This window comes from Triticum dicoccoides, chromosome 4B, assembly GCF_002162155.2.
Source record: "Triticum dicoccoides isolate Atlit2015 ecotype Zavitan chromosome 4B, WEW_v2.0, whole genome shotgun sequence".
In the NCBI taxonomy this organism is placed as follows: domain Eukaryota; kingdom Viridiplantae; phylum Streptophyta; class Magnoliopsida; order Poales; family Poaceae; genus Triticum; species Triticum dicoccoides.
Window position 1 is genome coordinate 188,979,607 of NC_041387.1, and position 72,089 is coordinate 189,051,695.

A 72,089-nucleotide genomic window follows, 5' to 3' on the forward strand; every position below is an offset into this window, starting at 1 on the left:
AGTAGTTTCGTTACTAATAAGGCACTTCCTCAGGTGGTCGGATCCCCTCCTGCGCCTTTGTGCGCTCGCCGCGACGCTGCTGTCTGCCATTGTGAACATGCTGAACAAACGAGAGGAATCTGGAGAGGGTTGTACGTGGAGAGGCGGATAGTCGGGATCCACCAGGTCTATGGCCGTACGCAAGCAAGTGCCTCATCGAAAAAAATACTTCCTCCTAATGCTATACTGACGTTGGGGCCCATAGGTTTGTCAATATAGTTACATTTTCTAGGTGCTTCAACGTAGTTACTATAGGAGATAAATTCACAATGAAGCCGGGGAGCTGGCATGTATCATTTATTATCACTGGGGCAGCAAGTATCAGCTGGGTTTTGGGCTGCTCCGTCTAGGCTTTCTTTTTTAGCATGCGCAGCCCACGACCTCGGATGGGAGGTCCATAGGCCTGTTTGTATTTTCTTGAGGGCCGTCATGTATCGGCCGGCCTATGGACCTCCCATCCTAGGTTTTATTTTTCCTGAAACATCGGCAACCCAATTTATGTATTTTTTTTGAAGAAAACGCAGAGGTCTATTCTATTTTTCTATATAAAAATAGGAACGCCTGGTCCAACTTATGTTCCCCTTCTAACTATATTATATATATTTAAATTATTTTATATGTTATTATATATTATTTTTATTTTCATCATATATTTAAAGATACTTACATATGTAAGAAAATAATATCCCACATCTTATTAACTTATAAAAATAATTTCTTAACAATAAAATCCTGGATTTTTTGGCACGAAAATCCTAGTGATTGTGTACAAAAGCTTGGTAAGATTTAAGGACGAATGTAATAATAAATCACTTATTATTAAATATATTTATAACAAAATGCTCAGCCCCTGTTTATTTTTTGATAATATTGCTGGCCCAACCCAACATTATAATTAGAATCAGCCCAGCAAAATCGTGTATTTTGAGAAAGTGCACATGGCCTACAATTTTTTAGGAAAAAAAATAAATGGGCCGCATGGACGCTACATTATTTGTTCACCCAGCCCAGCTAATGGACTGTAATTCAAAAAAAAGATCAAATTGACTGTAAATTCTACCCCACAAAAAAAGACTATAAATTCTGAAAAAATGGGTTGAATACGTGCCACATTTTTGGAGGCTGAAATGTGGGCCAATAGGTCGACGCCAACGCAAGTCGTTGTCAACTTAGTCAACAAATGATTCTGACATCGTTAGCCGTTGGATTTACATCCAATGACCGGCATCCATCTTCAATCTCTTGTCTTCTTCCTCTAGCGCCGCCGGGACCACCTCCCGCCTCCTGCTGCTAGCAGCTCTGCTTAGCACGCTTCACTATGAAGCGCTACTCTACCGTTGGCCAGGCGATCCCTCCACCCCTCCACACCTCTTGTTCTTCTCCACCGACTACCGGACCACACCGCACCAGAACCAGTTAACCCTCGTACACCTCTTCGTCTGCGACTCTACTCCCGCGTCTTCCCTTCTCTGGCCCGTTGCTGTCCGGGGCCTCGTCGTCGTCCACCACCTTGGATGCGCTCGACGCGATGTGGTCAATGAACGACACCATCAGAAGTAGACTGTGCATGGAGAGGCTGACAGCTGGGTCCACGGCCGCACGCAAAGAAATGCCTCCTTATTTCGTGCAAAATAATGATTCCTCCACCTGACAGCTGGGACCCACAGGAAGGGCCTCTGTATTTCATGAAAAAACATTCCCCCCGCTGACAGGTCGGACCCACCAGCTATATCTTAGCACGCAAGGAAGTGCCTCCTTATTACGCACAAAAAAATGAATACCCCCTTGCTAGCTGGGACCCCACATAGTGGGAGGCTGACTTGTGGGCCAACTAAGTTGACGGGGACGGAGGGCTTTGTCAACTTAGTCAATATGAATGATTCTAGCTCCAGTGACCGTATGATGTCCATCCAATGGCCGTAGTACTTCTTCAACCTCTGGTCTTCTTGCTCCAGCCACCCAAACCAGCGCCGGTCGTGCTGCATGCTCCTGCCTTCCGTGGCCGTCTATGATGCCGCGGAGGCCTCACCGCCCCCTACTACTCCCACTGCTGGCTAGGCCATCCCTCTACTCACACACACCCCCTGTTATTCTGTGCCGACGACAGCCTCACACCGCAGCCGAACCAGTGAACCCTCATACTCCTCTACGCGTGGGCATCCACTGCCGCATCTTCCTCGGCTCCGTGTCGTCCCCTTCCTAGGCCTCGCCATCGTCCACTGCCCTGGTGCTCTCGATGCGGCGTGGTCAACGTGGTCAAGGAACGACTTCCATCGGAAGAGTACTGTACGTTGATAGGCTGACAGCTGGGTCCAGGGCAGCCGCAAGGAATTGGCTCCTTATTACGCGCAAAATTATTATTCCTCCACCTGACAACAGGGACCCACCGGACTGGCCACTGTATTCTGCGAAAAAAACATTTCCCCCCTCACTGCTGGGACCCACTAGCTACATCTTCGCACACAAGGAAGTGCGTCCGGTCAAAAAACCCGATTCACCCCCTGACTGCTGGGACCCACCAGCTACATCTTCGCACGCAAGGAAGTGCCTGACAGTCGGGACCCACCTGGTCGAAGCGTACATAGTGTTGTCATTCTGGTCGCGAACGTGTACATACATACTGGTCGAGGTAGAGGCGCGCAGGTGTCGTAGTAGAGGTGCACACGTAGCATGTACATGTACGTATAGCGGCCAGTGTGCAAGAAAGAAAATACGGCCACGTACGTACATACGGGCGGGGTCTCGAACGCCTACTCGTGCATACGTACGGCCAGGGCTCATGTACATGGCTGGGTCGGAATGGAGAAACTGCGTCGTCATCGTGTTCATGGGGAGGCAACGAAATGCGTCGTGTTCATCGGGAGGCAACGGAACGTGTGGGAGCCAACCGGCTTGGACGGAACAGTCAATGGAAACGAGGCCTGGCGTACCACACAACGGAGGAAATGGCCTTGTGTTCGACCAGTCACATTCGAAAACGGGATCTTGTTCATCGGGAGGAGTCTGGCATACCGCAAAACGGAGGAAACGGACTTGTGTTGGACCTCCTACGATCGAAACAGGGTCCTGTTGATCGGGAGGGGTGTGGCGTACCGCAAAACGGAGGAAACAGACTTGTAATGGAGCGCTATGGTCGGAACGGGGGTCCTGTTCATCGGGAGGGGTGTGGCGTACCACAAAACGGGACTCCACGGGATACTGTTCATCTCCATCGTCGATCTCCTCCAGCCTCCACGGGCTACTGTTCATCCACCATCAACCTCCTCCAGCCTCCACGAGCGTCTATTCATGCACGGGCTCCTGTTCATCCAGCCTCCATCGCGCGCTACTCCACCGGCTACTGTTCAATCATCGCTCTCCACGGGCTCCTATTCAACCACCCCTCCACGGGGTACTGTTCATCCAGCCCTCCACCGTCTACTGTTCATCTAGCTCTCCACGGGGTCGTCCTATTCATACAACCCTCCACAGGGTCCTGTTCATCCAGCCCCTACCGGTTCGATCGATCGGGGTCCTGTTCATCTAGAGGCAACACCACGGGGTCCTGTTCATCCACCCCCACCGGGAATTGTTCATCCAAACCACCCAGCAACGCTCATTGTCTATCCAGAGGCAGCATCGATCGGCTTCAGTTAGCAGCAGTAGCGAAGGAATCGCTCGATCACTCGGGTTCAGTAACGCATAGACTGCAGTGCAATCGCTCGGTTTAGTTAGGTGACGCCTCGCTCGGGTTCAGTTAGAGCCCAACGCCTCGCACCCACGCGCGTACGGTACAAGAGAAACGTGCATCGCTCGGCCCCCGACCACCCACCATAACCGGGAACTCCCCGAAATTTTTCTCGCCCTCGCTTCTACCACGGTTTTTCCCATCATGGACGACCCAAAGAATGTCATGCAGCTGCGTCTTTGGCCCGCCCAGGACGAAAAACCCATTTTCTGTCATGATTTTTTGTCATAGTAGTAGGAGCCCACCACATCTATGATGATACCTTGTTTTGTCACAATTATCATCATAGAAGTGTCATAAGTATGACAGAAAAAAATTCATTCATCCCAAAATGTCATGGATGTGTCTTTTTTTGTAGTGCTATTCGATGTAATCTTCTTTTGCGATGTGTTTGTTGAGATCTGATGAATTGTGGATTTATGATCAGATTATCTATGAATATTATTTGAGTCTTCTCCAAACTCTTTTATGCATGATAAAGATAGCTTTGTATTTCTCTCCAATCTATTGATTTGGTTTGGCCAACTAGATTGATCTATCTTGCAATGGGAGAGGTGCTTTGTTTTGGGTTCAATCTTGCAGTGTCCTCACCTAGTGACAATACGGGTAGTGAGGCACGTACTGTATTGTTGCCATTAAGGATAAAAAGATGGTTTTTTTACCATATTGTTTGGATCTATCCCTCTACATCATGTCATCTTGCTTAAGGCATTACTCTATCCTTGTTAACTTAATACACTAGATGCCTACTTGGTAGCGGTCGATGTGTCGAGTAATAATAGTAGATGCAGAATCGTTTCGGTCTACTTATCAGGGACGTGATGCCTATATTCATGATCATTGCCTTAGATATCGTCATAATTATGCACTTCTCTATCAATCGCTCAACAGTAATTTGTTCACCCACCATATGCTTTCTTCAAAAGAGAAGCCTCTAGTGAAACCTATGGCCCTCGGGTCTATTTCCTATCATATTATTTTCAGATCTAAAAAACCAAAAATCCAAAAATACCTTGCTGCAATTTATTTATCTTTACTTTATTTTACACTTTAAGTTATCTTTTATAACTATCTCTATCAGATCTCACTCTTGCTAGTGATCGTGAAGGGATTAACAACCCCTTTTTCGCATTGTGTGCAAGTGTTTGTTAGTTTGTGAAGGTGCATCTATTGGGGACTTGGTTGTGCCTCCTACTGGATTGATACCTTGGTTCTTAACTGAGGGAAATACTTATCTCTACTTTGCTTCATCACCCTTTCCTCTTCAAGGAAAAATCAACGCAAGCTCAAGAAGTAGCAGGAAGAATTACTGGCGCCGTTGCCGGGGAGGTTCTACATCAAGCCTACCAAGTACCTATCATAAATTCTCATCTCTTGCACTTACATTATTTGCCATTTGCCTCTCATTTTCCGCTCCCCCACTTCTAAAACATTTTCAGAAAAACACAAAATTATTTTCCTTTTGATTCTCCTTCTTTTCGTTCGCCTTTTTGTTCGTCTTTTCATTTGCTTTTTGTTTGCTTGTGTGCTAGATCGCTTGCTTGCCATCATGTCTGAATCTGGGGAGATAATCATTGAAGAAGGTAGTAATAATCTAGAGGGAAATTTTGATGATTTTGCTAATGATGATCCTCATGAGGAAGAACCTACTACCATGCAAACTAAAAAAATTCCGTATAGGTAGGGGTAATATTATTGGAAAAGGTGTTATTCGAGATTTCTTTGCTTGTGCAGATGCGTTACCTATGCTAGGACAGTCGATTCTTAACAAAACCGATAGCCTTGCGGATGCAATGTGTTTGCTTATAGTTAAACTTGAAACACAATTTGTTCACATGCATCCATGCATACGAAGGATTTTTCTAGAATTTTCTAATATTCACAATCCTTCCGTTAAGCGTGTTTCACTATTTCCAGCTCCTGAATTTGGGCACATCACAAAAGAAGCTAGTGAAATATTTGCTCATTATAATATCAACGGTGGTTGCCCTCCTATTGAGGATATCCTTTTTAATCAAGAGGAGACTAGGAGATTACAATCTCTAGATTATTCTGCTTATAATGAAAGTCTAAGGAAGAGGGTTCCTACCGATGTTTTGATTGATAAGACTCCTTAAGTCAATGATAACTTTGCTATACAAAATAACGGATTAGGGTTTGTGCTTAGAGATAGACTTAGGGAGTTCAATCAAAGGAATGTTTATAATGAAGAGATAATTATCAATTGCAAAGGGCCAAAGAGGACCCTATTACTCCCAAACTTGATCTTATAGATCCATACCCTATTAAATTTAACCCCATTGATTATTTTTGCTTACCACAAAGAAAGCTTGCTGCTGAAAGGAGGGAGTATGAGATGAGCATGGATGATCTCCCTCACTTATATTACAATACCTAGATCTATGCATTATGCCTAGCTAGGGGCACTAAACAATAGCGCTTGTTGGGAGGCAACCAATTTTATTTTATGTTTTTGTTTTTTGCTTCTATTCTTGAATAAATATGCAATATTACTTCTGTAATAATTGTGTTTTAGTGTTTTAATTAGTGTTTGAGCCAAGTAAGACCTTTGGGATGATCTATGGTGATAGTTGATTTGATTTTGCTAAAAAACAGAAACTTTTGCGTCCAGTAGCAGAATTGTTAAAATTCATTGGAGCGTGATAAAATTCTGAATTGTTTACACAAGATTCATATACAAATTTCCTCTATTTTTCTAATTTTTCAGAATTTTTGGAGTTACAAAACTATGGATAAAGTCCAGATTACTACAGACTATTCTGTTTTTGACAAATTATGTTTTCATTGTGTTGTTTGCTTATTTTGATGAATCTATGGGTAGTATCGGGGGTTATGAACCATGGAGAAGTTAGAATACAGTAGATATAACACAAATATAAAATTGGAATGAGTTTACAACAGTCTTAACAATATAAACGTGTGTTTGGATATAGCACTCATCCATGAATACCTCAACAATCTTTTCAGAAAAGTCGGAGAATATAACACTCATACATCTTTGGAAGGTAAAAGGTGCATTGCATAAACCAAAAGGCATACGTCTATAAGCATAAGTTCCAAAAAGGCAAGTACAAGTAGTTTTCTCTTGATCTTCTTTTGACACATGTATTTGAGAAAAAACCAGAATTTCCATCAAGGAAACAAAAGTGTGTGTGCTTAGATAATCTTCCTAAAATTTGATCAATAAAAGGCAAGGGGTAATGATCTTTTCTAGTTGCTTTATTTAATTTCCTGAAAACAATTGCAATCCTATAACCCGTTACAATTCTTTGTGGGATAAGTTCATTTTTATCGTTAGGAACAACGGTTATGCCTCCTTTCTTAGGAAAACAATGAACAAGATTTACAAATCTACTATCAGCTCTGGGATAAATTATACCTGCCTCCAGAAGCTTTAATATTTCAGTCCTTACCACTTCTTTAATTTTAGGATTCAGACGGCGTTGATGATCAACAACCGGTTTCGCATCAGGCTCCCTATTAATCTTGTGTTGACATAAAGTGGGACTAATGCCCTTCAGATCATCAAGAGTATATCCAATAGCAGCATGGTGCTTCTTCTGAGTTTTGGGTAATTTCTTTTCTTCATTCTATGAAAGGTTAGCACTGATGATAACATGATATATCTTCTTTTCATCAAGATAAGCATACATTAATGTATTAGGTAGTTTCTTTAATTCAAACATGGGGTCACTCTTAGGTGGAAGAGGATCTCAGAGTGTCAACAAACAAATTGTGCTTAAGGATAGGTGCTTGTTTAAAGAATATCTCATCTATTTCATTTCTTTCATTCATATGCATATCATTTTCATGGTCTAGCATATATTGTTCTTACCGACTAGTAGGAGGTACGACAATGGAAGCAAGTGAAGGAAATATGCCCTAGAGGCAATAAAAGTTATTATTTATTTCCTTAATTCATGATAAATGTTTATTATTAATGCTAGAATTGTATTAACCGGAAACTTAGTACATGTGTGAATACATAGACAAAACCTATAGTCCCTAGTATGCCTCTACTTGACTAGCTCGTTAATCAAAGATGGTTAAGTTTCCTAACCATAGACATGGGGTCACTCTTAGGTGGAAGAGGATCTCAGAGTGTCAACAAACAAATTGTGCTTAAGGATAGGTGCTTGTTTAAAGAATACCTCATCTATTTCATTTCTTTCATTCATATGCATATCATTTTCATGGTCTAGCAGATATTGTTCTTACCGATTAGTAGGAGGTACGACAATGGAAGCAAGTGAAGGAAATATGCCCTAGAGGCAATAATAAAGTTATTATTTATTTCCTTAATTCATGATAAATGTTTATTATTCATGCTAGAATTGTATTAACCGGAAACTTAGTACATGTGTGAATACATAGACAAAACCTATAGTCCCTAGTATGCCTCTACTTGACTAGCTCGTTAATCAAAGATGGTTAAGTTTCCTAACCATAGACATGTGTTGTCATTTGATGAACGGGATCACATCATTAGGAGAATGATGTGATGGACATGACCCATCCGTTAGCTTAGCATTAAGATCGTGTTAGTTTCATTGCTACTGCTTTCTTCATGACTTATACAAGTTCCTCAGACTATGAGATTATGCAACTCCCGAATATCGGAGGACACTTAGTGTGCTACCAAACGTCACAACGTAAAAGGGTGATTATAAAGGTCCTCTACAGGTGTCTCCGAAGGTGTTTGTTGGGTTGGCATTGATCGAGATTAGGATTTGTCACTTCGTGTTTCGAAGAGGTATCTCTGGGCCCTCTCGGTAATACTAATCACTATAAGCCTTGCAAGCATTGTGACTAATGAGTTAGTTGCGGGGTGAAGTATTACAGAATGAGTAAAGAGACTTGCCAGCAACGAGATTGAACTAGGTATTGAGATACCGACGATCGAATCTCAGGCAAGTAACATACCGATGACAAAGGGGACAACATATGTTGTTATGCGATTTGACCGATAAAGATCTTCGTAGAATATGTAGGAACCAATATGAGCATCCAGGTTCCGCTATTGGTTATTGACCGGAGACGTGTCTCGGTCATGTCTACATAGTTCTCAAACACGTAGGGTTCGCATGCTTAAAGTTCGGTGACGATCTGTATAATGAGTTTATGTGTTTTGATGTACCGTAGGTAGTTCGGAGTCCCGGATGTGATCACGGACATGACGAAGAGTCTCTAAATGGTCGATACATAAAGATTGATATATTGGAATGCTATATTCGGACACTGGAAGAGTTCTGGGTGATTTCGGAGAAAACCGGAGTGCCGAAGGGGTTAGCGAAATTCCCCGGGGAAGTATTGGGCCTTAGTGGGCCTTAGGGGAGAGAGAAGGCAGCAGCCCAGGAGGTGGCACCCGCCCCAAGGGGAGTCTGAATTGGACTAGGGGAAGGGGGCGCGGCCCCTCTTTCCCTCTCCCTCTCCCTCTCCTTCCTTCGCCCTTCCTCCTCCTAGCTGGACTAGGAAAGGAGGAGTCCTACTCCTACTAGGAGGAGGACTCCTCCCCTCCTTGGCGCGCCCCAAGGGCCAGCCGGCCTCCCCCTTTCTCCTTTATATACGGGGGCAGGGGGCACCCTAGAACACACAAGTAGTTGACATTGTTTAGCCGTGTGCGGTGTCCCCCTCCAAAGTGACACACCTCGGTCATATCGTCGTAGTGCTTAGGTGAAGCCCTACGCCGGTAACTTCATCATCACCATCACCACGCCGCCGTGCTAACTAAACTCTCCCTCGGTCTCAACTGGATCAAGAGTATGAGGGACGTCCCCGAGCTGAACGTGTGCTGATCGCGGAGGTGCCATACATTCGGTACTAAGATCGGTCGGATCGTGAAGACATATGACTACATCAACCGCGTTGTCATAACGCTTCCTCTTTCGGTCTATGAGGGTATGTGGACACACTCTCCCCTCTCGTTGCTATGCATCACCATGATCTTGCGTGTGCGTAGGAAATTTTTGAAATTACTGCATTCCCCAACAGTGGCATCCGAGCCAGGTTTATGCGTAGATGTTATATGCACGAGTAGAACACAAAGAGTTGTGGGCGATAATAGTCATACTACTTACCAGCATGGCATACTTTGATTCGGTGGTATTGTTGGATGAAGCGGCTCAGACCGACATTACGCGTACGCTTACGCGAGACTGGTTCTACCGATGTGCTTTGCACATAGGTGGCTGGTGAGTGTCTGTTTCTCCAACTTTTGTTGAATCGAGTGTGGCTATGCCCAGTCCTTGTTGAAGGTTAAAACAACACACTTGACAAAAAATCGTTGTGGTTTTGATGCATAGGTAAGAACGGTTCTTGCTAGAAGCCCATAGCAGCCACGTAAAACTTGCAACAACAAAGTAGAGGACGTCTAACTTGTTTTTGCAGGGCTTGTTCTGATGTGATATGGTCAAGCATGATGTGATATAAATTGTTGTATGAGATGATCATGTTTTGTAACAAAGTTATCGGCAACTGGCAGGAGCCATATGGTTATCGCTTTATTGTATGCAATGCAATCGCCATGTAATTGTTTTAGTTTATCACTAAGCGGTAGCGAGAGTCGTAGTAACAATAGGTGGCGAGACGACAACGATGCTACGATGGAGATCAAGGTGTCGCACCAATGACATTGGAGATCATGATGATGCTTCGGTGATGGAGATCACGAGCACAAGATGATGATGGCCATATCATGTCACATATTTTGATTGCATGTGATGTTTATCCTTTATGCATCTTATTTTGCATAGAACATCGGTAGCATTATAAGATGATCCCTTACTAAATTTCAAGGTACAAGTGTTCTCCCTGAGTATGCACCGTTGCTACAGTTCGTCGTGCCGAGACACCTTGTGATGATTGAGTGCAATAAGCTCTATGTTCACATACAACGGGTGCAAGCCAGTTTTGCACACGCAGAATACTCGGGTTAAACTTGACGAGCCTAGCATATGCAGATATGGCCTCGGAACACTAAGACCGAAAGGTCGAGCGTGAATCATATAGTAGATATGATCAACATAGTGATGTTCACCATTGAAAACTACTCCATCTCACATGATGATCGGACATGGTTTAGTTGATTTGGATCACATGATCACTTAGATGATTAGAGGGATGTCTATCTAAGTGGGAGTTCTTAAGTAATATGATTAATTGAATTTTAATTTATCATGAACTTAGTGCCTGATAGTATTTCGCATGTCTATGTTGTTGTAGATCAATGGCCTGTGCTACCATTCCTTTGAATTTTAATGCGTTCCTAGAGAAAGTTAAGTTGAAAGATGATGGCAGCAACTACACGGACTGGGTCCATAACTTGAGGATTATCCTCATTGCTGCACAAAAGTATTACGTCCTGGAAGCACCGCTGGGTGCAAGGCCTGCTGCAGATGCTACTGATGACATTAAGAACGTCTGGCAGAGCAAAGTTGATGACTACTTGATAGTTCAGTGTGCCATGCTTTACGGCTTAGAATCGGGACTTCAAAGACGTTTTGAACGTCATTGAGCATATGAGATGTTCCAAGAGTTGAAGTTAATATTTCAAGCAAATGCCCGAGTTGAGAGATATGAAGTCTACGACAAGTTCTACAACTGCAAAATGGAGGAGAATAGTTCTGTGAGTGAACACATACTCAAAATGTCAGGGTATCATAATCACTTGACTCAGCTGGGAGTTGATCTTCCAGTTGATTGTGTCATTGACAGAGTTCTTCAATCACTGCCACCAAGCTATAAAGGCTTCATGATGAACTATAATATGCAAGGGATGGACAAGACTATTCCCGAGCTCTTCGCGATGCTAAAGGCCGCGGAGGTTAAAATCAAAAAGGAGCATCAAGTGTTGATGGTCAATAAGACCACTAGTTTCAGGAAAAAGGGCAAAGGGAAGAAAGGAAACTTCAAGAAGAATGGCAAAAAGGTTGCTGCTCAAGAGAAGAAACCCAAGTCTGGACCTAAGCCTGAAACTGAGTGCTTCTACTGCAAAGGAACTGGTCACTGGAAGCGGAACTGCCCAAGTATTTGGCGGATAATAAGGATGGCAAAGTGAAAGGTATATTTGATATACATGTTTTTGATGTGTACTTAACTAATGCTCGCAGTAGAGCCTGGGTATTTGATACTGGTTCTATTGCTCATATTTGCAACTTGAAATAGAGGCTACGGATTAAGCGAAGATTGGCTAAGGACGAGGTGACGATGCACATGGGAAATGGTTCCAAAGTCAATGTGATCACGGTCGGCACGCTACCTCTACATCTACCATCAGAATTAGTTTTAGATGTGAATAATTATTATTTGGTGCCAACGTTGAGCATGAACATTATATCTGGATATTGTTTAATGCAAGATGGTTATTCATTTAAATTAGAGAATAATGGTTGTTCTATTTATATGAGTAATATCTTTTATGGTCATGCACCCCTGATGAGTGGTCTGTTTTTGTGGAATCTCGATAGTAGTGATACACATATTCATAGTGTGGAATCCAAAAGATTGATGTTTAATAATGATAGTGCAACTTATTTGTGGCACTGCCGTTTGGGTCATATCGGTATAAAGCGCATGAAGAAACTCCATACTGATGGACTTTTGGAATCACTTGATTATGAATCACTTGGTGCTTGCGAACCGTGCCTTATGGGCAAGATGACTAAAACTCCGTTCTCCGGAACAATGGAACGAGCTACTGACTTGTTGGAAATAATACATACCGATATATGCGGTCCAATGAGCATTGATGCTCATGGCGGGTATCGTTATTTTCTTACTTCCACAGATGATTTGAGCAGATATGGTTATATCTACTTAATGAAGCATAAGTCTGAAACATTTGAAAAGTTCAAAGAATTTCAAAGTGAAGTGGAAAATCATCGTAACAAGAAAATAAAGTTTCTACGATCTGATCATGGAGGAGAATATTTGAGTTGCGAGTTTGGTTTTCATTTCAAACAACATGGAATAGTTTCACAATTAACGCCACCTGGAACACAACAACGAAATGATGTGTCCGAACGTCGTAACTGTACTTTATTAGATATGGTGTGATCTATGATGTCTCTTACTGATTTACCGCTATCGTTTTGGGGTTATGCTCTAAAGACGGCTGCATTCACTTTAAATAGGGCACCATCAAAATCCGTTGAGACAACGCCCTTTGAACTGTGGTTTGGCAAGAAACCAAAGTTGTCGTTTCTTAAAATTTGGGGCTGCGATGCTTATGTGAAAAAGCTTCAACCTGATAAGTTCGAACCCAAATCGGAGAAGTGCGTCTTCATAGGATACCCAAAAGAAACTGTTGGGTACACCCTTTATCACATATCCGAAGGAAAAATCTTTGTTGCTAAGAATGGATCCTTTCTAGAGAAGGAGTTTCTCTGGAAAGAAGTGAGTGGGAGGAAAGTAGAACTTGATGAGGTAACTGTACCTGCTCCCTTATTGGAAAGTAGTTCATCGCAGAACTACACCAATTAGCGAGGAAGCTAATGATGATGATCATGAAGCTTCAGATCAAGTTACTACCGAACTTCGTAGGTCTTCCAGAGTAAGAACCGCACTAGTGTGGTATGGTAATCCTGTTCTGGAAGTCATGTTACTAGATCATGATGAACCTACGAATTATGAGGAAGCGATGATGAGCCCAGATTCTGCAAAATGGTTGAGGCCATGAAATCTAAGATGGGATCCATGTATGAGAACAAAGTGTGGACTTTGGTGGACTTGCCCGATGATCAGCAAGCCATAGAAAATAAATCGATCTTTAAGAAGAAGACCGACACAGACAGTAATGTTACCGTTTGAAAATCTCGACTTGTTGCGATAGGTTTTCGACAAGTTCAAGGAGTTGACTACGATGAGACTTTCTCACCCGTAGTGATGCTTAAGTCGGTCTGAATCATGTTAGCAATTGCTGCATTTTATGATTATGAAATTTGGCAAATGGATGTCAAAACTGCATTGCTGAATGGATTTCTGGAAGAAGAGTTGTATATGATGCAACTGGAAGGTTTTGTCGATCCAAAGGGTGCTAGCAAAGTGTGCAAGCTCCAGTGATCCATTTATGGACTGTGCAAGCCTCTCGGAGTTGGAATAAATGCTTTGATAGTGCGATCAAAGCATATGGTTTTGTATAGACTTTTGGAGAAGCCTGTATTTACAAGAAAGTGAGTGGGAGCTCTGTAGCATTTCTGATCTTATATGTAGATGACATATTGTTGATTGGAAATGATATACAATTTTTGGATAGCATACAGGGATACCTGAATAAGAGTTTTTCTATGAAACACCTTGGAGAAGCTGCTTACATATTGGGCATCAAGATCTATAGAGATAGATCAAGACGCTTAATTGGACTTTCACAAAGCACATACCTTGATAAAGTTTTGAAGAAGTTCAAAATGGATCAGTCAAAGAAAGGGTTCTTCCCTGTATTACAAGGTGTGAAGTTGAGTCGGACTCAAAGCCCGACCGCCGCAGAAGATAGAGAGAAAATGAAAGTCATTCCGTATGCTTCAGCCATAGGTTCTATCATGTATGCAATGCTGTGTACCAGACCTGATGTATGTCTTGCTAAGCATTGCAGGAAGGTACCAAAGTAATCCCGGAGTGGAGCACTGGACAGCGGTCAAGAACATCCTGAAATAGCTGAAAAGGACTAAGGATATGTTTCTCGTTTATGTAGGTGAAAAGAGCTCGTCGTAAATGATTACATCGATGCAATCTTTGACACTAATCCGGATGACTCTAAGTCACAAACCGGATACATATTTTTATTGAATGGAGGAGCTGTCAGTTGGTGCAGTTCCAAGGAGAGCGTCGTGGCGGGATCTACGTGTGTAGCGGAGTACATTGCTGCTTCGGAAGCGGCAAATGAAGGATTTTGGATGAAGGAGTTCATATCCGATCTTGGTGTCATACCTAGTGCATCGGGTCCAATGAAAATCTTTTGTGACAATACTGGTGCAATTGCCTTGGCAAAGGAATCCAGATTTCATAAGAGAACCAAGCACATCAAGTGTTGCTTCAATTCCATCCGTCATCAAGTGTCGAAAGGGGACATAGAGATTTCCAAGATACACACGGATCTGAATGTTGCAGACCCGTTGACTAAGCCTCTCTGACGAGCAAAACATGATCAGCACCAAAGCTCCATGGGTGTTAGAATCATTACTATGTAATCAAGATTATTGACTATAGTGCAAGTTGGGGACTGAAGGAAATATGCCCTAGAGGCAATAATAAAGTTATTATTTATTTCCTTAATTCACAATAAATGTTTATTATTCATGCTAGAATTCTATTAACCAGAAACTCAGTACATGTGTGAATACATAGACAAAGCCTATAGTCCCTAGTATGCCTCTACTTGACTAGCTCGTTAATCAAAGATGGTTAATTTTCCTAACCATAGACATGTTTTGTAATTTGATGAACGGGATCACATCATTAGGAGAATGATGTGATGGACATGACCCATCCGTTTGCTTAGCATCACGATCGTGTTAGTTTCATTGCTACTGCTTTCTTCATGACTTATACAAGTTCCTCAGACTATGAGATTATGCAACTCCCGAATATCGGAGGAACACTTTGTGTGCTACCAAAAGTCACAACATAAAAGGGTGATTATAAAGGTGCTCTACAGGTGTCTCCGAAGGTGTTTTTTGGGTTGGCATAGATCGAGATTAGGATTTATCATTCCGTGTTTCGGAGAGGTATCTCTGGGCCCTCTCGGTAATACTCATCACTATAAGCCTTGCAAGCATTGTGACTAATGAGTTAGTTGCGGGATGAAGTATTACAGAACGAGTAAAGAGACTTGCCGGTAACGAGATTGAACTAGGTATTGAGATACCGACGATCGAATCTCGGGCAAGTAACATACCGATGACAAAGGGAACAACATATGTTGTTATGCGATTTGACCGATAAAGATATTCATAGAATATGTAGGAACCAATATGAGCATTTAGGTTCCACTATTGGTTATTGACCGGAGACGTGTCTTAGTCATGTCTACATAGTTCTCGAACCCGTAGGGTCCGCACACTTAAAGTTCGATGACGATCTGTATAATGAGTTTATGTGTTTTGATGTACCGAAGGTAGTTCAGAGTCCCGGATGTGATCACAGACATGAAGAGGAGTCTCAAAATATTCGAGACATAAAGATTGATATATTGGACGGCTATATTCAGACACTGGAAGAGTTCCGGGTGATTTTGGAGAAAACCGGAGTGCCGGAGGGGTTACTGGAACCCCCCGGGGAAGTATTGGGCCTTAGTTGGCCTTGGGGGAGAGAGAGGGCAGCAACCCAGGAGGTGGCGCACTACCCCCAAGGGGAGTCCGAATTGGACTAGGGTAAGGGGGCGCGGCCCCTCTTTCCCTCTCCCTCTCCCTCTCCTTCCTTCCCCCTTCCTCCTCATAGTTGGACTAGGAAATGAGGAGTCCTACTCCTACTAGGAGGACTCCTCCCCTCCTTGGCGCGCCACAAGGGCCGGCCGGCCTCCCCCTTGCTCCTTTATATACGTTGGCAGAGGGGCACCCTAGAACACACAAGTTGACATTGTTTAGCCATGTGCGGTGCCCCCCTCCACAGTTACACACCTCGGTCATATCGTCGTAGTGCTTAGGCGAAGCCCTCGCCGGTAACTTGATCAAAACCGTTACGGCGCCGTCGTGCTGACGAAACTCTCCTTCGGCCTCAACTGGATCAAGAGTACGAGGGACGTCCCTGAGCTGAACGTGTGCTGATCGCGGAGGTGCCGTATGTTCGGTACTAAGATCGGTCGGATCGTGAAGACGTACGACTACATCAACCGCATTGTCATAACGCTTCCGTTTTCGGTCTACGAGGGTACATGGACACACTCTCCCCTCTCGTTGCTATGCATCACCATGATATTGCGTGTGCGTAGGATTTTTTTTGAAATTACTGCGTTCCCCAATAACAAGACCAATAATCTCATCTTTACTATATAATTCTTTTTCATGTGGTTGTCTACGAAACTTAGAGAATTAAACTCATGAGACACATCACCAAACTTAACTCTAACCTTTTCTTTAACACAATCAATTTCATCATTAACAGTATCTAAGAAAGGCCTACCAAATATAACTGGACAAAAATTATCTTGTTGTGAACCAAGTACTAAGAAATCAGTAGGGCATTTGATTTTTTGACATAAGACTTCAACTTGTCGAACAATCCCAAGTGGTGAATTAATATCTCTATTTGAAAGCTTAATAGTGACATCAATATCTTGAATCTCAGCAGGTGCAATATCATTCATAATTTCTTGATAGAAAGTAAATGGAATAGCACTCACACTAGCACCCATGTAACATAAACCATGATTGCAATGATCTCCAATCTTAACAAAAACAATTGGCATGCCAACCATTGGCTTATTTTTATCTAAAATATCTTGTTCATTTCTAGCAGGTTTAGCAATTCTAGCAGCTTCATCATAGAAGTAAGTAACATGCCCATCAATATTATCAACCAAGAGATCTTTAAACATAGCAATATTAGGGTCCACACTTATTTGTTTATAGGGTTTAGGTGTTCTAATATTATTTTTATTAACCATAGTTTTAGCTTTAGCATGTTCCCTAATCCTAACAGGGAAAGGAGGTTTCTCAATATAAGCAGCAGGTACAACTGGACCAGCATTACAAATAATAGTTTCATCTTTAACTTTAACAGGTTCCTTTAACAATTCTTCAATATGTGGATGATATTTAAACCAGTTCTCCTTAGGGAGATCAACATGAGTAGCAAATGGTTCACAAAAGGAAGCTACTATCTCAGAGTGAAGTCCATATTTAGTACTAAACTTATGAAAAGCATTTGTTTCCATAAAAGATATAACACAATCAAACTCAAGTTTTATACCTGACACGTTACCTTAGTCGAATTCCCAATCTTAAGAGTTACATTTAATTCTTTCTAGAAGATGCCATTTGAATTCAATAGTTTTATTCATAAAGGAACCAGTAGAAGAAGAATCGAGCATGGATTGATCATTATGATAAAGCCGAGCATAAAATTTTTGTATAATAATTTCTCTCGAGAGCTCATGATTGGGGCATGTGTGCATCATGGACTTAAGTCTCCCCCAAGCTTGAGCGATACTTTCTCCTTCACGAGGGCAAAAATTATATATATAATTCCGATCACGATGAACCAAATGCATAGGATAGAACTTCTGGTGAAATTCCAATTTCAATCGGTTCCAATCCCATGTTCCAATATCATCCAATAGCCTATACCATGTCAATGCCTTTCCCTCCAAAGATAAAGGGAATACCTTCTTCTTAACTCCATCCTCGGATAAACCTGCAAGCTTAAACAATCCACAAATTTCTTCCACATAGATTAAGTGCATACCAGGATGCATTTTTCCATCTCTTGCATAAGGATTAGCTAGCAATTTCTCTAACATACCCGAAGGAATCTCATAATAAATATTTCCAGTAGGTTCAGTAGGTTGAGGGGAAACTCTTGTTGCTTCCTGTTGAGGTGAAGATACCCCGAACAAACCCCTCAAAGGATTATTTTCCATAGTAACAAGTGAAAGAAAATTTCGGCATGTAATATGAATGTTTCCTTACCAAAGGCGCTTCACTCCCTAGCAACGGCGCCAGAAAAGAGTCTTGATGACACATAAGTATAGGGGATCAATCATAGTCCTTTCAATAACTAAGAGTGTTGAAACCAACGAGGAGCAGAAGGAAATGACAAGTGGTTTTCAGCAAGGTATTCTCTGCAAGTGTTGTAGGTAACAGTGATAGATAGTTTTGTAGCAAGATAATTCGTAACGGGTGACAAGTAAAAATAGTAGCAAAGGTGCAGCAATGTGGCCTATGATACGTCCATTTTGCATCATGCTTTTATATTGATATTTGTTGCATTATGGGCTCTTATTACACATTATGGTACAATACTTATGCCTTTTCTCTCTTATTTTACAAGGTTTACATGAAGAGGGAGAATACCGGCAGCTGGAATTCAGGACTGGAAAGGGGGCAAATCTGACAGACCTAATCTGCACACCTCCAAAAGTCCTGAAAATTGATGGAGAATAATTTTGGAATATATAAAAAATTATTGGGCGAAGAAAATACCAGTGGGGACCCACTAGGTGGCCACAAGCCCGGGGGGCGTGCCCTACCCTCCTGGGCGCGCCCCTAGGGATTGTGGGCCCCCTCGCAGGCCTTCGGTGCCCATCTTCTGCCATATGATGTCTTTTGACTTGGAAAAAAATCGAAAGGAAGCTTTCAGGACGAAGCACCGTCATCACGAGGTGGAACTCGGGCAGAAGCAATCTAGGGCTCCGACGGAGCTGTTCCGCTGGGGAAACTTCCCTCCCGGAGGGGGAAATCGAAGCCATCATCATCACCAATGATCCTCTCATTGAGAGGAGGCCAATCTCGATCAACATCTTCACCAACACCATCTCCTCTCGAACCCTAGTTCATCTCTTGTATCCGATCTTTGTCCCAAAACCTCAGATTGGTACCTGTGGGTTGCTACTAGTGTTGATTACTCCTTGTAGTTGATGCTAGTTGGTTTATTAGGTGGAAGATCATATGTTCAGATCCTTAATGATATTCAATACCCCTCTGATCTTGAACATGAATATGCTTTGTGAGTAGTTTCATTTGTTCCTGAGGACATGGGAGAAGTCTTGTTATAAGTAATCATGTGAATTTGGTATTCGTTCGATATTTTTATGAGATGTATATTGTCTTTCCTCTAGTGGTGTTATGTGAACGTAGACTACATGACACTTCACCATGATTTGGGCCTAGGGGAAGGCATTGGGAAGTAATAAGTAGATGATGGGTTGCTAGAGTGACAAAATCTTAAACCCTAGTTTATGCGTTGCTTCGTAAGGGGCTGATTTGGATCCACATGTTTCATGCTATGGTTAGATTTATCTTAATTCTTCTTTCGTAGTTGCGGATGCTTGCGAGAGTGGTTAATCATAAGTGGGAGGCTAGTCCAAGTAAGGACAACACCCAAGCACGGGTCCACCCACATATCAAATTATCAAAGTAACGAACGTGAATCACATGAGCATGATGAAAACTAACTTGATAGTAATTCCCATGTGTCCTCGGGAGCGCTTTGCTTTACATAAGAGTTCTTCCAGGCTTGTCCTTTGCTACAAAAAGGATTGGGACACCTTGCTGCACCTTTGTTACACTTGTTACTTGTTACGCATTACGAATTATCTTATCACAAAACTATCTATTACCAATAATTTCAGTGCTCGCAGATAATACCTTGTTGAAAACCGCTCGTCATTTCCTTCTGCTCGTCATTGGGTTCGACACTCTTACTTACCGAAAGGACTAGGATAGATTCCCTATAATTGTGGGTCATCAGCCCAATCCTTTTTATAGCAAAGGGCAAGCCTGAAAGTTCTCTTATATAAAGCAAAGTGCTCTCGAGGACACATGAGATTTGTCGTCTAGTCACGTTCATCATGTTTAGTTGATTCACATTTGCTACTTTGATAATTTGATATGTGGGTGGACCGGTGCTTGGGTGTTGTTCTTACTTGAACAAGCAATCCACTTATGATTACCCCCTCCCGCAAGCATCCGCAACTATGAAAGAAGAATTAAGATAAATCTAACCATAGCATGAAACATATGGATATAAAATCAGCCCCTTACAGAATAACGCATAAACTAGGGTTCAAACTTCTGTCACTCTAGCAACCCAACATCTACTTATTACTCCACAATGCCTTCCGCTAGGAACAAGTATGGTGAAGTGGCATGTAGTCAACGTTCACATGACACCACTAAAGGAAGCAACAACATACATATCATCAAAATATCGAACGAATACCAACTTCGCATGATTACTTATAACAAGACTTCTCCCATATCCTCAGGAACAAAAGTAACTACTCACAAATCATATCCATGTTCAAGATCAACGGGGTATTGAATATCATTAAGGATCTAAGCATACAATCTTCCACCAGATAAACCAACTAGCATCAACTACGAGATGTAATCAACACTACTAGCAACCCACATGTACCGAGACAAAGATTGAATACAAGAGATGAACTAGGGTTTGAGATGAGATGGTGCTGGTGAAGAGTTGATGAAGATTGGTCCTCCCATGATGAGAGGATAGTTGGTTATGTCGATTGCTTTGATTTCCCCCTCCCGGAGGGAAGTTTCCCCGATGGAATTGCTCCGCCGAAGAGCAAAAGTGCTCCTGCCCAGGTTCCGCCTCGAGACGGTGGTGCTTTGTCTCAAAAGTCTTCCTATGTTTTTCTAGGGAAAATGGCATCATATAGGAGAAGATGGACCCTGAAGGCCTGCCAGGGGTCCCACAAGATCGGGGGCGCCTAGAGGGGTAGGACGCACCCCCCAAGCTTGTGGCTTCCTGGTGGGTCCCTTCCTGGTGTTTCTTTCGCAAATATTGTTTATATATTCCAAAACAATTCTGTGTAAATTTTCAGGTTATTGGGAGTTGTGTAGAATAGCTATCTCTGCTATAGCCCTTTCTGGTCCATAATTCCAGCTACCGGCAATCACCCTCTTCATGTGAAACTTGCAAAATAAGAGAGAAAAGGCATAAGAATTGCACCATGAAGTAAAATAACAATCCAAAACTCAATAAATAATAGTAGGTAAACAAGATGCAAAATGGATGTATCAAGTAACAAAGGTAAGGGCGGCATGATCTGCCCTTTGGTTTGGTTTTCCCTGGATTGACCCCCATGGAACATTCCCGTTTCTTGGAGATCCACTTCTGAGTGTTGGAGCTTCTTGAGGATCGGAGTAGAGATGAGGTTGAGGCTTGACCCCCCATCGACTAGCATCTTCGTGATCTTCAGGTTTCGGATTGTTGGTGCCACTGGGATCGGGAGCACTCGAACCCCCGAACTACGATCTGGATAATCACTAGCGTAAAAGGTGATGGGTGTCTGTGACCACTAAAGGGGACGCTGAGCTTCGACCATCAGATGTATCGTGTTCACCTTGTGAGAGAACTTATTGAACTTATAATGGAAGAAGTGAGAAGATGCTCCCACGTGAACGCACTCTAGACCTTCGGCCTTTTGAAACTCAACAACCTCATCCTCTACCTGATCACCAACGTCATCCCGCCTTGCTTGTCGTGGCCTCTGGTGGGTCACTCTTCTTGTCTTCTATCTTTCTTCTTGAAGCCCTCGGCTCCTCCCTTGGCTCTCCTCTCCTTATTCATCCTCTCGTACTCCTTCTTCTGCTTCTCGACCAGGTACTCCATCTCACGGCATTCTTGGATATCATGGTCAGAGGTATGGTGTATCTTGTAATAAGGATTTCCCGAGTCGTCGCCAGCGTCCTGCTCCACCCCTTGTTGGTGGCCTTGGGTTTCTTGCCAGAATACTCCACCACAAGTATCGCCTTGGAATTGTGCTTATGAATCTTGCATTTGTTGGGGCCGGAAGAGGTGTCAACCCCTTCCTCGACATCATTGATGCAGTTCCCAGGTACCTTCCTTCCTTCCTCCGCTAGCGCACACTTATCGGTGAGCTCGAGGAGCTCGACAACATTACGCACCCTGCGAGTGTTGAGCTTCTCTTTGATCTTAGGCTGGCGGACGTCCGAGTTGAATGTTGTGATGATCATAGCTGAATCATTATCGGGGATATTGTGTTGCACTTGGCTGAAGCATTGTATGTACTTGCGAATGGTTCCCTCGGCCTCTACACAAGGAGGTGCAGATCGCTAGGCATTCTTAGCCGCTTGAACCCTCGTTGGAAGGCACCCATGTATTGTTTGCACATCTTCCCATGAGGAAATGGAATTTTCTGAAAGATTCATGAGCCATGAGCGAACATTGGGCTTGAGTGCCATGGGGACCAGTAGGAAAGTGCTTGCTTCCTGCCGCCTGCAACCAGAATGGCTATGGTGTATACGCGAAGGAACTCAGCGTGGGTGGTTTTCCCATCATATTGGATGGAGCTGTCAGCGCCGAACCACCTTGGCCACTTGACGCGGTGCAGCTCCGATGTGAACGCGACATAACCTGCCCCGCAAGGCAAGTTGTCCATGTCCTCGTTGAAACACTCCGCATCTTCAAGATCTGCATGCGCATCTGATTGTTGGCGAGTTTCCTGACGTCTTTTGATGTGGGTATGTGCATCTTGACCATGGCGACCCCGCATGTCTGAAGCTGGTCTTGATGATGCTTGGGAAGAGATGACGCCACTATCACCGGGTTCTCACAATCACCACGCGGCCTTGCCTGATCTTGACGTCGTGGGGACTGTTGGGAAATGTAGCATACAATTTCAAAAATTTCCTACACCCATGCAAGATCTATCTAGGAGATACATAGCAACGAGAGGGGGAGAGTGTGTCCAGGTACCCTTGTAGACCGAAAGAGGAAGCGTTTGACAACGCGGTTGATGTAGTCGAACTTCTTCTTGTTCCGACTGAGGGAGTCCTGGTTTAAGGGGTCCTCGGACAGTCGGACTATATACTTTGGCCGGACTGTCGGACTATGAAGATACAAGGTTGAGGACTTCGTCCCGTGTCTGAATGGGACTCTCCTTTGCGTGGAAGGCAAGCTTGGATATTTAGATGTGTAGATTTCCTTCTCTGTAACCGACTCTGTGTAACCCTAGCCCCTTCAGGTGTCTATATAAACCGAAGGGTTTAGTCCATAGGACAAGAACAATCATAGTCATAGGCTAGCTTCTAGGGTTTAGCCTCTAAGATCTCGTGGTAGATCAACTCTTGTAATACTCATCTCATCAAGATCAATCAAGCAGGAAGTAGGGTATTACCTCCATCGAGAGGTCCCAAACCTGGGTAAAACATCGTGACCCCTGCCTCCTGTTACCATTAGCCTTAGACGCACAGTTCGGGACCCCCTACCCGAGATCCGCTGGTTTTGACACCGACATTGGAGCTTTCATTGAGAGTTCCACTGTGTCGTCGCTGTAAGGCTTGATGGCCCCTTCGATCATCTTCAACGATGCGGTCCAGGGGGAGGTTTTCCTTCCCGGACAGATCTTTGTATTCGGCGGCTTCATACTGTGGGCCAACTCACTTGGCCATCTGGAGCAGATCAATAGCTACGCCCCTGGCCATCAGGTCAGGTTTGGAAGCTTAAACTACACTGCCGACATCCGCGGAGACTTGATCTTCGATGGATTCGAGCTCAGGACAGGTGCGCCGAACAGTCACGACGGACATGACTTTGATCTGCCGCCGGATAGTATTCAGGAAATCGCACCCGCGTTGGCTCCAGGAATCAACCCGGAGCAGATCATGCCTACTGAGGACGGGTGGTTGGACCCCGTATGACAGTCTGGTTTTGCTCTCTTTTGTTTGCCTGATTTTCAGTTGAGTGGGTTTTGAATTTGGAGTTTTTGAATCACTTCATTTGGACTTAACCACTTGGGTACACCTTGACTTTCACCCAAGTGCCCCCTCTCCTCCTCAAAACCATCATTTCGCCTCTAGTTCAACTCAAAATATTGCTTGGAATATTTTTCTTAAATGAAAAATATTCATTTTGCCCTCCAAAACCCTAGTTAGCCCTTTGTGCTCCAAAGCAACCCTAATTTTTCTTGCCCCAAAAATCCTGATAAAAATCCCAATTATTCTTTGGACCCTAGGGCACCTTTATGAGCAAAAATATTTCACCACTCCTTGGAATATTTTCGCTACAGAAAATAAATTCATTTCTGGACAAAAATGGTAGCTTCTACAGAAACTACAATTTTACTAGCTCCATTGTAGCTGGTTTTTCTTGTGCCTATTTACCTTAGTAAGTGTAAGCAAGCCTCCAAAGCTCAGCCCTTAACTCCCAGTGGTTTGACCTCAGTAAATCTCCAAAGTTACTGTCCAGAAACTTGCTAGCAGTACAAATCCATTTCTACTGCACCTGGATCCAAGCCAAACCATGGTAACACTTCAAACTACCAAGGACTATACGCTAGACATCAAGTTAGCGCTTAGGATGGCCGGATGTCACGGTTCACGCGGTGACCGCGTTCGTCCGGGCGTGCTGGCATGCAAAACACACGCTCTGCGTGCCGCCTAGCGCTCTGTTGAGCGCGTGCTCGCTGCCCAGCCTGCCCGAGCATGCCAAACCTCGCCACCATCCCCGTCTCCACTCCCTTAACTCCCCGTGGCACTCGCCGACGCCGGAGCTCGCCGCAGCTGGCACGGGCATGGTCCGGCCAACGACACAGTGCGTGGTGCACTGTGCTCTTCATCTTCTCCCTCGTCTCTGTGCTCGTCCGCGCCCGACAATAGTTCCCGCGTGACCTCCATCGTCTTCCTCCTCTCTCGCTGGCGCCGTTCGTCGCCGGGCACCGTGGATAGGTGTCCTTCGGTGGAGCCCGAACCCTCCTTGCTGCCCGCCTATAAATGTGGCCACCCCAGCCTCTTTGAGCACCCGCAGCTACTCCCACACCCTCCACAAAGTTGTAGAAGCCGCAGCCCGGCCGGGCAGGCCGCGGGCTGCCGTCCCGAAGCTCGAGCTCATCGGCGATCCCCTTCGGATCGTCCCCGCAGCTCCAGCCCCTCCCAGGCTAGGGCGACCCTGCCAGGGCCTCCGCCACTCTTCGGTGAGGGCGTTTCGCCCTGTTGGAGCCCCTGGAGCCGCCCCGAGCCGCCGTCGTCTTCATCTCCGGCGACCGCTGCCCTCTGCCTTCGCTGGAGAGGCTGTTTCCGACGCCGTCCGGTCACCTCTAGCCACGCTACGGGTACGGGCAGGTGCGCCATCTTCTTCTCCTTCGATCCCCCCTCTCGTTTGTCCCCAAGAACCCTCGTCGCCGGCGTGTGCTCCGGCGAAGCTCCGCCTCCCTCCGTTTCCTTGTCCTCCTCCTTTTGGCCTGACTAGCGGGCCCCGCTAGTCAGCCACTCAGTACTCGCGCGAAGCGGTACGAGTGGTAGCGCCCCGGGCGTTTATGCCTTCGATGTCACCCCCCAGTCTATTTTCTTTTTAAATCAAATTCATTTAAATCCAGGAAACTTCATACAGCCATAACTTTTTATCTATAAGTCCAAATGCATTGATTCTTTTTGCATTGTCTTTGTCCAAAAATTTAACAGCACCCAAAAGATGGGATTTTTCCTTGCTGTCTAGATTTTCTGGTAATTTTTAGAAGGTTTCTTGATGTTTTCTTTTTGTGGTTTTATTTATTTTCAGAAGAGCAAGCTTGTCTTGAGGATCACCAGGAGATTTGTGAACCTCATCAACACTAAGGCAAGCCACAACAACATTTTCATAGTGCCACCTCAATATTTGTGATTTTCCTACTTGAACTTATGATTATTCATGCATTTAAATAATTATTATAGTTATATTCTGTTAGATGCTTGTCATGTTAAATATGCTTGATTTACAGAAAGTTTGAAATGAATTTTGCTGACAAGCTAACAAGAATTTAGATATGAGTAATGATAATATGATATAGTCTTGGAGGTTAATAATTAGTTTAATTATTATTCATTGCATGATGAAAAATGATGAGATTGCTAGAAATGGTTCTGGTTTAAGTGAGGTTTGATCTTAACCAGAGAAGTATCTTGAGTTGGTGATGGCTCCGTGGGAGCGTAGCTGAAATAGTTATTCTCTTGGTTATTTGATGCATATGTTAGTGATGCATAGCATGGCATTATGACACCGGTTACTTTCACTTTAAGTTGAACCTGATAAATAACTCAACTTGAATATGTTGTTGACTGGGTCGTGGTGCCGCTGAAACGAATTTTTCCCAGTGCAACCACATTTGCCGGTATGGGACGACCTTAATGCGTTTCATTGTTGTGCCTCTGGTCGGTGCCTCCATCTAGGGAAGGTTATGGGAGTGCTGTACCCTAGCCCGGTAAGCAGGCATAACCTTGCATGCCAGTTGATGAGTTAAGTGTTTGGGTCCCAGAGTGGATCGTTGCCACGACGGTGGTTTGAGGTAGACATAGGGCCACCCAGGACTAGCCCGATGTGGATTGAGTCGGAGTGGCCGGGAGAGTGTCATGACAATTAAGTGGTTTCTCAGAATGCCGTTGGTCCACCCAAATGGGAGTCCAAGGCCATGGGTTCCGTAGTGTGGGTACAGTGCGCTACCTCTGCAGAGTGTATTAATCTATCGATAGCCGAGTTCATGGTTACGGACACACTCGAAAGTAGGGTACACCATGGGTCAACACTTAATAAATTTGCACACTGAGACTTGCACTAAGGTAATGGCAGTGAGGCCATCGTGTTGAGGTTGAGACCAAGTGTTGGTCAGGGATGTGATCGCCGTAAGGATCACGAGATTGTCGTTGAGTTCTTCATGTTTGTGGTCTGGAAATGATCACGTTCGGTAAGCCAGTCCATGTGACGAGTACCACTTGAGCATATTCACAGCATGTTGGATATATATTGTTGCATTGTATTTAATTGGTTAAGTATCATGATATTGTTTGTCATTATGTTTATGCTTGTTGTGAGCTTGCAAGTACATTCAATGTACTGACCTGGCGTGTCATGCCAGATTTCAGGAAAGTCTCGTTGGAAAGGAGAGCTGTCCGAGTCTAGATCGTGTCCACATTGGTGTCCCTGTGCTATGGAGTCCCTCTACGATGTTATTCCGCTGCTGCGTAGTTGTCATGATCGAGGCCCCTTTATGTTTACTAAATAATGTACATATTGTTCAGCCGCACTGTATGTGCCGCTTGGCCTCGCTAACTGTTGTAATATGAACTATGCTTCGCTAGCATGAATAAAGCGGTTGTTTTTCTGTACCAAGTTGTTGTGTGTTGCCAGAAGACTAGGCTTTGGGCTAGCAATGCAGGGTAAACCGGTCACTCTGAGCCAGGGTGCCACACCCTGCCATGGAGGCCGCACACTCATTGGCGTTGGAGCCGAACGCTGATCGCACCTCCTGTTAGAGTGGTGTCGTCAGACCCCTGAACTCTTCCCCGGTTGCAGGATTGGGCACCCGTCATGGACCGCGGATATTTTTCACCACTCACCCTTGGGAGATGTGCTGAAGTCATTAAGGTCTCTGTCCTTGTCAGGAGACTCTGGGCCGAACTATGTCCGGCTCGAGTGGGAAGTGGACGATGAAGAAATTCGTTACCCTCCCACCACCCACTTCATAGCCACTGTCGATGATTTAACTGACATGCTCGATTTTGACTCCGAAGACATCGAAGGTATCTACGACGACGCAGGAGAAGAACAGGAACCACCGCCCATTGGGTGCTGGACTGCCACCTCATCATACGATATTTAGATGGTGGACACAGCAAAAGAAGGCGATGGTGATGATACAACGAAGGATAATCCCCTCGATAAGCCACCAAAGCGGCGCCATAGACGCCGCTCTAAATTCCGCCACAGTAAAAATAGCGACAACAGCGCAAGAAATAATAATACCCCGGTTGATTCCAAAGGAAACGATGACCCCATGGACCCAGTGATGGCGTAGGATAAGCTAGGGGACGGTGAAAACAGTCCAGAGCCGACGTCAGATAACACCGATCCCGAGGGTAAAATTCAACAACCTGTCTCCGGAGAGGAGGACAGCCCGGACGATGATGCACTTATCATCCCAGAAAAACTCTTGGAACAAGAGAACCTCCACAGAAGACTTATCGCTACCGCGAGGAGCCTAAAGAAGCAGAAGCAAAAGCTTAAGGCCGCGCAGGATACGCTCAACCGTAGGTGGAGCAAAGTGCTCGACACAGAAGAAAAATACGGTGATGATCGCCACGCAAAGAGCTATCCAAAACGCAAGCTGCTGCCCGAATTCGACGATGAGGCCGTAGAGCCCACTCAGCCGAAAACTACCGATCAGCCAGACCGACCGCCCCGTGGCCATGAAAAGATGGCTAAGGATGCCGCGCACAAGTCAGCACACGATTTATGTGAGCTCCTGGGCAGAAAGTCCAGTATGGGCAGATCCATCTATGGATCTAGGAAGCGCGCTCCAGCGCAGGATCAGAACTACCGAAACGATCACATCGATCGAATACCAGCTTGGAATCAGAACGAAGCACAACAACCGTCGACATCATGCCACGACACAACCAAATACAGGGGTGCCACACACCCCCTGTGCTTCACCGACGAGGTGCTGGATCATGAATTTCTAGAAGGATTCAAACCCGTGAATATAGAGGCATACGACGGAACTACAAACCCTGGGGTCTGGATCGAGGACTTTATCCTTCATATCCATATGGCTCGCGGAGACGATCTCCATGCCATCAAATATCTACCCCTCAAATTAAAGGGACCACACTGGCTGAAAAGCCTTCCCGAAAACTCAATTGGAAGTTGGGAAGAGCTCGAGGATGCTTTCAGGGCCAATTTTCAAGGGACCTATGTCCGGCCTCCGGACGCTGACGACCTAAGCCATATAATTCAATAGCTCGTCATCCCGAAAACTCCGGAACAACTTTCTTACTAAGAAAAACCAAATAGTCGATTGCCCGGACGCCGAGGCTTTAGCGGCCTTCAAGCACAGTATCCAGGATGAATGGCTTGCTAGACACCTCGGCCAAGAAAAGCCAAGGATGATGGCAGCCTTAAGAAGCCTTATGACCCACTTTTGCGCAGGCGAGGACAGCTGGCTGGCCCGTAGCGGCACCAGCGACCCAAGCACTTCCGAAGTCAGGGATGGCAACAAGAAGCCGCGACGCAACAAAAACAAGCGTCAAAACAATAATGACATCCCAGAGAATACGACGGTCAATGCCGGATCCAAGGGCTCTCAACCCAGTCAACGGAAGAAGCCATTTAAAGGTAGCAGAGACGGACCGTCCAGCCTAAACAAGATTCTAGACAAATTATGTCAGATTCACGGCACCCCCGAAAAGCCTGCAAACCACACCCACAGAGAGTGTTGGGTTTTCAAACAGGCCGGCAAACTGAACGCCGAACAAAAGGGGAGGGAGATGCCAAGTGAGGACGAGGAGGAGCCTCGTCAGCCGAACACTGGAGGACAGAAAAAATTCCCACCAGAAGTCAAAACAGTGAATATGATTTACGTAACTGACATTCCAAATAGAATGCGCAAACACGCACTCAGAGACGTATACACTATTGAGACCGTTGCCCCCAAATTTAATCCCTGGTCGGCCTGCCCGATCACCTTCGATCGCAGGGACCACCCGACTAGTGTCCGACACGAAGGATCGGCTTGTTGGAAATACGCCCTAGAGGCAATAATAAATTGGTTATTATTATTATATTTCCTTGTTCATGATAATCGTTTATTATCCATGCTGTAATTGTATTGATAGGAAACTCAAATACATGTGTGGGTACATAGACAACACCAAGTCCCTAGTAAGCCTCTAGTTGACTAGCTCATTGATAGACAGATGGTCACGGTTTCCTGACCATGGACATTGGATGTCGTTGATAACGGGATCATATCATTAGGAGAATGATGTGATGGACAAGACCCAATCCTAAGCCTAGCACAAAGATCGTAGTTCGTATGCTAAAGCTTTTCTAATGTCAAGTATCATTTCCTTAGACCATGAGATTGTGCAACTCCTGGATACCGTAGGAATGCTTTGGGTGTATCAAACGTCACAACGTAACTGGGTGGCTATAAAGGTGCACTACAGGTATCTCCGAAAGTGTCTGTTGGGTTGGCACGAATCGAGACTGGGATATGTCACTCCGTGTGACGGAGAGGTATCTCTGGGCCCACTCGGTAGGACATCATCATAATGTGCACAATATGACCAAGGGGTTGATCACAGGATGATGTGTTACGGAACGAGTAAAGAGACTTGCCGGTAACAAGATTGAACAAGGTATCGGGATACCGATGATCGAATCTCGGGCAAGTACAATACCGTTAGACAAAGGGAATTGTATACGGGATCGATTGAGTCCTTGACATCATGGTTCATCCGATGAGATCATCGTGGAACATGTGGGAGCCAACATGGGTATCCAGATCCTGCTGTTGGTTATTGACCGGAGAACGTCTCGGTCATGTCTGCATGGTTCCCGAACCCGTAGGGTCTACACACTTAAGGTTCGATGACGCTAGGGTTATAAAGGAAGTTTGTATGTGGTTACCGAATGTTGTTCGGAGTCCCGGATGAGATCCCGGGAGTTCCGGAATGGTCCGGAGGTAAAGATTTATATATGGGAAGTCCTGTTTTGGTCACCGGAAAAGTTTCGGGTTTTATCGGTAACGTACCGGGACCACCGGGAGGGTCCCGGGGGTCCACGAAGTGGGTCCACCATCCCCGGAGGGCAGCATGGGCCTAGTGTGGGAGGGGACCAGCCCCAGGTGGGCTGGTGCGCCCCCCACAAGGGCCCAAGGCGCCTAGGGTTTAGGGAGGGGGCGCCCCACCTTGCTTGGGGGGCAAGTTTCCCCCTCTCCACCCCTTGGCCGCCCCCCTAGATGGGATCTAGGGCTGGCCTCCGCCCCTAGGGGTGGAAAGCTAGGTGGGGGCGCAGCCCCCTCTCCCCCTATATATAGTGGAGGCATAGGAGCAGCCCAAGACATGAGTTTCTTCTCCTGTTGGCGCAGCCCTACCTCTCTTTCTCCTCATATCTCGCGGTGCTTGGCGAAGCCCTGCTGGATTACCACGCTCCTCCATCACCACCACGCCATTGTGCTTCTGCTGGATGGAGTCTTCCTCAACCTCTCCCTCTCACCTTGCTGGATCAAGGCATGGGAGACGTCACCGGGCTGTACGTGTGTTGAATGCGGAGGTGCCGTCCATTCGACACTAGGATCTCCAGTGATTTGGATCACGACGAGTACGACTCCTTCAACCCCATTCTCTTGAACGCTTCCATTAGCGATCTACAAGGGTATGTAGATGCACTCTCCTTCCCCTCGTTGCTGGTTTCTCCATAGATAGATCTTGGTGACACGTAGGAAAATTTTGAATTTCTGCTACGTTCCCCAACAGTGGCATCATGAGCTAGGTCTATTGCATAGATTCTTTGCACGAGTAGAACACAAAGTAGTTGTGGGCATTGATTTTGTTCAATATGCTTACCGTTACTAGTCCAATCTTGTTTCGACGGTATTGTGGGATGAAGCGGCCCGGACCGACCTTACACGTACTCTTACGTGAGACAGGTTCCACCGACTGACATGCACTTGGTGCATAAGGTGGCTAGCGGGTGCCAGTCTCTCCCACTTTAGTCGGAACGGATTCGATGAAAAGGGTCCTTGTGAAGGGTAAATAGCAATTGGCATATCACGTTGTGGTTTTGCGTAGGTAAGAAACGTTCTTGCTAGAAACCCATAGCAGCCACGTAAAACATGCAAACAACAATTAGAGGACGTCTAACTTGTTTTTGCAGGGTATGCTATGTGATGTGATATGGCCAAGAAGAATGTGATGAATGATATGTGATGTATGAGATTGATCATGTTCTTGTAATAGGAATCACGACTTGCATGTCGATGAGTATGACAACCGACAGGAGCCATAGGAGTTGTCTTTATTTATTGTATGACCTGCGTGTCATTGAACAATGCCATGTAATTACTTTACTTTATTGCTAACCGGTAGCCATAGTAGTAGAAGTAATAAGTTGGCGAGACAACTTCATGGAGACACGATGATGGAGATCATGATGATGGAGATCATGGTGTCATGCCGGTGACGATGATGATCATGGAGCCCCGAAGATGGAGATCAAAAGGAGCAAAAAATGATATTGGCCATATCATGTCACTATTTGATTGCATGTGATGTTTATCATGTTTATACATCTTATTTGCTTAGAACGACGGTAGTAAATAAGATGATCCCTCATTAAAATTTCAAGAAAGTGTTCCCCCTAACTGTGCACCGTTGCGAAAGTTCGTCGTTTCGAAGCACCACGTGATGATCGGGTGTGATAGATTCTTACGTTCACATACAACGGGTGTAAGCCAGATTTACACACGCGAAACACTTAGGTTAACTTGACAAGCCTAGCATGTACAGACATGGCCTCGGAACATAAGAGACCGAAAGGTCGAGCATGAGTCGTATGGAGGATACGATCAACATGAAGATGTTCACCGATGATGACTAGTCCGTCTCACGTGATGACCGGACACAACCTAGTTGACTTGGATCATGTAATCACTTAGATGACTAGAGGGATGTCTATCTGAGTGGGAGTTCATGAGATGAACTTAATTATCCTGAACATAGTCAAAAGATCTTTGCAAATTATGTCGTAAGCTCGCGCTTTAGTTCCACTGTTTAGATATGTTCCTAGAGAAAATATAGTTGAAAGTTGACAGTAGCGATTATGCGGACAGTAGAAAGCTTATGTCCTTAATGCACCGCTTAGTGTGCTGAACCCCAAACGTCGTCTGTGGATGTTGCGAACATCGGACATACACGTTTTGATAACTACGTGATAGTTCAGTTAAATGGTTTAGAGTAGAGGCACCAAAGACGTTTTCGAAACATTGCAGAACACATGAGATGTTTCGAGGGCTGAAATTGGGATTTCAGGCTCGTGCCCACGTCAAGAGGTATGAGACCTCCGATGATTTTCTTAGCCTGCAAACTAAGGGAGAAAAGCTCAATCGTTGAGATTGTGCTCAGATTGTCTGAGTGCGACAATCACTTGAATCGAGTGGGAGTTGATCTTCCAGAGATAGTGATGTTTCTCCAAAGTCATTGCCACCAAGCTGCTAGAGCTTCGTGATGAACTATAACATATCAGGGATAGATATGATGATCCTTGAGGTATTCGCAATGTTTTGACACCGCAAAAGTAGAAATGAAGAAGGAGCATCAATTTTGATGGTTGGTGAAACCACTAGTTTCAAGAAGGGCAAGGGCAAGAAGGGATACTTCATGAACCGGCAAATCAGCTGCTGCTCTAGTGAAGAAACCCAAGGTTGAACCCAAACCCGAAACTAAGTGCTTCTATGATAAGGGGAACAGTCACTAGAGCGGGATTACCCTAGATACTTGGTAGATGAGAAGGCTGGCAAGGTCGATAGAAGTATATTGGATATACATTATGTTAATGTGTACTTTACTAGTACTCCTAGTAACACCAGGGTATTAAGATACCGGTTCAGTTGGTAAGTGTTAGTAACTCGAAATAAAAGAGCTACGGAATAAACGGAGACTAGCTAAAGGTGAGCTGACGATATGTGTTGGAAGTGTTTCCAAGTTTGATGTGATCAAACATCGCACGCTCCCTCTACCATCAAGATTAGTATTAAACCTGAATAATTGTCATTTGGTGTTTGCGTTGAGCATAGACATGATTGGATTGTGTCTATCGCAATACAATTATTCATTTAAGGAGAATAATGGTTACTCTATTTATTTGAATAATACCTTCAATGGTCTTGCACCTAAAGGAATGGTTTATTGAATCTCGATCGTAGTGATACACATTTTCATGCCAAAAATATAAGATAGTAATGATAGTACCACTTACTTGTGGCACTACCATGTAAGTCATATTGGTATAAAACACATGAAGAAGCTCCATGTTGATGGATCTTTGGACTCACTCATTTTTGAAAAGTTTGAGACATGCGAACCATGTCTATTGGTGTATACGCATGAAGAAAACTCCATGCAGATGGATCGTTTGGACTCACTTGATTTTGAATCACTTGAGATATGCAAATCATACCACATGGGCAAGATGACTTAAAAGCCTCGTTTTTCAGTAAAATGGAACAATATAGCAACTTGTTGGAAGTAACACATTTTGATGTGTGCAGTCCAATGAGTGCTGAGGCATGAAGTGAATATCGTTATGTTCTTACTTCACAGATGATTCGAGTAGATGTTGAGTATATTTACTTGATGAAACACAAGTCTGAATTATTGAATGGTTCAAGTAATTTCAGAGTGAAGTTGAAGATCATCGTGACAAGAGGATAAAATGTCTATGATATGATCATAGAGATGAGTATCTGAGTTACAAGATTTGGCACGCAATTAATACATTGTGGAAATTGTTTCACAATTAATACCGCCTGGAACACCATAGTGTGATGGTGTGTCCGAACATCATAGTTGCACCCTATTGGATATGGTGCGTACCATGATGTCTCTTATCGAATTACCACTATTGTTCATGGGTTAGGCATTAGAGACAACCACACTCACTTTAATAGGGTACCACGTAATTCCGTTGAGACGACACCGTTTGGACAAACCTAAGTTGTCGTTTCTTAAAAGTTTGGGGCTGTGACGCTTATGTGGAAAAAGTTTCAGGTTGATAAGCTCGAACCCAAAGCGGATAAAATGCATCTTCATAGGATACCGAAAACAGTTGGGTATACCTCCTAATTCAGATCCGAAAGCAATAGGGATTGTTTCTTGAATCGGGTCCTTTCTCGAGGAAAGGTTTCTCTCGAAAGAATTGAGTGGGAGGATGGTGGAGACTTGATGAGGTTATTGAACCGTCACTTCAACAAGTGTGTAGCAGGGCACAGGAAGTTGTTCCTGTGGCACCTACACCAACTGAAGTAGAAGCTTATGATAGTGATCATGAAGCTTCGGATCAAGTCACTACCGAACCTCGTAGGACGACAAGGACACGTACTGCTTTGGAGTGGTACGGTGATCCTGTCTTGAAGGTCATGTTGCTAGACAACAATGAACCTACGAGCTATGGAGAAGTGATGGTGGGCCCATATTCCGACAAATGGTTAGAAGCCATGAAATCCGAGACAGGATCCATGTGTCATAAGAAAGCATGGACTTTGGTGGACTTGCCCGATGATCGGCAAGCCATTGAGATAAATGGATCTTTAAGAAGAAGACGGACGTGGACGGTAATGTCACCGTCTATGAAGCTCGACTTGTGGTGAAGAGTTTTTCACAAGTTCAAGGAGTTGACTAGGATGAGGTTTTCTCATCCGTAGTGATGCTTAAGTCCGTCAGAATCATGTTAGCATTAGCTGCATTTATGAAATCTAGCAGATGGATGTCAAAACGAGTTTCCTTACCAGTTTTCGTAAGGAAAGGTTGTATGTGATACAATCAGAAAGGTTTTGTCGACCCTAAGGATGCTAAAAGGTATGCTAGCTCCAGCGATCCTTCCATGGACTGGAGTAAGCATCTCGGAGTTGGAATATACACTTTGATAAGATGATCAAAGATTCTAGGTTCATACAAGGTTTGTGAGAAACTTGTATTTCCAAAGAACTGAGTGGGAGCACTATAGAATTTCTGATGAGTATATGTTGTTGACATATTGATGATCAGAAATGATGTAGAATTTTCTGGAAAGCATATAGGGTTACTTGAAAGGTGTTTTTCAATAAAAAAACCTGGAATAAGATGCTTGAACATTGAGCATCAAGATCTATGAGGATAGATCAAAAACGCTAAATGGTACTTTCAAATGAGCACATACCTTGACATGATCTTAACGGTGTTCAAGATGGATCAGTCAAAGAAGGAGTTCTTGGCTGAGTTGTAAGGTATGAAGTTAAGACTTAAAGCTCGACCACGGCAGAAAAGAGAGAAAGGACGAAGGTCGTCCCCTATGCTATAGACGTAGGCTCTACAGTATGCTATGCTGTGTACCGCACCCGATGTGTGCCTTGCTACTTATCTGGCAAGAGGGTACAAAGGTGATCAAGGAGTGGATCACCAGATAGCGGTCAAAATTATCCTTAGAGGAATAAGGATATGTTTCTCGATTATGGAGGTGATAAAGAGTTCAACGTAAAGGGTTACGTCGATGCAAGCTTTAACACCTATCATAATGACTCCGAGTAGCAAACCAGATACGTATAGTGGAGCAACCATTTGGAATAGCTTCAAGTGGAGCGTGGAAGCAGCATTTACAATATGACATAGAGAATTGCGAAGTACATACGAATCTGAAAGTTGCAGACCCATTGACTAAAACCTCTCTCACAAGCAAAACATGATCAAACCCCAGAACTCATTGAGTCTTAATCACATGATGATGTTAACTAGTTTAATGACACTAGTAAACTCTTTTGATGTTGGTCACATGGCGATGTGACGTATCAGTGTTAATCACATAGCGATGTGAACTAGATTATTGACTCTAGTGCAAGTGGGAGACTGTTGGAAATATGCCCTAGAGGCAATAATAAATTGGTTATTATTATTATATTTCCTTGTTCATGATAATTATTTATTATCCATGCTATAATTGTATTGATAGGAAACTCAAATACATGTGTGGGTACATAGACAACACCAAGTCCCTAGTAAGCCTCTAGTTGACTAGCTCGTTGATCAACAGATGGTCACGGTTTCCTGACCATGGACATTGGATGTCGTTGATAACGGGATCACATCATTAGGAGAATGATGTGATGGACAAGACCCAATCCTAAGCCTAGCACAAAGATCGTAGTTCGTATGCTAAAGCTTTTCTAATGTCAAGTATCATTTCCTTAGACCATGAGATTGTGCAACTCCCGGATACCGTAGGAATGCTTTGGGTGTATCAAACGTCACAACGTAACTGGGTGGCTATAAAGGTGCACTACAGGTATCTCCGAAAGTGTCTGTTGGGTTGGCACAAATCGAGACTGGGATTTGTCACTCCGTGTGACGGAGAGGTATCTCTGGGCCCACTCGGTAGGACATCATCATAATGTGCACAATGTGACCAAGGGGTTGATCACGGGATGATGTGTTACGGAACGAGTAAAGAGACTTGCCGGTAACAAGATTGAACAAGGTATCGGGATACCGATGATCGAATCTCGGGCAAGTACAATACCGTTAGACAAAGCGAATTGTATACGGGATCAATTGAGTCCTTGACATCGTGGTTCATCCGATGAGATCATCGTGGAACATGTGGGAGCCAACATGGGTATCCAGATCCCGATGTTGGTTATTGACCGGAGAACGTCTCGGTCATGTCTGCATGGTTCCCAAACCCGTAGGGTCTACACACTTAAGGTTCGATGACACTAGGGTTATAAAGGAAGTTTGTATGTGGTTACCGAATGTTGTTCGGAGTACCGGACGTCACGAGGAGTTCCGGAATGGTCCGGAGGTAAAGATTTATATATGGGAAGTCCTGTTTTGGTCACCGGAAAAGTTTCGGGTTTTATCGGTAACGTACCGGGACCATCGGGAGGGTCCAGGGGGTCCACCAAGTGGGTCCACCATCCCCAGAGGGCAGCATGGGCCTAGTGTAGGAGGGGACCAGCCCCAGGTGGGCTGGTGCGCCCCCCCACAAGGGCCCAAGGCGCCTAGGGTTTGGGGAGGGGACGCCCCACCTTGCTTGGGGGGCAAGTTTCCCCCTCTCCACCCCTTGGCCGCCCCCCTAGATGGGATCTACGGCTGGCCTCTGCCCCTAGGGGTGGAAAGCTAGGTGGGGGCGCAACCCCCTCTCCCCCTATATATAGTGGAGGCATAGGAGCAGCCCAAGATATGAGTTTCTTCTCCTGTTGGCGCAGCCCTACCTCTCTTTCTCCTCATACCTCGCGGTGCTTGGCGAAGCCCTGCTGGACTACCACGCTCCTCCATCACCACCACGCCGTTGTGCTGCTGCTGGATGGAGTCTTCCTCAACCTCTCCCTCTCACCTTGCTGGATCAAGGCATGGGAGACGTCACCGGGCTGTACGTGTGTTGAACGCGGAGGTGCCGTCCATTCGGCACTAGGATCTCCGGTGATTTGGATCACGACGAGTACGACTCCTTCAACCCCGTTCTCTTGAACGCTTCCGCTTAGCGATCTACAAGGGTATGTAGATGCACTCTCCTTCCCCTCGTTGCTGGTTTCTCCGTAGATAGATCTTGGTGACACGTAGGAAAATTTTGAATTTCTGCTACGTTCCCCAACACGGCTGCCCTGGTGCTCAACCCAATAATTGACGGGTACCATCTCACACGAGTCCTCATGGACGGCGGCAGTAGTCTAAACCTGATATATCAGGACACTGTCCACAAAATTGGGATACACCCTTCAAGGACCAGCCTAAGTAACACTACCTTTAAAGGAGCAATACCAGGTGTTGGGGCCCACTGTACGGGCTCCCTAGTACTAGAAGTTGTATTCGGTTCCCCCGACAACTTCAGAAGCGAGGAATTAACCTTCGACATCGCTCCATTTCGGAGTGGCTATCATGCACTACTCGGACGAACGGCCTTCGCTCATTTTAATGCAGTACCGCATTATGCCTACCTCAAACTTAAGATGCCCGGTCCATGCGGTGTCATCATAGTTAGCGGAAACACAGAGCGTTCCTTACGCGCGGAAGAATATGTGGTGGCTCTAGCAGCCGAACACTGAGCGGTCCCCCCAACCAGGACTAATGGCCGGTCGTCAAGACCACAGACACGGTTAGACGAGTCCGGCGCTCCACCTAATGTAACAGCCCAGTTGGGATTTGCCCATAAAAGATGCTACGGGCTGCTCGCAAAAAGAGCCCATAGTTTGGCTCGACCTTATCAATACAATAGCATATTGCATTTTCATTAACGAACACCTCGCACGAAGTCTTTCACCTAGGTTTTTTCCTTTTATAGGCGACCATCGTGCTACACCCTTCCAGGATATGGCACAACGGAGATAAAGGCGTAGACATGCAGCAGGGCCCCGCACAAAGGTTTCTCTTTAGATTAAGCCCCTGCGTAAACCTTTTTAACATCTCTTGTTGCTTCTTCCCATCCGTAAACTTCATACAACCGGGGGGATACTGGCGTCTTCGGCATTTTTGTCACACCAGAACACTGCTCATACCTGGAAACTCAGGGCTCATTGTTAAGGGTGTTATTCAGCCTAGTACACATTATAAAGTCCGAATACCTTAGGGAGTGTTCGGCGTCGCGAGTTTGGCCTTATATGCATCAGCTCCGAATCATGTCTTTGGTCGAATGTTGGGTTTGCCTGGCTCCCGTGTTTTGCTACCTTACGTTCCATTTTATCGGCTAAGGCGACACCAGAAGAACTACTACGACTGTGCCCCGGTTCACCTGGACGAGCACCTCAGTAGAGAAAGCCGAAAACTGACTGTCATGATACAGCGCGAGACTGGTCAACCACTCGATGACCCTGCGGAATCCTCGCGATTCCTCTGCATTAACGAAGGACCGATTTCCCAGTCACGTACATACGCACACCATATCCGGCTGAACGCGAAAGTACCAGGGGCTATATAGTAGCCCCACCGTCAAACTCATATGGCTAAGTGAAAGTGTTAAAGCTATATAGTCCGATTGCCTGGTTCACCGCGCTATCACCTCCTTAATGGACCAAGACGTTGGATCAAGTGTGATTACACGCGTTCCCGAACACCCCCGCATTATATGCGTGGGGGCTGAAGCCGACGACTGCAAACTTTCAGGATACATATATATACATAAACGGCCGCACAAGAGGCGTTATAATACTTCCAGGCAAAAGTATAAAAACAGCCTTTATAATCAAAATAGCGTTGTCTTTACAATCGCGATACATGTCTTTCGAACATGGCACTCTTCGAGCACTGAGCCTCTATTAAACGAGCGCCTTCTAAGACTTCTTCGAAATAATGCTCGGCCGGGTCCTGGCCATCCACCACACTACGGGTCGCAATTGTGGTGGCTTCCATCCTAGCCCAGTGTGTTTTAACACGGGCAAGAGCCATTCGCGCACCCTCTATGCACGCCGACCTCTTCACATTGTCGATATGCGACACAACACCAATGAATTGTTGCACTAATCCAAAATAATTGTCCGGCCTTGGCCCTTGTGGCCAAAGATGATCCACGACAGACCTCATAGCAAGCCCGGACAACCTGTGGAGTTTGACCCACACGGCCATCTTTTCATTTAATGGCAGTGGACGCGTCGGGGCACTGAACTGCGACTAGAATAACCTCTCAGCCTTATGGTCCTTCCAACCTTAGTAAAACTCAGATGCATCAGCAGCACTCTTTGCCAGGTCCGCATATGCGTCCGCCGCACTCCACAACTGATCCAGAGGGGCATACTTCGGATCTCCAAACTTCATCCACAACAGATAGGGCTTTCCAGACACGATATCTCCGGCTTCACGAAGCTCCTCCTTCATCCCCCTCATTTCAGAGCGGGTTTCCTTGGCTGCCTCTAGGGCCTTCTTCAGGTCAGCTGCTTTTGCTTGATTCTCCTTTTCAAGGAGCTCGCAGCGGTTAGCGGCATCTTCCATCTCGGTAGCCATCTGAGCCATCTTTTCTTCGCTCCGGCTACAAGAAGCCTGTTCGGCTTTTAACTCCTCGACCGCCTTAAGAGCGGCTGCATCAGTTATCCGGGCTTGCTCCTTGCTCGGGCAAGCTCCGCCCGAAGGGTCTCCACGGCAGCAGCTCCATCTGCAGTAACAACATATCATAGATACTAGCATCATGCTCCTCTTAAAGGTTTTGCTGATAAGCCGAATATACATACCCTGGGCCTCGTCAAGCCGCTTGTTAACAAGCGTGATGTCGGCATTGGCCACGTCTAGCTGCCACTTTAGTTCGGCAAAATTAGCAAATCGATCGGCCGCCAAACCCTCAGCCACCTGCACATAAAGCAGCGCGATTATTAATAGAGATTATGATCCTCTGTCCGCCACGTTGATGGCAATCAGAGTCTCAGGGGCTACTATCCATATAGAGCACACATAGAATGTGCGGAACCATCAAAAATACATTTTTTGCGTACCTCAAAGCCTCTTAGCAGACTCATAAAAGCCTCGTTCAAACCGCCTTTCGCGTATGAAATCCTCTCAACTATTGTGCCCATTAAGGCACGATGTGTCTCGGAGATGGCCGCTCGCTCCAGAAGGCCCATTAGGGTGTTCAGCTGTGCGCCGGACAATCCCAGACTCCCCCTAAAACTCTCCTTGGGAGCCAGATATCCCAGACTCCCAGCGACCGAAGTATCAACTTCTGGCCTTGGCGGATCAAGAGAAATCCTCCGTGACGACACTTCGGGGTCATCCGCCCTATGTGACGGGGAGGCAGGGGGAGGCGACTCGCTCTCCATCATCTCTGGGGGAAGATCCCCCGAGGATGAACTCTGTGGAGAAGGGCTATGAGCCGGACTGCAAGAAATATGTTTTGGTCATTATCCTCAAGAAAATAAACAGGGTATGTCTACCAAAGTACTCTCTCACTTACGGCTCGGTGGAGGGCCGGTCCCCTTGTGAGGTATTCTTCCCTCGTTTAGAAGCCTCCGTTTCCAAATCTTCGGAGGTGGCCCTTTTCTTACCTTGGGGAGAGGGGATTTTAGATTCCCCTTCCCGATTATCCTCCTTCGCGGAGGCATCTACTCCTCCAATATGGATGTGTAGAAAATGAGGCCCATCTGTGGCTTCTCTGTTCCTCCCCTCGTCTTCGCCAGATGGCACCTGATACGGCACACGGTCAAGCATCCTGGTCAACAAAGGATTCGGCAAGCCTTCAGGAAGAGGGGACGGACACCTAATCCTCTCCGCCTTCTTCAGCCGGTCCTGGAAGAGAACGTTTTTTAGTTATAATAAAGATAAAGGATGGTGTGTTCGACAACAGAAGTATTTACCGAGGTATTCGTATGGTTGCAATTGAGACCCGCGTCCTCGGTGGTGTCCGGACACTTTATTCGTGATCCAAAGAATAACTCGTACATCTCTTTGAGCGTCAGGACAAAGAATTGTTGAACGGTTCGCGGTCCTTCCGGGTTGAACTCCCACATACAGAGAGGACGACATTGGCAGGGAAGGACTTGACGGACCAGCATCACTTGCATTATCTTGGCAAGACTGATATCCCTCTTGAGAAGGTCTGGGATGCAGCTCTGCAATGTCGGCATGTTATTTGCCGCCCCCCAGTCCAGCCCTTTGTTGACCCATGACACCAGTTGGGGTGGAGGGCCCAGGCGAAACGTTGGAGCAGCCACCCGCTTTGTACCTCGGGGAGCGGTGATGTAAAACCACTCCCGCTGCCATAAATCAGAGGTCTCCATGAAAGAACCCTTTGGCCATGGGGCGTCGGTGCCTTTGCTTATTATAGCGCCTCCGCACTCCGCGTGACGCCCGTCGATCACCCTCGGCCTCACATTGCAGGTCTTGAGCCATAGGCCGAAGTGGGGTGTGATGCGGAGGAAGGCTTCACACACGACAATAAACGATGATATGTGAAGAACGGAATCCGGAGCTAGATCCTGGAAATCTAGTCCGTAATAGAACATGAGCCCTCTTACAAAGGGATTAACGCTAAAACCTAGCCCTCGGAGAAAGTGGGAGATAAAGACAATGCTCTTGTTGGGCTCGGGAGTGGGGACAACTTGCCCTGGAGCAGGTAGCCTGTGCGGAATCTCGGCGATGAGATACCTAGCCTCCCTAAGCTTCCGGATGTCCTCCTCTGTGAAGGAGGAGGCCATCCACCGGCCTTGATTGGATCCGGACATGGTCGAAAGACCGAGGTGCTTTAGCTTGAGCCTTGGGTGTTGGAACTCGAGGTGGGGGAGGGGAAGGATCGAGCGTGGAAAGAAAAAGACAGGCCTTGGCCCCTTTATAAAGAGGATGAATATCAAGCGTCCCCCGCGTGACCGTTTGGGACTTGCCTAAAATCAAAGAGTCATATTAAACAAACATGGTTGGGTTACCCATGCAATCCGTGATAAGGGGGGACACGATCTCTGCTTCGACAAGACGTGCCAGTAAAACCGCCTCGCAGCGCGTGTAGTGGCTAGTTATGAAAACGGTTCGAATAAAGGCCGAACCGTGGCGTGATGTCATGCTATAAAAGCTGTCTGCAGATTAGATTTGTGGAATATTATACTCTCTATGGTGGTATGTGGAATTTTTTTTGCAGAGCCGGACACGCCCCTTGTGTCCTAAACCTTCCATGGAGTATTCGGAGAAGGAACCCGCCTTGCAATGCCGAAGACAATATGCGCGCCGGACTCATCATCATTGAAGCCTGGTTCAGGGGCTACTGAGGGAGTCCTGGATTAAGGGGTCCTCGGACAGCCGGACTATATACTTTGGTCGGACTGTTGGACTATGAAGATACAAGATTGAGGACTTCGTCCCGTGTTCGGATGGGACTCTCCTTTGCGTGGAAGGCAAGCTTGGATATTCGGATGTGTAGATTTCCTTCTCTGTAACCGACTCTGTGTAAGCCTAGCGCCTTCCGGTGTCTATATAAACCGGAGGGTTTAGTCCGTTGGACAAGAACAATCATAGTCATAGGCTAGCTTCTAGGGTTTAGCCTCTAAGATCTCGTGGTAGATCAACTCTTGTAATACTCATATCATCAAGATCAATCAAGCAGGAAGTAGGGTATTACCTTCATCGAGAGGGCCCAAACCTAGGTAAAACATCGTGTCCCTGCCTCCTATTACCATTAGCCTTAGACGCACAGTTCGGGACCCCCTACCCGAGATCCGCCTGTTTTGACACCGACACCGACCAATCAAGCACCGAACGTACAACACCTCCGAGTTCTGCACACGTTCAACTTGATGATGTCCCTCGAACTCTTGATCCAACAAAGTGTCGAGGGACAGTTCCGTCAGCACGACGGCGTGGTGATGGTGATGGTGAGGTGATCCGCGTAGGGCTTCGCCTAAGCACTACGAGAATATGACCGGAGGCGTAAACTGTGGAGGGGGGCACCGCACACAGCTAACAATTGTTGGTGTGTGTTCTAGGCACCCCCTCCTCACGTATATATAGGCTGGAGTGGGAGGGGGACAACCTTGAGGCACCCCAAGTAGGAGGAATCCAACTTGGGTGCCTCCTCCAATTCGGCCTTTCCCCTTACTTGTATACGGAAGGGGGAAGGAAAGAGGGGAGAGGGGGAAGGAAAACGGGGAGAGGGGGAAGGAAGGGGGAATCCTATTCCCTCTCTTTCCTTTCCTCCTCCCCTTTTCCTTCTCCACTTTGGATGGACCATATGGGGGGCACACCAGTCCCTTGTGGCTGGTGTGTTTCCCCTCTTGGCCCATAAGGCCCATATCTTTTGCCGGGGGTGCCCGGAACCCCTTCTGGTGACCCGATATGTACCCGGTACCCTTCAGAACACTTGCGGTGTCCGAATACCATCGTCCTATATATCAATCTTTACATCTCGACCATTTCGAGACTCCTCATGTACGTGATATCATCCGGGACTCCGAACAACATTCGGTCACCAAATCACATAACTCATATAATACAAAAGCGCCATCGAACGTTAAGTGTGGGGACCCTATGGGTTCGAGAACTATGTAGACATGAACGAGACAACTCTCCTGTCAATAACCAACAGTGGAACCTGGATGCTCATATTTCTTCCTACACATTCTACGAAGATCTTTATCGGTCGAACCACAATGACAACATACGTAATTCCCTTTGTCATCGGTATGTTACTTGCCCGAGATTTGATCATCGGTATCTTCATACCTAGTTCAGTCTCGTTACCGGCAAGTCTCTTTACTCGTTCTGTAATACATCATCCCGCAACTAACTCATTAGTCACATTGCTTGCAAGGCTTATTATGATGTGCATTACCAAGAGGGCCCAGAGATACCTCTCCGATACTCGGAGTGACAAATCCTAATCACGATCTATGCCACCCCAACAAACACCTTCGGAGATACCTACAAAGCATCTTTATAATCACCTAGTTATGTTGTGACATTTGATAGTACACAAGGTATTTCTCCGGTATCCGGGAGTTGCATAATCTCATAGTCAAAGGAATATGTATATGTCATGAAGAAAGCAATAGCAATAAAACTTAACGATCAATATGCTAAGCTAACGGATGGGTCTTGTCCATCACATCATCCTAATGATGTGATACCGTTCGTCAAATGACAACACATGTCTATGGTTGGGAAACTTAACCACCTTTGATTAACGAGCAAGTCAACTAGAGGCTTACTAGGGACACAGTGTTTTGTCTATGTATCCACACATGTATCAAGTTTCCAGTTAATACAATTCTAGCATGAATAATAAACATTTATCATGATATAAGGAAATATAAAATAGCAACTTTATTATTGCCTCTAGGGCATATTTCCTTCAGTCTCCCACTTGCACTAGAGCCAATAATCTAGTTCACATCGCCATGTGATTTAACACCAATAGTTCAGATCTTTATGTGATTAACACCCATAGTTCACATCGCCATGTGATCAACACTCAAAGGGTTTACTAGAGTTAATAATCTAGTTCACATCGCTATGTGATTAACACCCAATGAGTACTAAGGTGTGATCATGTTTTGCCTGTGAGAGAAGTTTAGTCAATGGATCTGCCACATTCAGATCCGTATGCATTTTTAGAAATTTCTATTTCTACAATGCTATGCATGGAGCTACTCTAGCTAATTGCTCTCAGTTTCAATATGTATCCAGATTGAGACTCAGAGTCATCCGGATTAGTGTCAAAGCTTGCATCGACGTAACCCTTTACGACGAACTCTTTGTTAACTCCATAACCGAGAAACATTTTCTTAGTCCTCTTTAGGTACCTAAGGATAATTTTGACCATTTCCAGTGCTCTACTCCTGGATCACTATTGTATCCCCATGCCAAACTCATGGCAAGGTACACAATATGTCTGGTATGCAGCATGGCATACTTTATAGAACCTATGACTCAGACATAGGGAATGACTTCCATTCTCTGTCTATCTTCTGCCGTAGTCGGGTTTTGAGTCTTACTCAACTTCATACCTTACAACTCAGACAAGAACTCCTTCTTTGACTGACCCATTTTGAACTCATTGAAAATCTTGTCAAGGTATGTACTTATTGAAAGTCTTATCAAGCGTCTTGATCTATCTCTATAGATCTTGATGCCCAATATGTAAGCAGCTTCACCGAGATCTTTCTTTGAAAAACTCCTTTCAAATACTCCTTTATGCTTTCTAGAAAATTCTACATCATTTCCGATCAACAATATGTCATTCATGTATATTTATTAGAAAGGATGTAGTGCTCCCACTCACTTTCTTGTAAATACAGGCTTCACCGCAAGTCTGTATAAAACCATGGGATTTTATTTCTATGCCCCTGGTTCCTTAGCTCTACTCATTCATCCCCACTCTGTTAACTTTTGCTTACTTTTCCCCACTCCCTTGCCCGAAACCCTCAGAACAGGTTATAACGGACGTTGCCGTCGGGTCAATGCCTTTGACCGTTAGCTGACGAGTGGGGCCACATATACGTGGGCGTATGCAAGACCATGGTCGTGGGGTAGCACGTGTCCATGGACATGCCCGAAACGTCCCATCTTATAAAGAGGGCAACCACCTCCATCGCCCCTACCATTTCCCCCCAAATCCCCTCACTGCCGCATCATCTTCCTCTCCCCAACTGGTGTCGTCTCGCTCTCCTCCACTGCCTCCACCACACAGTCTCGCTCTCCCCTCCGCATCCTCTTCCTCACCTTCATCTCCTCCATCTGTCAGATGGCCGACGCTCATGACGATGCTGGCACAATGGCCGGAGATGTGGTGGAGCTGCAGGTTCAGGGCGCGATGATCGTGGATGTCGACGGCGTCCATGGCGGTGCGGGGAAACTCTCAACCACTATGGATGTGGCGGGCTTCGCCTCATTGCTGCAGAAGGTGACGGCGTCAAGCGGCACAGTACATCCCGGTGCCCCCGTTGTGCCGCCTGCCGTCGAGGAGCAGGTATTTGCACTTGCTTAGCTTGTAGAGTTAGTTTCTCCCTAGTTGCATGGGTTAGATTGTGGTTCATATAGTAGTTCAGATGGTTAGAGTAGTTGGTTTGACGGATGGGCCGGGTTGGGGGGATGGGGTTTTTTGGACTAGGGTTTGTTGGATAAATTCATTGCAAAAATGCTAGCTAGATGTTGTAAACTATGATTTTAGGTGTTGCAACGATTGGGGTTTTTAGATTTGGATAAATCCGTTGCAAAAATGCTAGATGTTGTGAATAGATTGGGGTTTTTAATGCTATGATTCTTATTAGATTTGTTTTTAGTGCTCATAGAATGGGGTTTTTAATGCTACTCAGATTCGTTGCCTTAGATTTGGTCCCTGTTAGATTTGTTTTTGAATGCTACTCAGAGTAGGGTTTTGAATGTCATATGCCCAAATGGAATCCATTGATTAAGACGTTATTTGATTCATTAGTATATAAATTTTTCCACAATATATAGTTATATTAGCTCTGTTCTTCAATGTGTGTGCATGACCAATGATCAATGTGTTATTTTCATGTCATATTGGGGGTTTTGATCAACGTGTGTACAAATCTAATACATTGATATACTAGTGATGGATGTGGTTTTTGAATGCATAGAGCTAAGGGGCACAGAAATAAAAAAACCACTTCTAAAACATTTATGATATTGGGAGTATATTAGCCCTATGATCAATGTGTCATGTATGCATATCTAAATTTTCAATTGGCTACTAGTGATGGATGTAATTGTATATTGAGGAGGATGATGGTTGGGGGGGGGAGAAAGAGGAACCTGGCCGACTACGACCCGTACGAGGGGGCGTTTAGTGACGATTCTGAATATGAGGTAAGCACATCCCTTGTTCATTTAGTTCCTTTGGCATGGTGTATATGAATCTATAATGTATTAATGCAATTCATTCATGTGTGCAATATGATTCTGGAGATGATGTGTACAAGGGCAATGTCGCGTCCTTCACAGCCAAGGAGGTGGAGAAGATCAAGGCCAAGGGAGTTGCTTCCTTCTACAACCGCAAGTTCAAGAAGTGGCACTGCCCCTACTGCACCACCAAGCCAAAGCCAAGGGATGGACGCTTCGATCACCTTCTGTTTCATGCTGAGGATGTGGCAATTCGCGGGGAGGACTACATGATCAGGTGGCAGCCTGCCGCCCTTGCGAAGGCCTTGACTCCGGCATGATGTGATCGATGATGTGATGTTGTGTTACTTTTGGTTTGGTTTGTTGAACTATTGGGTTACTTTTGGTTTGTTGAAGTGAATCTCGTTGGTTATGGTTTGTTGAATTGAATCTCTCGTTGGTTATGCTAGTAATCTGGTTGCTATCTATATTTGTCTGTCCTTAAATTTGCATGTGGTATATTTGTCTGTCCTGAAACTATGGTTAGATATGTTTAGATGTTGTGAACTATGATCTTAGGTGCTACAATGATCACACATGTTGTGTAGGAAATCAAATGCATGCTCCAAATGAGATCATTTAAACCTTGGCAAACCTGGACAGTACAAATTCAAGAAAATGCAAAAACAAGTAAAACCTTGGCAAACTATCTATGTTTCTGTAGGAGATCATGTGTGCAAAATTTGAAGTGATTTAGAGGAGGTCAAATAAATTTGAATTTGAGAAAATGTGCTCCAAATGAGCTCCCAGGCTAGGGTAAACAGCCCATTTCTAATCAAGTTCTTTGGAACCTACTCTAAATGAGCCAAATGTTTTTTTATTAACACATATTCACTTTCCATAGTGTAGATTCGAAGTCTCACTATTTTCTGAATTAATCTTCATATTTTTACATTTTCTTTTGAAAACATATGCTTTAATATAAAAACTATTAAAACACATTTTAAAATATGAAAATGGAAAACTAACTTCAGATCCTTCTTATTCACTTTAAAATAAAGCTTTAGTGATTTTTTTGATTTTTTTAAATTTTTCAAAAACGGAAGGTAACACCACCTCCTCTCCTTGAACTCTATGAAATCATGTACATGTTAGCTCATATGTGTGAAGGTTTTCTCATGAAAATGGCCATAGACCAAGTTTATGATTTTTGGTTGGTAACATGTCACATAATACAACATTGTGCGCAGGTTATATATATTTTTTGATTTTTTTTAAATTAATGGTGCTCATTTGACCCCGGTCGTGCCAGCTAGGGTTTTTTCATGAAAATGACCATAGACTGATACGTCTCCAACGTATCTATAATTTTTGATTGCTCCATGCTACTTTATCTACTGTTTTGGACTATATTGGGCTTTATTTTCCACTTTTATATTACTTTTGGCACTAACCTATTAACCGGAGGCCTAGCCCAGAATTGCTGTTTTTAGCCTATTTCAGTGTTTCGAAGAAACATAATATTAAACAGAGTCCAAACAGAGCGAAACCTTCGGGATCGTGATTTTCCAACCGAACGTGATCCAGGAGACTTGGATCCTACTCCAAGCAGTGCCCGAGGAGGTCACGAGGGTGGACGGCGCCCCCCCTGGGCGTGCCCCCTACCTCGTGAGCCCCTCGACGCTCCACCGACATACTCCTTCCTCCTATATATACCTACGTATCCCCGAACGATCAGAACAGGAGCAAAAAACCTAATTCCACCGCCGCAACCTTCTGTATCCACGAGATCCCATCTTGGGGCCTGTTCCGGAGCTCCGCCGGAGGGGGCATCCACCACGGAGGGCTTCTACATCATCACCATAGCCCCTCCGATGAAGTGTGAGTATTTTACTTCAGACCTTTGGGTCCATAGCTAGTAGCTAGATGGCTTCTTCTCTCTTTTTGGATCTCAATACAATGTTCTCCCCCTCTCTCATGGAGATTTATTCGATGTAATCTTCTTTTTGCGGTGTGTTTGTTGAGACTGATGAATTGTGGGTTTATGATCCAGTATTATCTATGGAAAAATATTTGATTCTTCTCTGAATTCTTTTATGTATGATTGAGTTATCTTTGCAAGTCTCTTCAAATTATCCTTTTTGGTTTGGCCAACTAGATTGGTAGTTCTTGCAATGGGAGAAGTGCTTAGCTTTGGGTTGAATCTTGTGGTGTCCTTACCCAGTGACAGAAGGGGCAGCAAGGCACGTATTGTATTGTTGCCATCGGGGATAACAAGATGGTTTTTTTTATCATATTGCATGAATTTATCCCTCTACATCATGTCATATTGCTTACGATGTTACTCTGTTTTTAACTTAATACTCTAGATGCATGCTGGATAGCGGTCGATGAGTGGGGTAATAGTAGTAGATGCAGATTTGTTTCGATCTACTTGTTTTGGATGTGATGCCTATATACATGATCATTGCCTAGATATACTCATAACTATGCTCAATTCTGTCAATTGCTCAACAGTAATTTTTTCACCCACCGTAGAATACTTATGCTCTTGAGAGAGGCCACTAGTGAAACCTATGGCCCCCGGGTCTATTCTCATCATATCAATCTATATCACTTTATTTACTTGCTTTGTTTTACTTTGCCTTTTGCTTTTTACTTTGCATCTACCTATCAAAAATACCAAAAATATTATCTCTATCAGATCTCACTCTCGTAAGTGACCATGAAGGGATTGACAACCCCTAAGCGTTGGTTGCGAGTTGCTATCGTTTTGTGTAGGTACGAGGGACTTGTGCGTGGTCTCCTACTGGATTCATACCTTGGTTCTCCAAAATTGAGGGAAATACTTACGCTATTTTGCTGCATCATCCTCTCCTCTTCGGTGAAATCCAACACAGTGCTCAAGAGGTAGCAAGAAGAATTTCTGGCGCCGTTGCCGGGGAGGCTCACGCAAGCAAGTCAACCATACCAAGTACCCATCACAATCCCTATCTCTCGCATTACATTATTTGCCATTTGCCTCTCGTTTTCCTCTCCCCCACTTCACCTTTGCCGTTTTATTTGCCCTCTCTTTCCCAATCTCCTCCTCTCTTTCCCGTTTGCCTTTTTTCCCTTTGCCTTTCTGTTTGCTTGTGTGTTAGTTTGCTTGTTTGTCATTATGACTAGTCTCTGATCTTCTCCGTTATCTCCCGAGAATGAAGTTCTAAATATTAAGTAAAGGGAGGGAGAAAATCTAAAAGATGCTTGGTATAGAATTTGCAATGCTCAAAATAAATCTACCAGGAAGCAATCTACTTCAGTTCTTCTTCGCAATTTTTACGTAGGTGCTAATCCTTGGTATAGATATATCCTTGATACTATCACCAGAGGGATTTTTTTGGGTAGCCATACTTTTGATTCTTATAATGCTCTAATAGATATATCTGGCTCACCACCCCTTTTGATTAATGGAACTACGTTAACTTTGGAGCATGTCATGCAAAGGCTTGAAGCTATTGAAACTAAAGTTGCTACCATTGAATGAATTGAAAATCTTGATAAAAAGATCCACAATCAAATTACCCAATATGGATCTAAGGTAGGAATGACTTTGAAAAATATTAAAGAAAAAGATCCCATAGTTAATGAAAAAATAAATCTAGACTCTACAAGAATCGATAAACTTGAGGGTATCATTACTAACTTGGGAACCACTTTTTCTTCCATGCAAAATAATCCAAGTTCGTATACCAAAAAAATACTAAGCTTATTTATGTTCCTAAAAATAAGGGTGAATCATCTAGTAAGGAAACTGCGAATCTTAAATCTATAAGCGTTCATCCCAATCTTTTTTCCATCATTAAGGAACCTTTTGCTATGAATGAATTTTTCGATCTTTTGCCTAAAAAATTAACAGTTACTAGAAAGAAAGAAAATTCCAAAGGATGTAGATGCCTCATTGAAGAATTGCCTACCAAATATGGCAATACCTAGATCTATCCTTGTTTTTATGCCTAGCTAGGGGCGTTAAACGATAGCGCTTGTTGGGAGGCAACCCAATTTTATATTGTGTTTTTTGTTTTTGCTTCTGTTTAGGAATAAATAATCCATATACCTTCTGTTTTTATGTGGTTTTATGTTTTAATTAGTGTTTGTGCCAAGTAGAACCTATAGGATAACCTACGATGATAGTTGACTTGATTCTGCTGAAAAACAGAAACTTTGCGCGCACGAATTTAGTTATGATAAATCACAGGTACGTGATTTTGCGTTTATTATTTTTTCTGCTGATCAATAACCTAATTTTCCAGGACTTCCTATTTTGGTAGAATGTTTAGAGTTCCAGAAGTTTGCTTTAGTTACAGATTGCTACAGACTGTTCTGTTTTTGACAGATTCTGTTTTTTCGTGTGTTGTTTGCTTATTTTGATGAATCTATGGCTAGTAAATTAGTTTATAAACCATAGAGAAGTTGGAATACAGTAGGTTTAACACCAATATAAATAAATAATGAGTTCATTACAGTACCTCGAAGTAGTCTTTTGTTTTCTTTCTCTAACGGAGCTCACGAGATTTCTGTTGAGTTTTGTGTTGTGAAGTTTTCAAGTTTTGGGTGAATTCTTTTGATGGATTATGGAACAAGGAGTGGAAAGAGCCTAAGCTTGGGGATGCCCATGGAACCCCCAAGATAATCCAAGGACACAAAAAAGTCAAAGCTTGGGGATGCCCCGGAAGGCATCCCCTCTTTCGTCCACTTCCATCGGTAATTTACTTGGAGCTATATTTTTATTCACCAATATGATATGTGTTTTGCTTGGAGCGTCTTGTATTATTTGTGTCTTTGCTTGTTAGTCTACCACAATCATCCTTGCTGTACACATATTTTGAGAGAGCCATACATGATTTGGAATTTGTTAGAATACTCTATGTGCTTCACTTATATCTTTTGAGCTTGATAGTTTTGCTCATAGTACTTCACTTATATCTTTTGAGCATGATAATTTTTGCTCTAGTGCTTCACTTAGATCTTTTAGAGCACGGTGGTGGATTTGTTTTAAAGAAACTATTGATCTCTCATGCTTCACTTAGATTATTTTGAGAGTCATTAATAGCATGGTAATTTGCTTAATGTTAATATACTTGGTGTTCAAGATATGTGAAACTTTCTTTTGAGTGAATTGAATACTAAGATAAGTTTGATGCTTGATAATTGTTTTGAGATATGGAGGAATAATATCAAAGTCGTGCTAGTTGGGTGATTATGAATTTGAGAAATACTTGTGTTGAATTTTGCAAGTCCCGTAGCATGCACGTATGGTTAAAGTTGTGTAACAAATTTGAAACATGAAGTGTACCTGGCTTGTGCATCCTTATGAGTGGCGGTCGGGGACGAGCGATGGTCTTTTCCTACCAATCTATCCCCCTAGGAGCATGCACGTAGTACTTGATTTTTGATGACTTCTAAATTTTTGCAATAAGTATATGAGTTCTTTTGACTAATGTTGAGTCCATGGATTATAGGCACTCTCACCTTTCCGCCTTTTCTAGCCTCTTCGGTACCATGCATTGCCCTTTCTCACCTTGAGAGTTGGTGCAAACTTCGCCGGTGCATCCAAACCCCGTGATATGATATGCTCTATCACACATAAACCTCCTTATATCTTCCTCAAAACAGCCACCATACCTACCTATTATGGCATTTCCATAGCCATTCCGAGATATATTGCCATGCAACTTCCACCATCATCATCATGACATACATTACTTTTGTCATATTGCCATTGCATGATCATGTAGTTGACATCGTATTTGTGGCAAAGCCACCATGCATTATTTTCCATACATGTCCCTCTTGATTCATTGCACCATCCCGGTACACCGCCAGAGGCATTCATATAGAGTCATATCTTGTTCTAAGTTTCGAGTTGTAATCCTTATGTTGTAATCAATAGAAGTGTGATGATCATCATTATTAGAGCATTGCCCAAAAAAAAGAAAAAAAAGAGAAAGGCCAAAAGAAAAAAAAGAAAGGCCCAAAAAAAAGAATATAAAAAGGGCAATGCTACTATCTCTTTTTCCACACTTGTGCTTCAAAGTAGCACCTTGTTCTTCATGTAGTGAGTCTCATATATTGTGCTTCAAAGTAGCACCTTGTTCCTCATGTAGTGAGTCTTATAAGTTGTCTTTTCATACTAGTGGGAATTTTTCATTATAGAACTTGGATTGTATATTCCTACGATGGGCTTCCTCAAATGCCCTAGGTCTTCGTGAGCAAGCGAGTTGGATGCACACCCACTAGTTTTCTTTTGTTGAGCATTCATAGCTCTAGTGCATCCGTTGCATGGCAATCCCTACTCCTCATGTTGACATAAATTGACGGGCATCTCCATAGCCCGTTGATTATCCTCGTCAATGTGAGACTTTCTCCTTTTTTGTCTTCTCCACACAATCCCCATCATCATATTCTGTTCCACCCATAGTGCTATATCCATGGCTCACGCTCATGTATTGCGTGAAGGTTCAAAAAGTTTGAGATTATTTAAATATGAAACAATTGCTTGGCTTGTCATCGGGGGTATAGAAGTTGGGAACATATTTGTGTGATGAAAATGAAGCATAGCCTAACTATATGATTTTGTAGGGATGAACTTTCTTTTGCCATGTTATTTTGAGAAGACATGATTGTTTTGATTAGTATGCTTGAAGTATTATTATTTTTGTGTCAATATGAACTTTTGTCTTGAATCTTTCGGATCTGAATATTCATATCACAATTAAGAAGATTTACATTGAAATTATGCCAAAGTATCACTCCGCATCAAAAATTCTTTTTTATCATTTACCTACTCAAGGACGAGCAGGAATTAAGCTTGGGGATGCCTGATACGTCTTCAACGTATCTATAATTTTTGATTGCTCCATGCTACTTTATCTACAGTTTTGGACTATATTGGGCTTTATTTTCCACTTTTATATTACTTTTGGGACTAACCTATTAACCGGAGGCCCAGCCCAGAATTGCTGTTTTTTTGCCTATTTCAGTGTTTCGAAGAAACATAATATCAAACGGAGTCCAAACGGAATGAAACCTCCGGGATCGTGATTTTCCAATCGAACATTATCCAGGAGACTTGGACCCTACTCCAAGCAGTGCCCGAGGAGGTCACGAGGGTGGAGGGCGCCACCCCTAAGCGTGCCCCCTACCTCGTGGGCCCCTCGACGCTCCACCGACATACTCCTTCCTCCTATATATACCTACGTATCCCCGAACAATCAGAACAGGAGCCAAAAACCTAATTCCACCGCCGCAACCTTCTGTATCCATGAGATCCCATCTTGTGGCCTATTCCGGAGCTCCGCCGGAGGGGGCATCCACCACGGAGGGCTTCTACATCATCACCATAGCCCCTCCGATGAAGTGTGAGTAGTTTACTTTAGACCTTCGGGTCCATAGCTAGTAGCTAGATGGCTTCTTCTCTCTTTTTGGATCTCAATACAATGTTCTCCCCCTCTCTCATGGAGATCTATTCGATGTAATCTTCTTTTTGCGGTGTGTTTGTTGAGACCGATGAATTGTGGGTTTATGATCCAGTATTATCTATGGAAAATATTTGATTCTTCTCTGAATTCTTTTGTGTATGATTGAGTTATCTTTGCAAGTCTCTTCGAATTATCCTTTTTGGTTTGGACAACTAGATTGGTAGTTCTTGCAATGGGAGAAGTGCTTAGCTTTGGGTTCAATCTTGCGGTGTCCTTACCCAGTGACAGAAGGGGCAGCAAGGCACGTATTGTATTGTTGCCATCGAGGATAACAATATGTTTTTTTATCATATTGCATGAATTTATCCCTCTACATCATGTCATCTTGCTTACGATGTTACTCTGTTTTTAACTTAATACTCTATATGCATGCTGGATAGCGGTCGATGAGTGGAGTAATAGTAGTAGATGCAGAATCGTTTCGATCTACTTGTTTTGGACGTGATGCCTATATACATGATCATTGCCTAGATATACTCATAACTATGCTCAATTCTGTCAATTGCTCAACAGTAATTTGTTCACCCACCGTAGAATACTTATGCTCTTGAGAGAAGCCACTAGTGAAACCTATGGCCCCCGGGTCTATTCTCATCATATCAATCTATATCACTTTATTTACTTGCTTTGTTTTTACTTTGCCTTTTACTTTTTACTTTGCATCTATCTATCAAAAATACCAAAAACATTATCTCTATCAGATCTCACTCTCGTAAGTGACCGTGAAGGGATTGACAACCCCTAAGCGTTGGTTGCGAGTTGCTATCATTTTTTGTAGGTACGAGGTACTTGTGCGTGGTCTCCTACTGGATTGATACCTTGGTTCTCAAAAACTAAGGGAAATACTTACGCTACTTTGCTGCATCATCCTCTCCTCTTCGGGGAAATCCAACGCAGTGCTCAAGAGGTAGCATAGACCAATTTTAGTATTTTTCCTCGTTAGTTTGTCTTATAAAACGAAGAAAGACAAAGGTTTCATATTTTTTCGATTTTTTTAAATTAGTTATGCTCAGTCAAAGCCATCGAAACCCCGTTGACCAGCTCAAAACCCCTCTAAACCCCATGGGGTTTCGCCTAAGCCTAGCTCCCAACGTCAACCTTCCGATCATACCCTCGCGCCAAGCGATAACCCTCAGATCTGGCCTTCTAGAAGGAACTAGGTGGGTTGGCTGTGTGCAGGCTCTGCGCCATTGGATCACAAGGACTGCTCCGCATCGTTGGATCGTGGGGTGATCCATGAAAGGCGATCCTATTGGTTGTGCTTGGCTGCTCTCCCACCACTGACTCCGTGAAAAAAGACATTGTTATTGGGCCCAAAAGGAAACCAAGCTCTGGTTGGGCCGTCGAATTGCGTCGTTTTTTTGCATCGTTTGCTCTATTTTTTGTGAACGTGTTGGCTCTGTATTTTTGCATCATTTGCTCTGTTTTTTGTGAACGTGCTGACTCTGTATTTTTGCATCATTTGAAATCAATTGACATTGCGTAGCAAATGACCAAATTTTAAGGGCCAAATTTATTTTTATCATGCAAAATGGCCACAAACTTTTCGAAAATTGTCTCTTTTTGTTCATATAATATATATGACCATGGATTCCCACGCGTGCAATTAGCTTCTTCTTCTTCTTCTTCTTTTTGAAACCACCATTTCCCATGCGTGTACACTCCCGATGCCGCGGTGGGTTTGAACACGGGTTACTTCACATTTGATCCCGTTATTGCCACGGCCAAATAACACGTAGCACTATGGCTATTTAAGCCATCCTCTGCCTCTGCCATCCCTCGTCTATCTCTCTTCTTGCTCTTCGACCCCTTATCCGTCTGCACATCCCTCAGCCATGCAGTACACCGGACCAACCTTCCGCTTCCCACCCACCGTGCCGGAGAGGCTCTACCCTACCGGCGTGTACGTTGAATGCACACTACGTGTGTGGGCGATATCAAGGCTGAGGACCGCAAGGAACTTCACCGGGTTCTTCCTCGCGTCCGGCTACCACCACCTCTTGAGGGGATCTCCAGCGATGTTCCGCGTCGAGGAAGTCATCCAAAACCGGGTGGTGGTTGCTCTCCTTCCCACTTCACCAACACATTCAACGCCTTCTACCTCCTCGGCCGGGTGTTTTGGTGTGGCTCCGAGTTCATCACTTTCACCACCCACAATAGGTTCACGGAGTACAACAACATCTTCCCCACCATGACGCGCATGCACACTCTTCCGTACCCCATCGATAACGCCCCAGAGGAGCAATGAAAAGGGCACCCGGAGGAGGAGCGAGGTGGAGAAGGCGTCGGCTAGGGTTCTAAACCCTCTATCTTTTTTTAGTCTATGTTATGTTAACTTGTAATTGAACTAAGTTGGAGTTGCTATGGGCTTGTTAGCCCTTTTCTTAAATTCTATTATTAAGTTTTCTATCTATTCTATTATTAAGTTCTTCCTAGTTTGAAATATGTGATCGTGCTATGGGCTTGTTGGACCTATATTGGGACTACATATTTGTTGATTATTAGAGAGCTCGACTTGTTAGTAGGGTTCCCTTGTTAGTAACCACCTAGTGCATGAAAGCAAGCTTTGTTAGTAGGGATGAATGAGTATAACTAAGCAAGGGAGTGGCTCTTTTTTTACACAAGCCACAAATATGTAGCCACCTAGCTAGAAGAGAGGAACCAGCGACAGTGGCCGTCGCTGCATCCGTGGTGGCTGGCGTGCAAGAAAGCTGCTCGGTCAGTGCATCATGGCAGACACATCGGCACATGCAGGCTCGGTCGATGCATCATGGGATCGTGGCATCGGCACATGCATGCTCGATCGATGCATGCAGGCGGGCTTGTTGGGTGCATGCATAGCAAGCTTCTGTCCTGGCGGCGCGCGCAGATGTTTAATGCAAGGGACGGCCCAACAAAACCACGTCCCAACGGTCGAACAGTGACACCACCCAACGCGGCCCCACTTGTCAGGTCGAACGGACAACATAGTCCAGCATGGCCCCACTAGTCAGAGTTAACGGTTAAGCCTTTGACCCGACGACAACATCCGTTGTGCCCAATTATTATGGTTTCTGGGAAGGGAGTGGGGAAAATTTAGCAAAAGTTAAGAGTGCGGGGATGAATGAGTAGACCTAAGGAACTAGGGGCACAGATGTATAAATCCCTAAAACTATATGCTTTATAAACTCATCAAAGCGTATATTCCAACTCCGAGATGCTTGCACCAGTCCATAGATGGATCGTTGGAGCTTGCACACTTTCTTAGCACCTTTAGGATTGACAAAACCTTCTGGTTGCATCATATACAACTCTTCTTTAAGAAATCCATTAAGGAATGCAGTTTTGACACCCATTTGCCAGATTTCATAAAATGCGGCAATTGCTAACATGATTCGGACAGACTTAATCATCGATACGATTGAGAAATTCTCATCGTAGTCAACACCTTGAACTTGTCAAAAACCTTTTGCAACAATTCAAGCTTTGTAGATACTAGCACTACCATCAGCGTCCGCCTTCCTCTTGAAGATCCATTTATTCTCTATGGCTTGCCGATCATCGGGCAAGTCAACCAAAGTCCATACTTTGTCTCATACATGGATCCTATCTCAGATTTCATGGTCTCAAGTCATTTATCGGAATCTGGGCTCATCATAGCTTCTTCATAGTTCGTAGGTTCGTCATGGTCTAGTAACATGACTTCTAGAACAGGATTACCGTACCACTCTGGTGTGGATCATGCTCTTGTTGACCTACGAGGTTTAGTAGTAACTTGATATGAAGTTTCATGATCAGCATCATTAGCTTCCTCTCTAGTTGGTGTAGGCATCACGGAAATGGTTTTCTGTGATGAGCTACTTTCCAATTCGAGAGAAGGTACAATTACCTCATCAAGTTCTACTTTCCTCCCACTCACTTCTTTCGAGAGAAACTCCTTCTCTAGAAAGGATCTATTCTTAGCAACAAAGATCCTGCCTTTGGATCTGTGGTAGAAGGTGTACACAACATTTTCTTTTGGGTATCCTATGAAGATGCAATTCTCCGATTTGGGTTCGAGCTTATTAGGCTGAATCTAAGCTTTTTCACATAAGCATCGTTACCCCAAACTTTAAGAAATGACAGCTTAGGTTTCTTGCCAAACCACAGTTCATACGGTGTTGTCTAAACAGATTTAGATGGTGCCCTATTTCACGTGAATGCAGTTGTCTCTAATGCATAACCCCAAAATGATAGTGGTAAATTGGTAAGAGACATCATAGATCGCACCATACCTAATAAAGTACGGTTACGATGTTTGGACACACCATTACGATGTGGTGTTTCGGTGGCGTGAGTTGTGAAACTATTCGATATTGTTAAATGAAGGCCAAACTCATAACTCAAATATTCGCCTCCGCGATCGGATCGCAAAAACTTTATTTTCTTGTTATGATGATTCTACACTTCACTCTAAAATTCTTTGAACTTTTCAAATGTTTCAGACTTGTGTTTCATTAAGTAGATATACACATATCTACTCAAATCATCTGTGAAGGTCAGAAAATAACAATACCCGCCGCGTGCCTCAACACTCATCGGACTGCATACGTCAGTATGTATTATTTCCAATAAGTCATTGGCTCGTTCTATTGTTCCAGAGAATGGAGTTTTAGTCATCTTGCCCATGAGGCATGGTTCACAAGTATCAAATGATTCATAATGAAGTGATTCCAAAAATCCATCCATATGGAGTTTCTTCATGCGCTTTGCACCAATATGACCTAAACGGCAGTGCCACAAATATGTTGCCCTATCATTATCAACTTTGCATCTGTTGGCATCAATATTATGAATACGTGTATCACTATGATCGAGATTCAATAAACCTTTCACATTGGGTGTATGACCATTGAAGGTTTTATTCATGTAGAAAGAATAACAATTATTCTCTGACTTAAATGAATAACCGTATTGCAATAAACATGATCTAATCATATTCATGGTCAATGCAAACACCAAATAACATTTATTTAGGTTCAACACTAATCCCGAAGCTAGAGGGAGTGTGCGATGGTAATCGTATCAACCTTGGAATCACTTCCAACACACATCATCACTTCGCCCATAACTAGTCTCTGTTCATTCTGCAACTCCTGTTTTAAGTTACTAATCTTAGCAACTGAACCGGTATCAAATACCCAGGGGTTACTATGAACACTAGTAAAGTACATATCAATAACATGTATATCACATATACCTTTGTTCACTTTGCCATCCTTCTTATCCGACAAGTATTTGGCGTAGTTCCGCTTCCAGTGACCATTTCCTTTGTAGTAGAAGCACTCAGTTTCAGGCTTGGGTTCAGCTTTGGGATTCTTCACAGGAGTAGCAACTTGCTTGCCATTCTTCTTGAAATTCCCTTTCTTTTCCTTTGCCCTTTTTATTGAAACTGTTGGTCTTGTTAATCATCAACACTTGATGCTCTTTCTTGATTTCTACCTTCGCCGATTTCAGCATCACGAAGAGCTCAGGAATATTTTCCTTTATCCCTCGCACATTTTATCATGAAGTTCTAGTATCTTGGTGTTAGTGACTAGAGAACTCTGTCAATCACTATCTTATTTGGAAAATTAACTCCCACTTGATTCAGGCGATTGTACTACCCAGACATTCTGAGTATATGCTCACTTGATGAGCTATTCTCCTCCATCTTGTAGGCAAAGTATTTGTCATAGGTCTCATACCTCTCGACACAGACATGAGTCTGAAATACCAATTTCAACTCTTGGAACATCTCATATGTTCCATGGCGTTCATAACGTCTTTGAAGCCCCGATTCTAAGCCGTAAAGCATGGCGCACTAAACTATCAAGTAGTCATCATATTGATCTTGTCAAATGTTTATAACATCTGCATCTGCTCCCGCAATAGGTCTGTCATCTAGCAGTGCATCAAGGACATAATTCTTCTATGCAGCAATGAGGATAATCCTCAGATCACGGACCTAGTCCGCATCATTGCTACTATCATCTTTCAACTTAGTTTTTCTCTAGGAACATATCAAAAATAAAACAGGGGAGCTATACGCGAGCTATTGATCTACAACATAGATATGCAAATACTATTAGGACTAAGTTCATGATAAATTAAGTTCAATTAATCAAATTACTTAAGAATTCCCACTTAGATAAACATCCCTCAAGTCATCTAAATGAGAAGTGATCCAAATAAACTAAACCATGTCCGATCATCACGTGAGATGGAGTAGTCATCAATGGTGAACATCTCTATGTTGATCATATCTACTATATGATTCATGTTTGACCTTTCGGTCTCCAGTGTTTCGAGGCCATCTCTGTACATGCCAGGCTCGTGAAGTTTAACCCGAGTATTCCGCATGTGCAAAACTGTCTTGCACCCGTTGTATGTGAACGTAGAGCCTATCATACCCGATCATCACGTGGTGTCTCAGCACGACGAACTGTCGCAACGGTGCATACTCAGGGAGAACACTTATACCTTGAAATTTTTAGTAAGGAATCATCTTATAATGCTACCGCCGAACTAAGAAAAATAAGATGCATAAAAGATAAACATCACATGAAATCAAAATATGTGACATGATATGGCCATCATCATCTTGTGCCTTTGATCTCCATCTCCAAAACACCATCATGATCTTCATCGTCACCGGCTCGACACCTTGATCTCCATCGTAGCGTCGTGGTCGTCTCGCCAACTATTGCTTCTACAACTATCGCTAATGCATAGTGATAAAGTAAAGCAATTACACTAGAAAAAAAGACACATCCATGACATTTTAGGCCGAACGAATTTTTTTCTGTCATGCTTATGACACTTCTATGATGATAATTGTGACAAAACCCGGTATCATCATAGATGCGGTGGGGTCCTACTTCTATGACAAAAAATCATGACAGAAAATGGGCTTTTCGTCCTGGGCGGGCCGGAGACGCAGCTGCATGACATTCTTTGGGCCGTCCATGACGGAGAAAACCATGGTAGAAGCCAAGGCGAGGAAAATATTGAGGGAGTTCCCGGTTACGGTGGGTGGTCGGGAGCCGAGCGATGCGCGTTTCTCTTGTACGTACGCGCATGTGTGCGAGGCATTGCGCTCTAACTGAACCCGAGCGAGGCGTTGGGCTCTAACTGAATCCGAGCGATTGCACTGCAGGCTATGCGTTATTGAACCCGAGCGATCGATCGATGGCTGTTAACTGAACCCGATCGAGCGATTCCTTCGCTACTGCTGCTAACTAAAGCCGATCGATGCTGCCTCTGGATGAACAATGAGCGTTGTTGGGGGGTTTGGATGAACAGTTCCCAGTGGGGTTGGATGAACAGGAACCTGTGGTAGTAGAGGCCGTTGCCGCTGGATGAATAGTACCCAGAGGGCTGGTTGAACAGTAGCCGGTGGAGGAGCGCGCGGTGGAGGCTGGATGAATAGGAGCCTGTGGATGAATAGTCACAGGTGGAGGCTGGAGGAGGTTGACGGTGGATGAACAGTATGTGGCACCCCGGCTCAGAGAAAACCGGAACGCCCCGTATTCCAGCCCAGAGATTGAGATGAAGTCTTCTGGAATACGACACTGCTTAGCATAGAACAAATCAACTCTTTATTACAATCTATTTGGGTACAAGGGTTTCCGATATAACATGGAATTACATCGGCACAACGACACTACGCCTGCCACTATTGCTCTATGCAAGCAGCAGAACAACTCGAAGCAGCGGAATAACTCTAGCAATGGAACAATGACGATGGTGGTGAACTCCACTCCGCAGGGACTCTGGCTGGAACGCTTATCCTAGCTCGCAAACAAAGAATCCATGACAAACAAGCATTAAAATCCGGCTTGGCCTGCAAGCTGGCATGACACGCCAGGTCAGTACATTGAATGTACTTGCAAGCTCACAATAACCAGAAGCATTCAAGGCAAACAACAACATGGCAATTACAGGTTAAGCATGGATTATCATGAGATCATAAGAACAACATAGCATGAATAACATGGACATAATACAGTTAGAACAACTTGAACATGGCATGAACATATGAATCTGACGATACTAGCATGGAACATGATGACACTATATGCACCACTTATTCTGCTCGGGCTACCTCGTAACCATCACATGAATCACTTACCATCCTCATACATCACATGATCATCTTAGGATCAAATCAAGCTTGGTATAAACAATACCGCAGTAATCATTAAATGACCACAAGGAGCTTGACCTTTACCCATGATTCTCGCACAACATCACAAGTATCCAACAACTCGGTATTCTCGATACCACGGTGATCCTCTCATGATCACAAATTGAACCACACTTGGTTCAACGGGTTACCTCGTAACCAAATGGTGATCATTCATGGATCACAAACGGAACCACTCTAGGCTCAACGGGTTACCTCGTAACCAAACGGTGATCATTCACGGATCACATAACCAACTTATCTCATCATAAAAACAGGGTTGTTATTAAGCACATCATTATTATTACTATTGACCCATAGTGTGACCGACACGAACTGGGCCCTTATCCGCGGGCACGTCTGTCGATAGATTTAACACACTCTCTGCAAAGGTTAGCACACTATGCCCATACCACGGAACCAATGGCCTCGCACTCCCATTCGGGTGGACCAACGACGTTTCGACAAAACTGTCCTACTGCCATGACACTCTCCCGGCCATTCCGGCTCACTCCCCACTGGGCTAAGTCATGGGCGGCCCCGTGTCTACCCCAGACACCAACGGCCACCGTCGTGGCAAAACGGCTAGCATCATGGCAAAATGGTCCCAAATAGGGACAAAAGCGCTTATCATCCAACTACGGGCACATAAGGTTATGTATGCTTACCGGGCCAGGGTACCGCACGCCCATAACCTTACCTCGTTGGAGGCACCGGCGAGAGGCATGACAATAGACCTAGTTAGGACCCTCCCATAAAGGTAAGTGTGGTTGCACTAGTCAGCTCGATGTGGTGGCACCATGACTCAGCCAACAGTTGTTCAAATTCAATTTAATCCGGTTAAACTTGAATGCAAATATGCTAAGCCATGATAAAATAACATGATGCAATTACAATGCATGAGCATGGTATCAACATAAGCATGAGGGTACAACATAAATATCGACCATATCAACAATGAATCATATCCAACTGAGCATGGCATACTGATGTGCATGAATATCACAAGTACAACACTACTCATAGAAACCTAGCATGACCACTAGCATCAACAATAAATATCATGCAAGAACATATCAACAATGCTACCATGCAAGCATTTAACCAACTGAATGCAATGGAACATGCATATGACGACACTCGGAACAGACGATAGTCATGCACCAAAAACCATCACCAACATCAACATGTACTACTAGCAAGCATAATCATATGAAAGGAATACTAGCAAATAGTATGAGATAACTAGGTGCAAGACAACATAACACGATAGTCAATATGAAACTCTAAGCAGCACCGGAACAACGATAACCATCTTTTCAACAAGCAAACATTTAATAAAGATTCAAGTTGAAAACCATGGCTACTGCATGACTATCATGCAAGTGGGTATTGTGGCTTGCCTGGGGATGAAGAAGGCACCGGGGAGAAGTGCGGTGAAGTCGCCGAAAGATTTGTCGGAAACAGTTCTCTCTCGGAGGGGCTATTTACGTGCAAGGGCAAAAAGGTCATTTGCAGAATATTAAAACATGGTGAAAGTGTGGCCAATAGAATGGGCTCGACAAAATGAAGAAGTGGGCTTTGTATTCACCTCAAACAGAGTCTCGAGCAAAAAGTTGTGTGGTGATGAAGATCAGGGACTTTTCTGCAAAAATATCATCACAAACAAGTCCCTAAGTGGATAAGACAGAAATAGATTTTCAGAAATACGCTTTCTAAATTAGAAAACATACTCTGCAGGTTGACGCTTCCACTTATCCACGTCATCAGAGGCGGGCCGGGGCTTGGGGTCATTGACGTTTGGGTCCCACGGGCTGTGGGGCCCATCACTTATCCAGCTAGGCAAGCGGGGTCAACGCCTACCCGCTGACAGGTGGGGCCGCATGGAGATGGGGCCCGCCTGGCCTGGCTTCTCCTTCGTCCTCCCGCTCAACCGCGATGCAGAGACGAGGCCGGCGGCTCGATGTGGATTCCCGGTGACTCCGGCCACCTCTCGCGACGCTCGACCTATAGGCGTGCTTAGTGGAGGGAGCCACACCCGTCTGTTGGCAGAACGACCGCCGGGGAGCACGGGGAAGGGCAGAGCTACGGCCGCGGCGGAAGGGAGCTTCGGGTGGTGATGGAGTCGGCGCTATGGTGGAGGACAAGGAGAGGCAGGGTTTGGGAGGGGTTCGCCGGAGTTGAGGTGAGCTACTGGAGGTGGAGAGGAGGAAGGAGGGGCGCCGGCTGCCGCAAATTTAGGCGAGCTCCGGCGAGAGACACTGCGGCCATGGGGGTGGAGTAGAGCTCTAGAAGCTCAAGCGAGTGGTTGGGGAGGATTGAGGGAGTGAGGCGAAGAGCTTGGCGCGGTCGGGAGGCCTCGGGGCTGCTTAAATAGCCGCGGGGAGGGCATGGCCGAGTTGGCGTCATCGCGGATGCGTGTCCAGCGCCCGTGGACGCGTGTGCTCGCGCATGGACTCGGGGGAAGGCGACGGTGAGACATAGGGAGGACCCCATGGGGCAGAGGGAGCCCACGGAGCACGGAGAAGAAGAAGACGGTGATGAACAGAGCCAAATGGCCACTGGTCGCCAGTGGTCACGCGGCGGCGAGCGTCGGTGAGGAAGCAGTCGAAGGGGGAGTGGGTCCAGGGAGGTATTGACGACGAGAGCAAGACACTAGACACGCTTATGCGCGTGAAGACGACGAGAGGAGGAGGGGCCCGAGCAAGAAACCATCCAGCTCGCGTCCATGGCATGCCAGAGAGGTGGTCACCGCACACACTGGTGCACATAGTGCCACAAGGGATGCCAAAAGATGTCTGGGGTGGAGTCCTTCCTTGGTAGGTTGCAACTGAGGTGGTAACTTTGTTAAAGACGTAGTGGTTAAATGGTAGTCATCGACTGAAGTTTACTGCAGTAAACTTGGCCGTGCACTGGTGATCAACCGGGAAGTGATTGAGGTTAATGGAGTTGTCTGGGATGATTAACTCATGAAGAACTACAATCCTGGAGAGTTTGGCAGGAAATGGACCAAGATTTAATGCACTTGCTTTGCAACTGCATAATCTGGTCCAGAAACTTGATCAGGAAGGTGCACTCACATGGAGTGTCAAATTGAGCTCAAATTGGGCAAAGCAGAGTCATTTGGACATATGAAGATGCTCACAAAGTCTCATACCAATTGGCCAAGCCAAACTGGTACTTGCTTCACAAACATCTCCTCTCGATAGAAACTTGCAAAAATTCTAGAGGTATAATGGCTTGAAGAACTATGCCCAAAATGGGTGGAGATAAGTTATATAGATACTAGAAGGCCTAGAAATATTTGCAGCCATAATGGAGCAAGATAAAATATACTTGCTTCACAAACTAAAATTTTGACCAGAAACTAAGAATTGAAGATGAACTCACATGGAGGCATGACATGAGCTCAACTCTGGTGGAGGGCTATGAGATGTTGATATGAAGGATCATGCAAAATGGCAACTCATTTGGATATGCCTAGGTTGTACCTCCTTCACAAAGCTTATTTCTGGACAGAAACTTTGGAAAATCATAATTGAATAAATACTAGGAAAATGAGGTTGAATTTTGGCATGTGGCTATGATATGGATAGGAAAAGGTGTCCAAGGAGTTTGAGGGCAAATGGCCAAAGTAAAATAGCATTTACTTCACAATGTGCCATTCAGGGCATAATAGGAAATGAATTATTGGAGGATTATTTTTGAACATGGCAATGAAAAGTTTTGCCATATTTGAGCACGATATGACCCAAACAATTTATGAGAATTATTTGGGAATTTTAGGAGTGAGGGAAATATAGGTTGCTTCACAACCTAGGGCAATTTGAGTTATTCCTTTGATAGAAAAGGAATATTCCCAATAAAAAGAATATTGGGATTTGGGCTAGGATGAAAATGACAGGGTCTAGGAAAGGATTTGGGAATGACAAGCCACTCTGGAAACAAGGAAGTGGGCATCTTCTTCAGTTTCTAGACCACAAAGCCACGGAAAAAGAAAACTCAAGCAAAAACCTCAGAAAAACAAAAGAAAAAGAAAGGGCCAAATATCAGGCTGTCACACAGTAGCCCGTGGAGGCTGGAAGAGGTCGACGGTGGAGATGAACAATATCCCGTGGAGTCCCGTTTTGCGGTATGCCACACCCCTCCCGATGAACAGGACCCCCGTTTTGACCGTAGCGCTCCAACACAACTCCGTTTCCTCTATTTTGTGGTACACCACACCCCTCCCGGTCAACAGGACCCCGTTTCGACCGTAGAGGTCCGTTTCCTCTGTTTTGTGGTACGCCAGACCCCTCTCGATGAACAGGATCCCGTTTCCACCTTGGCCGGTTGAACACAAGGTCGTTTCCTCCGTTCTGCAATACGTTAGGCCTCGTTTCCATCGCCTGTTCCATCCAAGCCGGTTGGCTCCCGATGAACACAACGACGCATTCCATTCCGACCCAGCCGGTTGGCTCCCCATGAACATGACGATGACGCAATTTCTCCGTTCTGAACAAGCCATGTACACGAACCCTGGCCGTACGTATGCGCGAGTAGGCGTTCGAGACCCCGCCCGTATGTACGTATGTGGCCATATTTACTTTGTTGCACCATGGCCGCTGTACGTACATGTACATGCTACGTGCGCGCCTCTACTACCACACGTGCGCACCTCTACTACCACACGTGCCCTTCCTTACACGACCATCGTTCATCGCTGCAGCCTACAGATAGACCGATCGACCAGTATGTACGTACACGTTCGCGACCAAAATGACAATGATACGTACGCTTTGACCGGGTGGGTCCCGACTGTCAGGCACTTCCTTGCGTGCGAAGATGTAGCTGGTGGGTCCTAGTAGTCAGGGGGCGAATCATTTTTTTTGCCCGTAATATGGACGCACTTCCTTGCGTGCGAAGATGTAGTGTCGTGGTTCTAAGAGTGACAGTAGAAAGGGGGGTAGGTATGGAGAGGAAAGATCTCAGCTATGGTGAAGGCGTACACACGAGTTTTACGAGTTCAGGCCCTTCTCGGAGGAAGTAACAGCCCTACGTCTCGGTGGTCGATTGGATTATATGTGTGATGTTATAGGGGGTGCGAACCCTTGTCTCAAAGGAGGATGGTGGCTTATATAGAGTTCGCCAGGACCTCTCCCGCCCTCCATTACAAGGGAGTTAATGTACATAAAGTGGTGGCGTTACTGGTAACGCCAGCCTTAAGTGCTGTTAATGACCTAAAGACTACAGAGTGAATATGTGTCCGTTGCACGCTGAGTGACTCCTGGTCTTTGGGAGGTCGAGTGATTCTCTGGTTGGTCAAGTGACAGTAGGTAGGGAGATTCCCGAGTGACATGATGTCGAGTGGATTGCACTCGAAATCTTCGACCGGGGGGGTCTCATGTTGTCTCTTGACCTTCATGCCTTCTTGGGTAGTGACCTTGGGTAGGACGTATAGGTCAGGCCTATGACCCTACCCCGGGTCTGTATCCTCATCAGTAGCCCCCTTCGCGAACCTTTTCTACAAGGTGGAAGACTCACGTTGGTACTTCAGCGTCGATTCAGTCGCCTTGATCCATTTAGGGAGTCATCGACTGAACTTGCAGCGTCATTTGTCGAGTGTTGTATTGGAATGCAGGATCTTGGGCGCGATTGACTGCTGCATATCCCGGATTTCATGGGATACGAAATTTCGGGGAAGCGCGTGCGACAAGGAGTGCCGAAGCGGGCAGAGCGGATAAACAATGATGCCTCGATTTCCACGCCGCCTTTTTCGCCACGTACGCTGCGCGCGACTGTTGCGGGATTTGACAGGATTGCCTGGTCCCACGCGTCAGCCACTCGGAAACGGCCCTTTATAAGGTGAAGGGACCGAGGCGTCTGCAGTGTGCGCACCCTTTCTTTCTTCTTCCTGCTCCACTTCTCCGATGCGCCCAGCTCTTCTGTTCCAACACCGCCGCTCCGCCGCCATGGTGAAGGACAAGACGGTGGCGCTAGAGCGTGCAAAGAAGACGAAGGGGGTGGCGAAGGGCAAAAAACAGCAACACGGGTCGTCATCACGCGCGGGGCTACCAGCAGGCTGGATCCAGGGCGATTGGATCCGGCCTTCGATTCGGCAGGAGGATCTGGACGAGCTGGCGGAGTCCGGGCTAATCGCTAAGGGAACGGCAAGGCTGCCGGAGGGGGAGATGAATCCTCAGCCTTGACCGGGTGAGTGCGTTCTGCTTGCCACCCACGTCGACCGTGGGTTTTCGCTTCCCCCGCGTCCTTTCTTCCGTGGGTTCTTGAACTTTTTCGGCGCTCAACTCCACCATTTTCCCCTAACACCATCACGTATCTGGCCGCCTTTGTGTTGATGTGCGAAAATTTCTTGGGGTGTCAACCGCACTGGGGTCTTTTCAAACACATCTTCACCATCTGATCCCAGTTGGTCAAAAAGGCGAAGTTGAGTGACTCAAAGACCAATGTCATCCAGATGTGTGGGGTTTTAGGTATCCAGAAAAGGCATAGGAGCTCTTTCCCTGCTATGACTCTCCCTGAATCGGTTAGAGGCTGGCAGTCGACCTGGTTCTACTGTCAGGACCAGGAAGCTCCAGGTCAGTCGACAGGCCTCCCTCACTTCACATTCGACCGCTTCCAAACTCCTTCTCCACTCAAAGTGACCATGGCTGAGAACGTGGAGACGAAGATGCTGGTAGAGAAAGTGGTTCAACTTATCAATGAAGGTGTTACCGGCCTGGACCTACTGGAAGTATTCCTCAGTTGATGCATCCAGCCTCTCCAGGCCCGCGATCATCCTATGTGGTTGTACTCTGGACCTGAAGACACCACTCGGGTCCATCCAGAGGAAGTGTGATCCGAGAATATGGCCATGTGGTTGAGGAGTATCATAGGCAATCAGGACAATCCCAGGGGATCCAAGCGAGTTATTCCTTTCAGAGATAACAATCCACCCGACAAGGTATGCCTTTTTGTTCTGACTGCTCGGTGCATAAGTTCCGACTGCATTCGATGTCGACTGATTTTTTCTTGATTTTTCATCTTTTAGGTCTTCACTGAAATGTACTCAATGCCCAACGATGAACAAGCCCTGGAGCAGGCCAGGAGGAGGAGGCCAGTGCAACGAGAGCGGCGAATGGGAATCTTCGGATGGAGATGGTGAGGAGGAGAGCGAGGAGTCGGACGACGAGGAAGAGGTCGACTCGCCGCCATGTTCCGAGCGCCGATCAAAGCAGCAACATGACCCGACGGGCGGGCGTGGGAAGAGCGTGGCTCCAAGTATTCACGCTCAGAAGCGCACTCGGACATCGACTCCGGAACCAATAGAGAAGACTGCCAAGCAGCTCAAAGTTGCCCCTCCCAAGATTCGGAAGACTTTGCCGCGGATCAAGATGGACGTCCCAGTGGCTTCGGGGTGAGTAACATACTTGTGCTTATACATACCGACTGACGTTTCTATTCTGACCGATCGGATTACGCATCTTTCTAGACCTACCTCTGCTGCTACTGACATGGATGTTGATAAGGCACTAGGAGACGAGGAGGCCACCTTCCGAGCTGGTAAGTTTGTTCGAAAAAGTTTCATTTAGTCGAGTGGGTAGTCGATCAGCTGAAAATTTGATACTTCTCTCTTTCTATAGCTCCACAAGAGATCGTTGTGCTCCTTGATGACGAGTAAGAAGAAGCGCCCCTACAGGAGAGGAGGAAGAAGAGTGGAGGCTCAAGCAGGAGGAGGCTTGAAATCCAAGTCCCTCAATCGACACCGGTGCTTGAGGCGGTGGTCGAATGGTCCGAAGGGCTGGTTCGGACCAACGTCACATTCGCCAACCCGCTGATGACTGATCGTCCGTCGGGATTGACTGCACAGACTCCTGCTGCATTGGTGCAACTCCACTCATCCGACCAGGTAACTGCTTCAACCACCTTGCAGCCATCACTCTTTGCTACGTATCAAACTCCAGACGACTCGCCAGGCGGCGCTAGGGAAGCTCTTCATCAGGTGAACCTTGTCATGGAGCAGGTGAAAGTGATACATGAGGCTAGCCAGGTAGCTTACGACGCCAGCACTGCGCTTCAGACCAATGTTAAGGTAAGCAAAATTCCGACTGAACTTTTGAGTGTTGCTTTATATCTGATCACCCACTGGGGTGTTCCTTCATTTAGAATTTAGG